The sequence below is a fragment of the Arvicola amphibius genome, chromosome 1 (genome assembly GCF_903992535.2).
Source record: "Arvicola amphibius chromosome 1, mArvAmp1.2, whole genome shotgun sequence".
NCBI classification, from domain to species: domain Eukaryota; kingdom Metazoa; phylum Chordata; class Mammalia; order Rodentia; family Cricetidae; genus Arvicola; species Arvicola amphibius.
The window spans coordinates 155,465,936-155,538,024 of NC_052047.1; the positions used below are offsets into that span (position 1 = coordinate 155,465,936).

Consider the following 72,089-nt stretch of genomic DNA (forward strand, 5'->3'; position numbering starts at 1 on the left):
GTTGAAACACTCAATAAGACTATATTGAAAAAATAAAATTTTATCTTTGCCAGTGTGCATCATTTAGAGATAGCTACTTGGTTACAAGTTGTAGCATGTGTCTACTTTCCCCTCTCCATACTGAGGCCCATCCGACTTGAATTTATGCATGCTGATTTAGCCTCTGTGAGTTGATATGTTTATCAGTCCTGCTGTATCTGGAAGACATTGTTCCCTTGGAGTCAAACATTCTCTCTAGCTCTTTAAGTCTTTCCATATCCTCTTCTACATAATCCCTTGAGCACTATAAGGGGGAGTTTTGCTGGGACATCCCATTTAGGATAAGGTGCTCCAAGGTCTTTCACTCTTTGCACACTGATGGAGACCACTTTTATATTGAATGTACTCTTCATCAGATTTCTTGAGATTTAATAGCATAATGTTAAATTTGTAGCTAACACATTAAATAGGCAGTTAAAGTCCAAGCTTTTGAAGAAAAAAAACTTTCCCAAGAAATTGTTAGCACAATGAGTGCCTGTCTTATGTTTATACTTATCAATTTCATGTTTATTATTATTGTATTATTTTTCTTTCTAATTTTCAGAGAGCATTCATAAGCAGTCAGATGATAATGATGAAGAACATGTCAGAAGTAACACAGTTCTTCCTCACAGGACTCACCGATGCCCAAGGCCTTCAGCTTCCCCTCTTTATCACCTTCCTCATCATCTACACCTTCACCTTGGTGGGAAACTTGGGAATGTTCCTGTTGATTCTCTTGGACTCTCGGCTTCACACTCCCATGTATTTTTTCCTGGGTAATCTTTCCCTTGTTGATCTTGGTTACTCTTCAGCTGTCACTCCCAAAGTCATGGCTGGTCTCCTAGTAAGAGACAAGATCATGTCTTACAATAACTGTGCTGCTCAAATGTTTTCTTTTGCAGCTTTTGCTACTGTGGAAAATTATCTGTTGGCCTCAATGGCCTATGATCGCTATGCAGCAGTGTGCAAACCCCTACACTATGCCAATAACATGACTACAAGTTTTTGTATAAGGCTGATTGCAGGGTGCTATGCCTGTGGCTTTTTGAGTGCCTGTATCTATACTGGAAACACATTCAGGCTCTCCTTTTGTAGTTCCCGTATGGTTCATCATTTTTTCTGCGATATGCCTGCAGTCATGGCTCTCTCTTGCTCTGATAGACATGCTAATGAGTTGGTTCTTATTTGTCTAGCCAGCTTCACTATCTTTTTTGCTCTCACAATAATATTAGTATCCTACACTATAATTATTATAACGATCTTAAAGATGCACTCAGGAGCAGGGCATCAGAAGGCTCTTTCCACCTGTGCCTCGCACTTCACTGCAGTCTCTATTTTCTATGGAACTATCATCTTCATGTATTTGCAGCCCAGCTCTAGACATGCCATGGACACTGACAAAATTGTGTCTGTGTTCTACACCATGGTCATCCCCATGCTGAACCCTCTGGTCTACAGCCTGAGGAACAAGGAGGTCAAGAGAGCATTCATGAAAATGGTTCTGAAGAAAAAATAATCATTATGGTTACAACATTACATTTTTTGTGATATACAATATTAAAATTCATTCTTGTCAGATCTTCTTATGTACTGTGTTGTATTTTAAACATATTAGATCAAGATCTGAGTTCTTATTCATGTATCTGGGTATCATTTTATCCTGGGAATCAAGGAATATTATATTTAAAAGCATAATTTTTAATTTTTTAGTTGATTTGTCAAACATTTTTTTTTACCATTATTGATATACTCAATTATTTCTCTTTACTTTCTTTTTCTGGTATAGTGTGATAGTTAATCCTTACTGTCAAATTGATTATGTTTGTTATGTCCATTAAAATATACCTTTCAGGATGTGTGCTAAGATGTTTCCATGTTTGCTGTGTTTTGTTGCAGCAGCCCTAAGAATTTAATGCAAATCATTAGTTTATCTTTTCCTTTCAACTCAGATATTACTATGAGCTATGTATTGGGAGAATTTAGCACTAATATTCCCTATCTATGAAATTGTCTTTATTTGATTGTTTTACATTACTAACTTGATTTCTCTAGTTTTTCTCTTTTCTGAAGTTAATTTTGCTAATGTGCATACATTCACGAATTTATATACTTTTCTGTTATGCAACATGATGCTTTGTAGGTTGTTTGGAATATTCTGATATAGAGTGATCTGCTATTATTGCTTCTAACTCAGAATTAAAAAGTTCAGATCATTAGGTCTCAATGAAAAAACTTAAATGAAGAATATATTGTCCCTCTCTGAAGGCTGTAACTGGACAAAAACAAATGCATGGGAATCCAGCTGATTGAATCTTCTGCCTTGGAGCAGAACTCAGGCCTAGCCCATGAGCTAAATCCATAGCTCCTGTTCCTTTGAAGCCAGGGTATTGGCTTAGTGTATAGATTTTGCCTACAGCACACACTTGCCTCGTGTTTCATTTGGAAAGTGATGTCTTGAAGGAGAAAGAGTTTTGTAGAATCTATTCTCATAATTATTGGGCAGTCGCAAGGTGGCTTCTAGATTCTGGAAATGTCAGTTGTGAAATCCCGGTGACAATTTCTGGCCTCTGCTGCTGGTAGCAGAGATGTCTCCTGGGGTTTAATAATGGTGTGAGGTTGGATGCTGTTCCAGGAATCTTTCTGATAATTTCCACAAATGGCTGCTTGTAAGGAATATGTATGTATGTATGTATGTATGTATGTATGATTGTATGTATATCCATATATATATGTATATGCATATACACCTCCAGACATAACTGACTCTGTAGTCCAGTCTGGTCTGGAGTGAGTGATCCTTCTGTCTCAGCCTCTGCATGTTGGGATTACAGGCAATATGCCACCAAGTCAGACTGTTAAGTATACATTAAAAATCCTTTGTCTGTTAAGTTGCCATTGGCAGTTCTTGGTATTCCCCATCACAGAAGAAGAATGAGAAGGAGAAGAAGATGAAGAAGAAGCTGCTGCTGCTGATTTTGCCACTAAAACCCATACACAAATTTCAACACCTTTCATCATTATTGTCCCTAAACTATAAATAGGCCAAATATCCATCAACTATTGAATAACTAAATAAAATGTGCTATACCATGAAAAATTCTCAGCATTAAATAGGATAAACAATCCATAATAATATTATTGTAATAATGCAATAATGTAAATAAACATAGTGGAAAGCAAAAAAAGAATATATTGTCCCACACAATCTGAAGAACACACAGGTCTTATGAATCTTTTTGTTTTGAATGAAAGAACAAATACAACAATTTATCCTTAACAATAGAAGAACTATGTCAATATGCTCCATACTATTGTATTTCTAGAAAATTCATTGAATTGACTTTCTACATTATTTCTACATTTGTACATGGCATTATGTGTGTCTTACTCATAAGTCTACTGAAGTTTTTTCATATTTATCACTAAGTTCATTTATTAAAATTTCATAATGTAATAGAACTGTGCAAAATTTTTTTACATTGGAAAAATGACGAAGTTTCCTGAAACATAATCGTCCAAGTGTAAATGCTTAGTGGAGAAATCAAAATAACTTTTCCTAGTATTCATTGACAAGAATGAAACAAATACTTTGTTATCATTATATCTGTGAAGCAAGTACAAAAATGAGTGGAAATTGCAAATATTTTACATTGATATGGATTTTGATACTGATACAAATTTTGGATATTTTGATATTGATACAAATTTAAGGATATTTTGTTGTGCTATATGTATGTTATTCTTGTTCAAGACATTGAACCTATGTAGCATTTTAACAATATAAATATATAATACTTGAAAGTTAATATTACAAACTATTTAGGATAATTAACAAAAACAGATTAGTAGTTAGTTGTCTATAATAAACAAACTTCTTGTCATGTTTGGCATGTTCGATATTTAGTCATGTTTGAAAGGCTTGGGTCTGCTGAAAACCACTTTAGTTGCTAAGAGGGATGAATTAGTATTGTATTTCCTCTAGCCAATAAACGAAGCCCCAATCATTATGTAAACTATGAGTGTTTTGGTTGACAAAAGTAATTGAAATAAAAAACTGCTCCCTATGGCAACAAAAGCCCTAGTTCATCTTTTAATGGCTTTCTTTGTTCTCTAGGAATTATAATGATATTCTTTGTTTTGTATATATTAGTTTTGATTCTTTGTCAGATAGGGACTCAAGACAAATCATCATACCAGACTCCATTTGTGTCACAGAAAGATGACTGTCAGTCTGTGGTCTGGGAGAGTTTATTTATTTATTTATTTTTATTTTATTTATTTATTTATTTTTTTTTGGTTTTTCGAGACAGGGTTTCTCTGCAGCTTTTTTAGAGCCTGTCCTGGAACTAGCTCTTGTAGACCAGGCTGGCCTCGAACTCACAGAGATCCACCTGCCTCTGCCTCCCGAGTGCTGGGATTAAAGGCGTGCGCCACCACCGCCCGGCGGTCTGGGAGAGTTTAAAATCTGAAGATCAAATCAAACACACAGGTCACTGACAAGAACACATGCTCTCCAAATTGAGAAACTGGCCAAAAGGGATTTATAATCATGTTCAGAATGGGGCAGGCCTCCCTTGGGTGTCAACAAAGCAAGGCATATCAAGTTGTGGTAGGAGTAAGCTCCTCACCTCTTGTAAAGGCTTAGGCAAGAGCACTCTGTATGAGGAATAGGCTTCCAAAACCCTGCCAAAGCATAATTGAAGGAATAGAGCTGAAGGGAAGTTACAAGAATCAGAGACCCATTTGTTCACACATCCAGAAGTCCCATAAAACACTAATTTGAAAGCCATAATATATTAGTAGAGGACCTGGTGCAGAAGTGCACAGACCCTGTGCATTCTGTTCAGTCTCCTTGAGTTCTTTTCTTTTCTTTTTCTTTTTTTTTTTTTTTTGGTTTTTCAAGACAGGGTTTCTCTGCAGCTTTTTTAGAGCCTGTCCTGGACCTAGCACTTGTAGACCAGGCTGGCCTCGAGCTCACAGAGATCCGCCTGCCTCTGCCTCCCGAGTGCTGGGATTAAAGGCGTGTGCCACCACCGCCCGGCTCTCCTTGAGTTCTTACGAGCTTTGATCACTTGATTTAGAAGGTCTTCTTCACCTGGTGAATTCCATCCCCTCTGGCACTTGCACCACTTCTGGCTCCTGTTTCACAGCTCTTTTCATGAGCTCTGAGGGAAGAGATTTAATGTAGGACAGGACATCCTATTTAGTGATAAGTATTCCAAGGTCTGCTCCTCTGTCTAATGTATGGTGTGGGTTTCTGTATGTATTCCTACTCCTGCAGGAGAAAGTTCCTTTGATGATGACTCAATAAGGCTGAATATCATTAGATGTCATTTTAGAACTATATTTTGTTTCTTTGTTTTAAAGACTATTAATTTTTGTTTCAAATTATGTCTCTGGGATATATAGGCTCTGGTTCTTGATAACCTAAGCAGTGTTGGGTATATGTTCCACTTTGTGAAGTGAATCTTAAATCAGATCATATTTGGTTTGTTATTCCCAATACTTTTTTCCACCATTAACCTAGCATATTTTGCAGGCAGGACTACATTGTACAATAAGAATTTCATGGTTGGGTTGGTGATTACATTTCTCCTTTGGTAGCCTTCAGAGTACCTTTCTGTACTGAAGACATTAGAATCTAGGTATGAGTTTTCTATGTAGGCACCAGTTTGACCTTTCCATGTTCTGTGTGTTGTGTAGGTGCTGTCTTCAGCAATGGGGTCTTGCTGTTGACTTTTGGAGAGCAACCTCTTTTCCTTACAGCTACCCACACTGTTTGGCAGTTTCAACGGAATCCCTTTGGCGAGCAACTAAATTAGTTGTCACCCAATCCTGGTACTAGAATATTCATTTGTTATGAAGAGGTGGCAAGCGGTCTTCTACAGTTTGGGGGGAATACATTAAGGTTACCTTCATATATTTTAAGAGGTTTCCAATACACTAGTTTTCCATAATACCCCTTAAATGCCTTTCAGTTCTAGCTGTCCATACCTGCATTCTTTCCTTCAACCCCATCTTCCCACTCTCTCCCCACCTAAACTTTTCTTTTTGTTCTTCTTTACTCTGCCCTTGATTCGTCCATATAATCTGTTCTATTTTCCTATGCAAGAGAGACCCATGTGTCCTCCTTTAGTCCATTCCTCCATACTTAAACTCTTTGTGTCTCTGGGTTGTAGCTTGTTTATCTATTATTTAGCAGATAATATTCACATATAACTGAATCACACAATATTTATCTTTGTGGGTCTGTGTTACATAACTCAGGATTTTTTTCTAGCTTTATCCATTTGCCCAAAGATTTCATGATGTCTCTTTATTTGACGTCTGTGTAGGACACTGTTTTGTAAATGTAAATTTTCTTTAGATTTATTTGGTTGAGGGACATCTTTGGCTTTCTTTTGTTGTTTCCATTTATTGGCTATTATTAATAGAGTAGCAAAGAACATGGTTGAGAAATTGTTCTTGGGGTAGGAAGAAGCATCCTTTGGGTTTATGACCAAGTGTGGTAGACCTGGATCCTGAGAAATACCAATTCCTATCTTTCTCAGGAACTGCAACATTGATTTTCTTAGTGGCTGTACATTAACTTCCATGAATAATAGGTAAGGGTTTATCTTATTCCTCATCCTCATCAATATAAACTGCCAATTGTATTATCAATCTTAGTCATTCTAACAGATATAAGATAGAACTTCGATGAGTTTTGATTTTCATGTACATCATAAGCAAGAATATTAAACCTTTATTTATTTCTCAGATAGCTGAGTTTCCAATATTAGGAATTCTTGTTTAGATCTCTACTTCATCTTAAAATGGATTATTTTATATATTTTGAGCATCAATCCTTTATCAGATGTAGAATTGATAAAAAGATTTTCCTATTCTCTAGGCTGCTGCTTTGTCAGAAAGTGAAATTGCACTCATTAACTGCTGGCATTAGTCCCTGCACCATCATTGTCTCTTCATGAAATTGTCTCCTGAGCCAATAAGTTCAAGGCTAATCTCCAATTTCTGTTCTAGCAGGTTAAGTGTATCTGATTTTATGTTAAGATCATTGATTCATTTGGTTTTAGGGTATATAAGAAGGGCTAGGGAGAAGAAAGAAAAAGGGTAATTTTATTTAATTATATTTTAATTTTTCTTCATTTAATACATTTAACTACTTATTAAATAAAGCACTATAAATGAGGTAAGAAGTTATTTCAAATAATTCTATGAAACTAGCTTTAATTTGTTGCCAAAATCAGGTAAGAATATGTGATGCAGTGTAGGAGGCCCTTCTATATTTGTGTTGCTTTCATTGGTTATTAAAGAAACTGCCTTGGCCTAGTTGATAGGGTGGAACTCAGGTAGGTGAGGAAGACAGAACAGAATTCTGGGAGGAAGAAAGCAGAGACAGGCAGTCGCCATGGTTCTCCTGCCCAAGACATACACTGGTTTGACTCATGCCAGTAAGCCACATCAAGTGGTGATACAGATTATTAGAAATGGGTTAAACTAAAATGTGAGAGTTAGCCAATAAGGGGCTAGAGATAATGGGCTGGGCAGTAATTTGATTAATACGTTTTCTGTGTGGTTATTTCAGGGGTTAAACTAGCCAGGCGGCAGGACATAGCCCATTCCTCCTACTACAGTGATGGCTACTTTTAGCAGTTTGAAAGAATCTGGAGTCACCTGTGAAGGGAGTCTCAGTGAGGGATCATTTAGATTAGGCTGACCTATGAATGTCTGTGGGCAATTGGCTTGATTTATTGGAAGGCCTTTGCACTGTGAGTAGCATCTTTCCCTGGGCAAAGGATCCTGGATGTGTAAAAGTGGAGAAAGTGAGCTGAACTTGAGCATGAATCTCTAATTCATTGTTTTCTATTCTTGACATTGATTAATGTGAAATGCTCCCTCAGGTTTGTAGAGCTTTGAATTTACTGTAATAATGGACTATTACCTGGGCTTGTGACCAAAATTAACTGTCTAACTTCCAAGTTACTTTGTAAGGACATTCTATTACAACAACAGGAAATGAAACTAATAGAGGGAGCAAAAAAAGGGAAAGTGGCAGCTCAATATCTCTGATGAGTGTAGATATTCCTCAATAAGGTATTTAGTAATTAAATCAATTAAATTAAATACATAATAAAAAGTATTTACTATGAAAATATTGGATCTGTGTCAAAGATTAATGAAACAGAGATTATAGAAATAAAACCATATATACATAGCTAAGTAATTTTGGAAATTTTCTAAGAGAATACACTGGAACAAAGGACTGTCTTCAATAAATGTTATCTAGGAACCAAAAAATAAAGATGAAAAGTACATACACCCCACCTTGCCAGATTCAAGAATATCTTCAGTATAAATGGATGGCTTAAATGAAAGACACTTACTATGAAGATACTAAGGGGAGACACTTAGAGATATTGTATTACAATGGTTGGAAGATTTTTCTTCTTGCTTTGCTTTGCAGATGACCACAAAGAAAACATTAAAAAATCGAAACAAAGAAAAAATATGATTTTCTCAAGGCAGAAAAATTATGCTAGATAAATAAAATAGTAAACACAACAATAGAAAACATTTATAAAATAGAAAAAAAGAGACAAAATATTATACCCCAAATAGGGTTGATTTCCAGAAAAAATATAATTATAAAACTCAATAATACATAGTTAATAAATAGGCACTTGTGAGATGGCTCAGTGGGTAAAGAAACTTGTTTCCAATCCTGATAATCTGTTTTCAAATCCTGGAACCTACATGTGGGAAGAAAAGTGATTTTTGCATTTATTCTTGTTTCTATATTCAAACAATACAAATAAGCAAATAAGCAAATAAGTGACACATCAATGTAATAAAAAATAAAGATTTGGCCAATTGATAGTAGAAATAATTAGACACTTTTGTAAAATATAACTCACAAAATTCTGTAGAGTATTATTAGGGACAACACAGAAAAGAATGGCCAAGGATCTATCTATCTATATCTATCTATATCATCTCTCTCTCTCTCTCTCTCTCTCTCTCTCTCTCTCTCTCTCTATCTATCTATCTACATATATAGATATAGATATAGATATTATATCAAGGTGCAGTTACCTGGGAACTAGAAGCTGAAATGTACTATTGGGCACAAGGGTTATTATAGATAACAATATTGTATTATGGTTTTTGAAAGACCAGAAGAAATGTAAAAAAAGTGCTAGAAGGGGTAATTTTGAAAGTTTTTATTGTGAAGAAACGATGCTTATGAAGAATGGTATTCTTAACTTTTACAATATACATCATGTATAGAAACATTGCATGGTATCTAATATGTACAGATTTTTTTGTTTTTATTTATCCATTTTTTTAAAAATTACCTTTTAAGAAACAGAAACCAGTTTGGTCTCCAAGACCTGTTAATTGCTCTTTCCTAAAAAGACAGGATGAAGATCTTCAGATTCACTCTGGGGGATCTCTCCAGAGGTCTGTGGGTGTCTGTAATTACCTCTACATCTCTATGCACTAGCCTCTGAAATCCCAATGTGGCACACCAAGGGACATATTGCATGGTTTTATCCATTAGATTCTATTTATTTTCTGAATGGTAGACATTGTTAAAAACATGCAGGCCTTTTAACTAACCTGAAAATCAGCTATGGGCCTTCAGTAAGGGGAGGAAAAATTCAAAGATAACTATCAGGTTGATTAACTATTATCTGGCAAAATCTTCATGGGTTTCCTTACAGACTTCTATTTTTATATACAGATACAACTAGTGAACTCTGGGAGAGAAACAATATTGTCTGGTTTCTTGTAGTATATATTTCTAATAAGGAGGTAAGTGACTCTTCCAAGGGAATGGGAGAAATGCATGTTGACTTCAGAACTTGGTCTGTGCAGAAGTTCTGTCCTCCGCTCTTTCTTTAGATAAGATTGAAATACTCATCACTCTCTAGCATGTTCCTGTAAGAGGGTTTGTGAAATATTGCATAGTGGAATTTTAATGTTTAGAGTGACCATTCCATATAAAATACATCCCTACTAAAACTTGTACCTACATTTCATAACCATAATAGTGAGAAGTAAAATTTCCAGAAAAGAAGTGGTCTGTGTATAGTTACTATGAGTTTCTTGAGAACAGTTGTTTAAAAAATAATTTTGAGGGATAAAACAGTTTAGAGGCTAAAGGTTACTCTTATAAAACTAATTTGGAAATGTAGAGTCTAGACAAAGATGTCAAAATACTGCTAGAGATTTAATTATTCATATAATAAGTTTTTCTTCTTAGAAAGAATATAAAATGTAATTTTGCTGTTGTAATTTTATTTTGTTCACTGTATGTTTGATTTACTTGGAGATAAAAATAATCACAAAAGACCCAACATACCTGGAAGACAAAATAATCTTTCTTTTCACTGATGAATCCTTAGAAATAAATGAAAATTCTCTCAACCACATTTCAACACTTATGCCATGAGGTCAGGCTCATTGTTGGATGTAATCATAACTTATACACCTTGAGTGTTTTTTATATTGCTTCAAAAATTGAGATTCCTATGTAAATAATTAGATATTAAGTTGTCCTACTAATAAAGTAAGAAATAATATTTTCAATTATAATTTATGCACACCCCATTTGTAAATAATATGTCAAATACTGAGGATTATCATATGAGGTAAAATTGGCAAGTAAAATATTTCTATGGCATATGTAGATAATTGAAGTGACCAAAAATATCAAAAAAATGATTATAGGAAATAACGGTTAGAGTAGATATCCTTCCAAATATGCCCAGCAAAACAGGAAAGTTTAAGTGTCCTTAGACTATAAGAACATTTATGAAATAATATGAAGCCCAGAAACTGGAAGTTTGGTCTCCAGGGTCTCTCTTATTTCTGTGGGATAATATGCTGAGAAAGTAAAACTAAAAATTTAGAAAAGAGAAATATTTTGTCTCAAATAATGGGTTATAAGATGGAAACTTTTGAAAACAATGGTGCACATGAGATTGTACGACCAGTATTGATATCCTTAGAATAAAAACAAACCAATATTCATGAGGAGACACAGGCACAGGGGCCCCAAATGTAGAAATGGTAGTTTGGATAGGGAATTTTCAAGACTTAATGATAACTAAAGTTCTTCATGGTATTATCCCATAGTAATGACAAGATTAGTAGTGAGGCATTCTTAACAGCCAGTATTTTCTTGTTTCTGATATACTACTTTATTTTCACAATACTATCCTAAGTAAGCCTCATTACTATCTTAATTTTATGCATGACAATATGGTTTTTCAAAGAGTTAAATTCATTCTAGGTAGTCTGGACGATCTGTTTTGTTTATCTTTCAAAAACTTTAGTTTTCTGTGTTTTAATTAATGATAGTTTTCATTCCAAACAGCTTATGCAGTTGAATAGGATCCTCAAACACCTTTTAGCTCAACAAATCTAGTATGCAAAATATTGAACAATATTAAGTCAAGATAAAGCCTTCTTTGAGCTAATTATAACTTCATGTTTCTGGGCATATCCTTATTAGTGTACTAGTTGTGCTGTATTGAAATAATGAGAATATAAGTGGAAAGAATTAAAATGCACTTTTATTTCATTACTTCATTAACAACCTTCTAGTATTCAGTAAAAAAACATTTCACATTTAGGGATTAGCCGTTTGCTTGATCATTAATGAGAACAGTTATAACTGTGACCAAGATGAAATTACCATACACTGTATCACTCAGTTCACTGTGATTAAACAAAAGAATACAATTATTTATTGCAATTAAGATATATTAGTTTATATCATTAGCATGCAATGGGCGAAAAGTTTGCCCAGCTCCAGAGCAGAAACTGCTGATTATGTTATTTAAATGTGTGCAAAATTTATATCTCTTGTGCCTCAAAATTTACTTGTATGTAGTACATTATCAAAGTTATTATGCTATTGACAAAGAACAGGCTGATTCCATAGTAGCTCCTGGTAGAGACACACAAGTTAGTTTTATGGAGGCCAGAAAATGTGAACTGGCACATAGATATTTTTAAAAAATAATTTTGAACAGTTGCAAAACTGTCTTCATGTAGCTCACAAATATATGTACTTTTTATTTTTGATAGAAAATCAGTTAAGATTCCACAGTTATCAATTCTTTTATTTACCTTATTCTTTTTTTAAACTTTTGTTTATTATTTTTTTTATTAAAAATTTCCTCCTCTTCCCTGCCTCCCATTTCCCTCCCCCTCCCCCGAGACCCCTAAACCCCTTCCCCTCCCTCCTCAGTTCGAAGAGCAGTAAGGGTTTCCTGTCCATGGTCCTTCCCTCTCCATCCAGGTCTAGGAAGGTAAGCATCCAAAAAGACTAGGCCCATCCAAAGCCAGTAGATACAGTAGCATCAAAACCCAGTGCCATTGTCCTTGGTTTCTCAGCAGCCCTCATTATCTGCCATGTTCAATGAGTCTGGTTTTATCCCATGCTTTTTCAGTCTCAGTACAGCTGGCCTTGGTGAGCTCCCATTAGATCAGCCCCAGCACCTCAGTGGGTCCTGACTTCCTTGCTCATGTTCTCCATAAATAAAGGACATTGAGCCTATAATTCATGATCCTAGAGAAGCTAAATAAGAAGGTGAACCCAAAGAAAAACATATAGTTATCCTCCTGGATATTGGAAGTAGACAAGATTGCCAGGCAAAAAAATGAGAGCTTGGGGATGGGGGTAGAATGGGCATAAGAGGAGTTGGGGAGAGAGAAGTGGGAAGGGGAGTATGGGGAGAGCTTGGGGGATGGAGAAAGAGTGGATATGGAATCAGGGAAGTATATATCTTAATTAAGGGAGCCATTTGAAGGTAGGCAAGAGATTGGACTCTAGAGGGGTTCCCAGGTGTCCAAGGAGATGTCCGCAGCTTATTTCTTGAGCAGCTGAGGAGAGGGGGCCTGAACTGGCCCTTTACTATAGCCACACTGATGATTATCTTGCATATCACCATAGAACCTTCATCTGGCGATGGATGGAGATAGAAACCCATATTGGAGCACTGGACTGAGGTCCCAAGGTCCAAATGAGGAGCAGAAGGAGGGAGAATATTTACCTTATTCTTAAAAGTTTAAGAAATATTAATCCTAGGTCTGGAGATATGGCTCAGAGGTTAGGAGCACTAGCTGCTGAGTTCATTTCTCAGCAACCACATAGCATTTCACAACCATCTATAATAGGTTTGGATGCCCTCTTGTCAGGTGTATGAAGACAGAGCACTTATGTACATAAAAATACATAGATAAATAAGTGTTGACAAAAAACCTTAAAAATTAACCCTATGCATATGAGTGATTTATGTACATGTTTGTCTGTGCATAATGTGTGCCTCATCCTTATGGAGGCTGTAAGATAGTGTTAGCTCTCCTGGTACTGAAGTGACACATAGTTGTGAGCTGAGCTGCCATGTATATGCTGAGTCTATTGGAATAGAAAATCAGTGCTTCTACCTGCTTAGCCATCTCTCCAGACACTTATTCTATATTTTTGAAATATTGTTTAAGGTCTTCTTTTGGTTAAATGATATCAGTAATGGAGAACAAAACAGAAGCGATATGGTTCATCTTGTTGGGACTCACCGATAACTCACATCTGCAGCTTCCTCTCTTCATCACCTTCCTTCTTATCTACACCATCACCCTGGTTGGAAACCTGGGAATGTTTCTGTTGATTCTTTTGGACTCTGGGCTTCATACTCCCATGTACATTTTTCTCAGTAATTTGTCTTTAGTGGACTTTTGTTACTCTTCAACAATTACTCCAAAGGTCATAGTTGGATTCCTTACAAGAGACAAGATCATGTCCTACAATGCCTGTGCCTCTCAGATGTTCTTTTTTTCAACTTTTGCCAATGTGGAAAACTACCTTTTGGTCTCAATGGCCTATGACCGCTATGTAGCAGTGTGTAAGCCTCTACACTATGCCACCACCATGACAACAAGTATGTGTACATGTCTCATCATTGGCTGTTATATCTGTGGTATCCTGAATGCTTCCATCTGCACTGTGGATGTATTAAGTCTCTCTTTCTGTGAGTCCAATGTGGTACACCAATTTTATTGTGATGTTCTAGCAGTTATGATTATATCTTGTTCTGAAAGACGTGTCAATGAACTAGTTCTTATTTATGCAGCCAGCCTCAATATCTTTTGTGCTCTTATGTTCATCTTAATATCCTACACATTCATTTTCACCAATATACTAAAGATGCACTCTGCTACAGGATATGGCAAAGCTCTCTCTACTTGTGCATCCCATTTCACAGCTGTCTCCATTTTCTATGGGACTGTCACATTCATGTATGTGCAGCCCAGCTCAAGTCACTCCATGGACATAGACAAAATTTCATCTGTGTTTTACACGATGGTCATTCCTATGTTGAACCCTCTTGTCTACAGCTTAAGGAATAAGGAGGTAAAGAGTGCATTCACAAAGATTGTATTAAAGTCAAAATAATCTTTACAGCTATGATTTTAATGTTTTCAGTTTCAAAACTTCATTCCTTTCATCTTAACATTTATACTAAATCCCATTTACCTACCCTTCACTGCATTCAAGAATTTGAAGTGACAGTTTTGCCTCTGTAATAATGTGCTGGCTGTCAAAAACAAAACACCTTTTTCAGAAGAGTGAAATCCAAATAAAATGTCTCAGATAACTTTGTCAATTTATTGAAAAAATAATTGAGTATATTATCATATTCATTCATTTTTATTCAACAATCCTTCTGTCACATCAACACATCAATGTATGTAATAAATTACATAAAATAAGCCATTGAGGAGAATACATACTCATACATGTCTTGTGAAAACTCATACAATTGGATGTCAGAAATTTTCCAGAATAAAATTTAACATGGATTTGTTATGTGTCTATTTTCATGTTCATTTAATTGTGCTTAACTCATAGGGACATTCAGATGAACATAGCTAAAATTTTATGTAATGACTAGAATATGAGGATATATTTTTAAAAGAGCTACTTGAAACAAGCAGACTTAGTTTTAACAACATCATTTCTCATTGTTATTTAATTCACTGAGTGTTCTCCTGTATAAAGTCAAAAGTCATGGAAAAGGAAGCTACCTCATTCCTTAAATTAGTTAATGAGTGTCATTTATCCCTCTTTCTTCTACTTTACCCTCTCATTTTCCAAAGCATAGCAACAACCAAGAATTGTACCTAGGGGTGATGTTTCTGAATCACATTGCATAGTAACCCTATAAAGGCAGATGAAAACCATGTGTAGCATTTTTTGCAGTTCCTATTGCACACAAAGGACTGCATTTGACTACCGTTACTGTGAAGTTATTCCCACATAAATTAATCTTTGTTAAACTCCATTCTGTGCTCTTGTGGAGCTCTTTGGTATAACTACATAAACCTAGACAATCAGTTAATTGTTATTGGAAGAAAGCCTTCAAGCTCAAATGTACTAAACCAGCATACCTAAGAACATAAATCTACAGACATTTGCTCTTATACCCCTGAGGTAAATGTAGAAATCTAATTGTTTATAACTAGATGAAAATATATAAAATAAAAATAATATACTTAAATGGGAGGATATCCTGTGTTGCTCCTAAAAGCTATTGAGTTACAAAAATATCAGTGTTGACTATAAAATATTGGCTTGTTAATTGTTGGTCTATAAGTCTGTAGAGGCCAATCTCACTCATGAAATTTGTTGCAAAAATACTAAATAAAATACTGGCAAATTGTTTCCAAGAACACATCAGAACCAGCATCCTCTATGATCAAGTTGTCTTTACTTCAGAGATGAAGGGATGTTTCAACATACAAAAATCTGTCAACATAATCCATCATATAAACAAACTGAACAATAAAAACCACATGATCATTTCATTAGATGCCAAAAAAGCTTACAACAAAATCAACCTCTCTTCATTTGGAGAGAGACGGAATAGAAGGAACATACCTAAACATAATAAAGGCAATATACAGCAAGCCAACAGCCAACATCAAACTAAATGGAGAGAAACTAAAGGAATCCTACTGAAATCAGAAACAAGACAGTGTTGTCTACTCTCTCCATATATATTCAGTATAGTTCTTGATGTTCTAGCTAGATCAATAAGATACTAAAAAGAGATCAATGAGATACAAATCGGAAAAGAAGTCAAACACTCACTATTTGCTGGTGATATGATAGTTTACATAAGTGACTCCAAAAATTCTACCAAAGAACTTCTACAACTCAAAAACATTTTTAGTAATGTAGCAGGATACAAGATTAATTAAAAAAAAAAGCAGTAGCCCTGTAACATGAGGGATTGCTTGTTGGGGTTTCTGTCCTGCCTGGTTTCTGGCTTCCCACCAGGTCCCACAGCCATTTAGCTCCAAAGAAATCACAGAGAGTTCTACAACTTTATAAACTGATTGGCCCATTAGTTCAGGCTTCTTATTAATTCTTATAACATATATTAGCCCATTTTTCTAGTATATATTAGCCACATGGCTCAGTGCCTTTTTCAGTGAGGCAATCACATCCTGCTTCTTCAATGGATGGGCCAGGACTGCGGAGGAATGGGCTTCCCCTTTCCCAGAATTCTCCTGTTCTCTTTGACCCACCTCTACTTCCTGTCTGGTTGTCCCGCCTATACTTCTTGCCTGGCTACTGGCCATTCAGCATTTACTTAAAACATAATTGATGAATATAGACAATTGTCCTGCACCATAGCCCTCCTGTACACAGATGATAAGAGTGCTGAAAGAAATCTGAGAAACATCATCCTTCACAATAGCCACAAATAGCATAAAATATCTTGGAGTAACTCTAAACAAACAAGTGGAAGTCTTGTATGACAAGAACTTTAAATCTTTGAAGAAAGAAATAAAAGACACCAGAATGTGCCCTTGGGAAGGTATAATTAACAGAGTAAAAATGGCAATCTTACCAAAAGCAATCTACAGATTCAATGCAAAGCCCATTAAAATCTCAGTATAATTCTTCATAGACATAGAAAGAACAGTACTCAACTTCATATGAAAAATCAAAAAAGCCAGGATAGCCAAAACAATCCTGTACAATAAAAGAACTTTTGGAGGCATCACAATTCCTGACTTTAAACTCTACTACAGAGCTACAGTTCTGAAAACAGCCTGGTATTGGTATAAAAACAGACAGAGGACCAATGGAACCGAAATGAAGACCCAGATATTAATCCATATACCTTTGAAGACCTGATTTTTGACAAAGAAGCAAAAAATATTAAATGGAAAAAATAAAGCACACATTACAAATAGTGCTAGCATAACTGGATATCAGCAAGTAAAAGAATGAAAATAAACCCTTGTCTATCACCATGCACAAAACTCAAGTCCAAATTGATCAAAGACCTCAACATAAAGCCAGCCACACTGAAACTTATAGGAGAAAAAGTGGGAAGTACACTTGAATGAATTGGCACAGGAAACCACTTCCTAAATATATCCCCACCAGCAGCAGACATTGAGAGAAACAATTAATAAATGAGTCTTCCTGAAGCTAAAAAGCTTCTGTAAAGCAAAGGACATTGTCAACAAGACAAAATGACAGCCTACATAATTGGAAAATATATTTACTAACCCCACACATCAGGCAGAGGTCTGATCTCCAAACTATATAAAGAACTCAAGAAATTATAACACAATAAAAGAACAAATAATCCAATAAAAAATGAAGTACAGACCTAAACAGAGAACTCTTAACAAAGGAAATGTTCAACATCCTTAGTCATCAGAGGAATGCAAATCAAAACAACTCAGAGATTCCATCTTACAGATGTAAGATTGGTCAAGTTCAAAAACACTTATGACAACTTATGCTGGAGAGGTTGTAGCATAAAAAGTAGCATAAAACTTATGCTGGAGATGTTGTAGCATTGCTGGTGGGAGTGCAAGCTTGTACATCCCCTTTGGATGTCAGTGTGGTGAGGAAAATTAAGAAACAACCTTCCTAAGACCAGTAATACCACTTTTGGGTATATATCCAAAGCATGCTCAATCCTGCCACAAGAATATGTGCTCAGCTATGTTCATAGCAGCATTGGTTGTCATAGCCGGAATCTGGAAACAACCTAAATTCCCCACAACCAAATAATGGATAAGAAAAATGTGCTATATTTACACAATGGAGTACTACACAGCAGAAAAAAATAATGATATCTTGAACTTCGCTGGCAAATAGATGAGCTAGAAAACATCATTTTGTGTGAGGTAAGACCCAGAAACACAATTATCACATGTACTCACTCACAATAGGTTTTAAAACACAAAGCAAAGAAAATCAGCCCGCAAATCACCATCCCAGAGAACCTAGATAACAATGAGGACACTAAGAGAGACTTACATAGATCTAATCTACAAGAGAAGCAGAAAAAGACAAGATCTCCTGAGTAAATTTGGAGCATGGGGACCTTGGGAGAGTGTTGAAGGAGAGCAGAGAGGCATGGAGGGGAGCAGAGAAAAATGTAGAGCTCAATAAAAATAGATAAAAAATACTTTATGATCTTTTATAATTGAAAGCGTGAATCTGTCTTTTGTTGGCAAAACTTTATTTCCAAAACTGAAGTGAAATGGTGATAGATGTAGGTATTAAAGAAAAGCACTATCTTTTGAGAGCGAACATTGAGGAGGAAGGAATGATGCCAACATAAAGTGGTATATGGGGATCAAATAAGGGACTTAGAGAGGTGAACCAACAAAAACAACAGTCTGAAATGTCATTTAAAAAGGTTCATTACTTTGCACACTAGTTACTTTACAGTGGAAACTATTTTCAGGATGTATTGTATGAAAGGAGAATCTATTATTAAGAAAAATAAAATATTCATTAAAACTATTTGCTAAGAGTATTTCTTCAAATATGTTACAAAATTCTGCAAATGTGAGAGAAATAAAAAGTCATTACAAATTTGAAATTTCAAAACTAATTAAAACAGTAATTCAAAAAGATATGTGTACATTAAAGTAATTAATGTGGTTCTCATGGGTCATTTTGTGCTTTCTTGACATGATATAGGGGCAGAAACTGCAAGAAGACTCCTAGGGGAACTCTGCGGAGCTTGCCAGGTCTACATAGTTTTCACCAGGTCTGTGTATGGGAGACTCTGAAACACAAATACAACTCCACAACACAGTTTTGAAGGAATGTACTTTATGCCATGCTTCATTGGTTAATGTTTTTATTTCAGTGGTAATAGTTAACCATAAAGACTTTTAAAGAGTAGATTAGCCAGAAGTCTCAACCACGGTGAGTGAAAATATTAAAAGATAAATATTGCACTGACGTACTTTTATATTCATAGGTAAACATTAAACATATGATTTTAAATGGATAATGTATTCTTAATAAATTCACTGAAGTTTCTTATTCAGTCTTACAATTAGAATCTGTGAAATATGTGGTGTATATGACATTACCCATGAAGGAGAGAGAAATTATGGTCAACTAGGACATTGATTCATGTCTATGCACATTTTTCTATTTTTTTCTAAAGATAATTCAGAATCTTTTGAATATGACTACGAGAGCATGTGCCTGCAATCACATTTAGGCCACATTCCATTGCTGAATTAATGTGAATGTGCCTGATCTTGGTTAATAAATTTTTGTCCTCAAGACAACTTATAATGTTGAATTTACAGTAAGAAATATAATTGATGTCAATCCAGGGGTAGATCTGATTTATTGAAAAGCAAAAATATTATTTTCCATAGTTGCTCAAAACAATTTCTATTTTAATAAGTAATATGTAATTACATAAGTAATTTACTTAATGTCTTCATGTAATATGCAAAGTGAAGATTAAAAACTGGAATGAATGACACTGACAGATAGGTTAATGATTTATCTTTAGAATATGTTTATCAATCATTGTAGGCAATAAAGTAAATAGACAATATAAAACACATAGATAGGTAAGAAAAGAAAGTGATCCTTATTTAAATGATAAAATTACCTCAACTGAATTGATAGAGTAGGTCTTTGTTTTATCATTTTCTTGAATTTATATCATTGAGAAGATAGTAGATGCAATCTAACTGTTTAAATCATTTCTTGGCAGGGGAAAAATTTGGAATTGTCAAACTTTACTGAGCTCAGAAGTAAATTGGAAGATATATTTATTTGTTATCCATGTATTACATTGTTTAAAAAGTAGTTTGCAAGCCGGGCGGTGGTGGTGCACGCCTTTAATCCCAGCACTCAGGAGGCAGAGGCAGGCGGATCTCTGTGAGTTCGAGGCCAGCCTGGTCTACAAGAGCTAGTTCCAGGACAGGCTCTAAAAAAGCTGCAGAGAAACCCTGTCTTGAAAAACCAAAAAAAGAAAAAAGAAAAAAAAGTAGTTTGCATATGGGCAAAATATCTTTTTCTTTTCTAATTTAATTTTTTCACATAGTATATTTTGATCATGTTTTTCCTCCCCTAACTCCTCCTATATCCTCTTATCCACCAACTTTGTATTTTTTATATATTTTTCTTTCAAAAGTAAGCAACATCTCACAAATGAAAACTGAACAAACAAAACAAAAAAGTAGGACAAGAAAATACCAAAAATACCACCAAATAAGCAAAAAAAAAAAAACCCTACAATAACCCATGAGGTTTATTTTGCCTAGGCCAACTGCTTCAGGTCATGATACCTGTTCTGTAATATGGTTGATATGCCCAGTAAGATTGCACTGGAGAAATATGATTATATACTTGCCAGTATGTATCAGTTAGAGAAAGTTTTTTGGTTACAAGCTGGACCCTGTATCCACTTTCCTCTCTCTGTGCTAGGGCCACATTTGACTTTAACTTTGTACACTTCTATCATCTTTGTCAATTCTTATGTATATTAGTCATCTTATATCTGAAGATATTTTTTCTTAGAGGCATCTATACCCTCTGCTTTTTACAATCTTTCTGTGTCTTCTTCCACATAGTTCCTTGAGCTCTGTGGGAAGGAGTTTAATGGAAACATCCCATTTAGGACAAGGAGTTCCAAAGTCTCTCACTCCCTGCACAAGGATGAGCACCAATTTTAAACTGCATGTTTTAGATTTAACATCATGTGACCATATACAGGATAGCACATTAAATTGGAATTCAAAGTCCAAGATTTTTAGAGGATCTTTTCAAAGTTGTTACTACAATGCATTTCTATAACTTCTGTTTATACAAATTAATTTCATTTTAATTATTAGCATATTATTTTTCTTTCTAATTGTCACAAAGCATTAAGTTGTCAGAAGACAATGATGGAGAACATGACAGAAGTGACAGAGTTTCTACTGCTGGGACTCACCAAAGACCCAAGCCTACAACTTCCCCTGTTTATCACCTTTCTCCTCATCTACACCATGACCCTGTTGGGGAACCTGGGGATGATCTTTCTAATTTTGTTGGACTCTCGTCTTCATACCCCCATGTACTTTTTCTTGGGTAATCTTTCCCTTGTTGATCTTGGTTACTCTTCAGCTGTCACACCTACAGTCATGATTGGACTTCTAGTAGGAAACAAGATCATGACATACAGTGACTGTGCTGCTCAGTTGTTCTTTTTTGCAGGCTTTGCTACTGTGGAAAATTATCTGTTGGCCTCAATGGCCTATGATCGCTATGCAGCAGTGTGCAAGCCCCTACACTATGCCAGCAACATGACTACAGGTATTTGTACATGGCTGATTGCAGGGTGCTATGCCTGTGGCTTTCTGAATGCCTGTATCTATACTGGAAACACATTCAGTCTCTCCTTCTGTGGATCCCATGTGGTGCATCATTTTTTCTGTGATATGCCAGCAGTCATGGCTCTCTCTTGTTCTGATAGACATGTTAATGAACTGGTTTCTGTATGTCTAGCCAGCTTCAATATCTTTTTTGCTCTCATAATAGTATTAGTATCATATATTATAATTTTTGTAATGATCTTTAAGATGCACTCAGGAGCAGGGCATCAGAAGGCTCTTTCCACCTGTGCCTCCCACTTCACTGCAGTCTCTATTTTCTATGGAACTATCATCTTCATGTATTTGCAGCCCAGCTCTAGACATGCAATGGACACTGACAAAATTGTGTCTGTGTTCTACACCATGGTCATCCCTATGCTGAACCCTCTGGTCTACAGCCTGAGGAACAAGGAGGTCAAGAGTGCATTCATGAGAATAGTATGGAAGAAAAAATAATCATTATAATTATGACATTAAATATTTTTCTTCTTTTGAGTTCTTTTTTTATCTTTTTTCCCATTTATTATTATTATTATTGTTGTTGTTGTTGTTATTATTGTTATTATTATTATTATTATTAAAAATTTCTATCTCCTTTCCTCCTCCCACTTCCCTCCCCTCCCCTCCACCCACATCCCTACTTCCTCCCTCTCCAGGCCAAAGAGCAATCAGGGTTCCCTACACTATGGGAAGTCCAAGGTCCTCCCAATTCCCCCCAGGTCCAGGAAGGTGAGCATCCAAACTGACAAGGCTCCCACAGAGCCCGTCCATGCAGTAGAAAATCAAAGCCCAGCGCCATTGTCCTTGTCTTCTCAGTCAGCCTCCACCATCAGCCACATTCAAAGAGTCTGGTTTGATCACATGCTCCATCAGTCCCATTACAACTGGCCTTGGTGATCTCCCATTAGATCTGTCCCACCGTCTCAGTGGGTGAAGGTACCCCTTCACGGTCCTGACTTTCTTGCTCATGTTCTCCCTCCTTCTGCTCCTCATTAGGACCTTGGGAGCTCAGTCCAGTGCTCCAATGTGGGTCTCTGTCTCTATCTCCATCCATCACCAGATGAAGTTTCTATGGTGATATGCAAGATAATCATCAGTTGTGATATGCAATATTTAAAATTCTTATCAGATCTTATGCATGTACTGTGTTATATTTTAAGCACACTAGTTCAAGATCTGAGTTCTTATTCTGGATAGCATTTTGTCCTAGGAATCAAGGAACATTATATTAGAAACATAATGTTTGAATAAAAATATTTTTTATTCTGTTGTTTGATTTGTAAAAAATATTTTTTACCATCATTGATATACTCAATTATTTGTTTTCACTTTCTTCTGCTATTTTGTGGGAGTTAATCTTAATTCTCAACTTGACTGGATTTTTAATTTCAACTGAAATACACCTCCAGGGATGTGAACTATGGTGTTACTATGTTTTCTGTGTTTTGTTGCAGCAGCCATAATAATCTAATGCAAATAATTTGCTTATTTTTTTCTTGATACTCAGATATTACTCTGGGCTATGTATTGGGATGATTTGACATTAAAAATGCCTGTCCCTGGAGTTACCTTTATTTTAATGCCAGAAGAAATCAAAATATTAATATTAATATTCAGTGACAAAGATAAAAATAATTTGCTAGCAATAAAGCTTTGTGTTAAGTCCCATAATATACATTAATTGCTAGAAGAACAAAACTACAGCTCATATAATAGCTTAAATTTGAGTCAACAGCTGATTAAGCATACTAATATCTCTCTACTACTTCCAAGAGCCATTTTTAGAGCCTAAGTGGATGAGCTCAATAGTAGAGGGTGAAATTACATACTCATTCATAATTTACAACCTCAATACTGGCACCAACTTCTGCAATCTTCTAGTAGCATTATATTGCTTTTGCTTTAATGTTTACTAGGTAGAGGCAGTTCTATCAACTTCTCCTTGGCCTTTACTGCAATTTTTTATTTTTCTTTCTCTTTGGTTTCTCAAGAGAGGGGGCTTTTACCACAATTTTTTTATTTTTATTTTTTTATTTTATAGCATTTTATTTAGCATGGTGAGACGTGAAATAAATATCCTATTTCCTTGGCTCCAGCTTGAAGATTTTGCCCAGTGTTATATTGCGATTCGGTGATCTTTTAGTCAGTTTTCAAACTATCGGTCCTTGAGAACATTCTCTGTCTTCAATTCTCTAATCCATTCTTCTGAATATTTCTAATTTTAGCGGTAATGAGAGCAGTGATTAGACGTCCGTGTGTCTGTCTGTCTCTGTGTGTGTTTGTGTATTTCAACCTCCACCCCCTTGCCTGAAGCTCGCAAACTGTATTGTAGCGTGTAGAGCGCAGACAGGGGCGGAGTGCGCAGCACTTGAGAGAGGCGAGGGCAGTGTAAGGCCGGATGCATTATCTGCTGCTGGCGGCTATTTCTTCCAGCATAACAGGAACCCTTGCTAGAGTGGTGAGCTTGGGCGAGTGCATCTAAGAGGACTCCAGAGGAAAGCCCCGAGAAGCACTGAAGGGAATGCCTCCAGCTACTGGAGTCCCTCAGCCAGAAGGGTAATTCTGCTCTTGCTTTACTGATGGAGAAGCAACGGAAGCTCATTCCTTCTCACTTAATTCCTGCCCTCACTTGGAGAAAGCCAAGGAGTAATAAGAAAGGAGAGGGTTTTAATATAAGTGTTATTAAAATAGCACTTAGGTGGAAGAGAAAAGGCTGCAGCATGAAAAATGCAGAGATTGCAACCCAGACGGACAATAATATCTGCCTTACTAAGAGGGGAAGAAGCCCAGGCTCATGAGATGCTGGCTTGGCAAAAACTGGGCGCTGTGGGTAAACTCTCAAAACCTAGGTCACAATCTGGTGAAGTCCTCACAGGGGATAATTACATGTAAGTTGTGTTAAGTGTCTAATATGTTATACAAACTGCATCTACATGTTCTGTAAATACAATTTGCACCAAAACATCTAAATAAACCAAGAATGAGTGCATAGCCATGTTCTAACATAAGAGGAGAATATTTAGAGGTCTCACATACAAATTTACGGATTAAGTTTGTTTTCATTTAATTTCCTTGACATTATCAGTGCGGGGATTTCATCTTCAATCAAGTCTCTCTTCAAAATCCACTGTGGGAACTGGCTGGAATCAGCATGATTGGACATTTTATTTTTAAATTAGCTTATACAGAAATGGGTTCCTTTATGGGATTTTTATACATATTTCACTCACTCCTGTTCTTTCTATAAATCTACCACAAGCAACATCAACCTTTACTTTATCCCTCCGAAACTTGACATATGCCATCCATAAACCTCAAAAAAAGGCCAGGGGGATTTCCAATCTAACGGGTATTTTTTTTTTTTTTTTTTTTTTTTTTGGTTTTTCGAGACAGGGTTTCTCTGTAGCTTTGGAGCCTGTCCTGGAACTAGCTCTTGTAGACCAGGCTGGCCTCGAACTCACAGAGATCCGCCTGACTCTGCCTCCCGAGTGCTGGGATTAAAGGCGTGCGCCACCACCGCCCGGCTCTAACGGGTATTTTAAAAGTCTCTTTAGCATCTTATATTCAACATAGGACAGTGTTTGTTTTCAAGGACAGTTCTCATGTATCCTATTTCAAGCTTTGACAAAAAATGTAGATCATGGAATGAACTTTCAGGTAAATCTTGCAGACTTACACACACACACACAAGTACACACATTTGCAAACACACATATGCACATACACGTGCAAACACACGCATGAATACATGCAAACACACACATATGAACACACATAAATACATATATAAACACACCAAAACAGGAAACTGATTGAGAATCTGACCTAAGGAATAGGAAATAAAAATGGACTAGTAAAGTTTGAATCTTATCAAACTCATCACTAGCTCTTTAAAATAAAACCACTGTCCTGAAAGTTTCACTTCTAGGCCACAGAATGTTACAGAAAGCAGTTTACTTACACTTCTGAAAAACCCAGGATCCACCAACCTGTGCTAAAGCTATCTGTGTCGGGGCTAGTGTAGAAAGTTCTCGCTCTCTTTCTCTCCTGTGTGTATGTACGTGTGCATATATATTCATGTGTATCTGCTTTTTTGTGTATTCATTTTACCACAATTTTTAATAGTTGTTGAAGAGTCAGGTGAACAAGTTAATTACAATATCAGCTAAGTGTAACTGTTCCAAATGTATACCATGAAAATTAAGAAATGAACATAGGATGAACTGGTTACTGATGAGGTTCATCCGGATGCAAGCATAGGACCTGGGTACAATTATCACTTGGCCTCTATGAAATCCTAAACTTAGCTGTTGAAGTACAGTGAAAGTTTTATTCAAAATTTAGTGCCAATTGAGAGAAATGGCCAATAGTTTTTCCAAATTCTAGCTACCTTTTATCTATGTCATAGTTCATAAAATTCTTGCTCAAAATCTAGGACAATGATTTATAAATTAATTCTAATTCCTGGCGTTGGATGGAGAAAATGACAGAGCCCCACATAGGAGCACTGGACTGAGCTCCCAAGGTCCTGATGAGGAGCAAAAGGAGGGAGATCATGAGCGAGGAAGTCAGGACCGTGAGGAGTGTGTTTACCCTTTGAGACGGTGGGACAGATCTAACGGGAGACCACCAAGTCCAGTTGGAATGGAACTGATGGAACAGGGGACCAAACCGGGCTCTCTGAATGTGGCTGATGGTGGAGGAGGACTGAGAAACCAAGGACGACTGCGATGAGCTTGAACTCTACAGCATGGATGGGCTCACTGTGAGCCTTGTCGGTTTGGTTGCTCACCTTCCTGGACTTAGGGGGAGTTGGGAGGACCTTGGACTTAACATAGTGAAGGGAACCCTGATGGCTCTTTGGCTTGGAGAGGGAGGGAGTGGGGGTATGGGTGGAAGGGAGGGGAGGGAAGGGTGAGGAGGAGGGGAGGAGATGGAAATCCTTAATAAAAAATGAGAAAAAAATGAAAAAAATAACTCAGGACCTGAGAGAAGAATTCAATCAGAAGATAGAAACATTAAAAAGGATTCAAGGCGAATTGAAATTGAATGCAAAAACCTAGCAGCTCAAAAGGAAAACTTAAAAGAAAGTACAGAAGTGTAATTAATTAGGTAAAAGATAAGGTAGAAAATATAGATCAATTAAGTAAGTGATAAGCTATTATTAAACTATAATAAAGGATCACACATGGAATGTAATTCTGAAAACAACAATTGATGACAGAAGAAACCATATTCAGTGGCATAATACAGATTCTCAAAGAGATCATAGGAGAAAATTTCCCCAAATTAAGGAAAGATAATATAGATATGAGAAGTAAACAGATAAGCAAATATACAAGACCAGCAAAGAAAATTTCCATGGCATATCATATTTAAAAAATTAAGCATAAATAACAAATTATTTTGAAGCATAAAGGGAAAGAAATGCAGGCCACATATAATGGAAAACCAACCAGAATAATAGTTGATTTCCCAATAAAAATTTTGAAAGTAAAAGCCTAGAACAAAATTTCTCAAGTCCTAAAATACTAAGATGCTCCCTTTGCTAATATACCTGGCAAATCTGTCATATTTGAAAAAGAAATAAAAAGTTTCATTGACATAAACACGTTAAAATATATTAAAGGAACCAAAAGTAAGGAAAACATGGGAATCTTTATTTTTTAACTAAAGGAAAATGAGCATAGCAGAGAGACAGGGGAAAGAAATATGAAGCCATTATTTATGAAACACAAATTACTGCTGAGAAGACAAACAACATCAAATATTAAAAAAACAAAGACTCAATATACATATTTCTATAATCTCTATCAGCTATCTACAAGAGAGGGATCTTAGTTTTAAGATAGACACCACTGTAGAATACTAGAATGAACAAAATACTTCAAACAAATGAAATGAGAAGTACACAGACATCTTTCTGACTCAAGGAACATTGTGTGTGTGTGTGTGTGTGTGTGTGTGTGTGCGTGTGTGTGTGTGTGTGTGTGTGTGTGTGTGTGTGTAAGAACTGTGAGAACCAGAAGATTAGAAAGTTGTGCTATGAAAATGTGCTGCCTAGTAATGTCAAATCCAGAGACACATAGTTCTACAAACTTTCCTGCCCATACATGAACTGAATAAGTACATTACATATAGTCATGCCAAAGAGGTGGAGGAAAAGCCAATAAGGTGGCAAGTCTGCACTTAGGCAACTAAGAAATTTGCAGAGTAAAAAAAATAATCTTTCATATGGAATAGCACACCAAAGGGTTATCCAATACCAAATGTTCAGTCTTGAATATATACATACAAATAAATTATACAGATGACAAATCAGTGACCCAATAAATGAAATTAGCACTTATATTTCAAATAATTTTAAATATAAATTATTATTATTATTATTATTATTATTTTCTCCAAATAAGGACATGGAGTGACTAAATATATCAAAAAACAAAACCCATCTCTATTTTGTCTACAAGAAACACCTCTTAGTTCTAAGGACAGAAATGGCCTCAAGGTAAAAAGATGAAATCAAATCAGTGGGACCAGGAAGCAAGATATATCATTTTCCTAATATTTGACAAAACAGACTTCAGAATAAAACTATTTTGAAAGGTTAAAGAATGAAAGTTCATTTTATTCAACAAAATAGTCATCCAAGAAGATATTTCTTTCCTAAAAAAATCTACACCCAATTTTTAGTATTGCTTTTATTTTCTTATGAGGTATAAGTCTCTTTAGTTTTCTTATCTGGTCTTGATTTAATTCTGGTAGGTGGTACCTATCACTATAACTTTAATTTCTTTTAGATTTCCAAATTTTGTGGAGTACAGGTTTTTGAAGTATGACCTAATGATTCTCTGGGTTTCCAAAGTGCCTGCTTTCGTTGTCTTCAAATTTTAACTTTATTTTATTTCTATTATTATTATTATTATTATGCTCTACATTTTTCTGCTTTCCTCCCTACCTCTCCTCTCCCCTTCAACCCTCTCCCAAGGCCTCCATGCTCCCAATTTACTCAGGATATCTTGCCTTTTTCTACTTCCCATGTAGATTAGATCTATGTATGTCTCTCTTAAGGTCCTCATTGTTGTCTAGGTTATCTGGGATTGTAAATTAGTTTATATTGAGCTATATATTTTTCTCTGCTCCCCTTCCTTCCTCCTTTTCCCCTTATAACATCTTTCATGACTCCCCAAATCTTAATTTTACTTAGGGCATCTTGTCTTTTTCTATTTCTCATATAGATTAGATCCATGTATGTCTCTCCTAGGGTCCTCTTTGTTGTCTAAGTTCTCTAGAATTAAAAATTGTATCCTGGTTTTTCTTTGCTTTGTCTCTAAAAGCCACTTATAAGGGAGAAAATATTGTATTTGTCTTTCTAATACTGGGTTACCTCACTCAATATGATGTTTTCTAGATCCATCCATTTGCCTGCAAATTTCAAGATGTCATCATTTTTTTCCACTGTGTAGTACTCCATTATATAAATGTACCACATCTTTATTCATTCTTTGATTGAGGAATATTTAGGTTGTTTCCAGGTTTTGGCTGGAAATAATATTGCCATGAGCATATATGTCTGCATATATAATATTGCCTGCATATATGTCTGTACACCACCTGTATAACAATTGCTTTCAGAAGACAGAAAGGAGCATTGGAACTATAATTATAGATAGTTGTATGTTGCCAGGGAATTGAACTCCTGTCCAATGCAAGAAGACAGGACATGCACAAAATATGATAAAATAAGTTTGCCTGGGTGTACAAATATTGTAAACAGAAATAAGAGCATATTCAGTACAGCTAATATAATTTGAATTTGTATCAATATACAAGAATCTATACCAATATCAATTATCTATAAATAATGGCTCACAAGTATTTACTCTATTACTCACTTTTATTATTAGTGTGAAAATGATCACACTAATCTACCTATTATCCTACCCAATTTCCCTTTTGTTTTCAAAGAAGATCACCCAACCCCCAACCCTATACCAGTTATAATCAAACCCCAAACTGATGTCCCTAAACCTGGAGAACAAACTTTGTTGGGAGAGGGGACATCATCTTCTAGAATTACTTCCAGTTATTATGGGAGTGATGCTCTTTCTATGGGATCTTTCAAAATGAAAATAATGGTTAAGTTTCTAGCTTACTGTATAGTTAATTGCACATAGTACACGAGTATTCAGTAGGGTTTTTCTGAAGTTCTTATTTGAAGTTATGGCTAGAACATTAAAATAAGGTACACCATTTCAGCTAACCAAGTTGAAATCATTTTGAGCATCTGGAAACAAAACCAATCTTAAATTAGTGATATCAGCATCATGACATCATATCAAATAGATGGAATCAATATTTTGGTGCCCATCTTCAAAGATTACTGCAGGAAAATTTATTGTTCATTGTGAAAAACTTAAACATTATTCATATAGACATAAGTTATGATAGAGACAAAAATAGGTATAAAAAGAAATACAATTTTTCCTAAATCCTTTCTTCTGTCTGTCCCATACAAGATGGCTTCTGATATAAAACAGAAACTCTGAATTTTTTTAATGACATGGTTGAATTTAGAGAAGGATAACCATTGTCCAACTCCAAAGACAGCTTTGATTTTTAAGTAGAGATATGTACATGTTCAGGTAATAAAACTTTACCATGTAGATGATTAGATGTCATATGTCAGATTTCTCTTTACTTGGTGATTCTTTATGGAAAGCTATATTTTCTTCTTTATGCATCTAGATGTCCAGGGTCTCTTGATTTTTTAAAGATGAGTATTTTTATGCAAAGACAAAAAGATCACCCAGCCCCAACCTTTATGAGGCTTCCTTAAGACCTGTATGATTGTACATCTGTAGACGAGCAGTCATTTCTCTTTCTCAAGAGGTTACTGTTTTTTAAATGGATCTTTATTAATTTTTATGGTATCCATAACTTTTCTTCTCCTGTGGAAACAAGAGTGAAACCTTTTCCCCAGTGTAGCACATATCCTGGTTTTCATTCTGAGGTCAACACATCCTTGAAATACACTGGTTGGTGTAATTCAGAAGTTTTTTTCTATTATCCAATGTCTCTCTGCTGCCATTGTTTCTTTCTCACTAGTGTTAGGAAAATTCAAGGTTAATACAGCATTATGCAATCTATTTCTGGGGGCATTTTACATCCTTTTCTGTATGTTTAAAGTTTCTTTTATGCTTCAGTTTGGTCTTTCTATAACTGCCTGATTGGTAGGATTGTTTGGTATACATATAACATGTTTTATATTATAATAAGCTAAAAACTTTCATTTCTTAGAAAATGAATGCTAGATCATTATCTGTCTTTATTTGTGAAGGTATACTGATATTGGCCATAAATTCTAATAAATGTATGAATACTGAATTAGCCTTTTCCAAACTCAAAGCACTTGCCCTTTGAAAATATGTAAAAGTGTCAATGGTGTGGTGCACACATTTTTCATTTTACAAATACTATAAAATGGAACACATCCATCTGCCAGATTTTATTCCTTTGAATACCCTTTGGGTTACTCCTTGCAGGTAGTAGTGTTTGGTTATAGAAAACAAGTAGGACATCTTTTTATAATCTTCTTAGCTTGTTGCTATGTAATAGAAAACTTTCTGTAAACCTTGACTATTAACATAATGTTTTTTATGAAATCTGAGGCCTTTAGCATATTTCTAATTAATAACTGATCAGGGGGGAATAGGATGGTTGGGATATAGGAAGGGTGGATATGGGAACAAGGAATTATATATCTTAGTTAAGGGAGCCATTCTAGGGTTGGCAGAGACTGGACTCTAGAGGGGTTCCCAGGTGTCCAGGAAGACACCCCCAGCTAGGTCCTGGGCAGCTGAGGAGAGAGTGCCAGAAATGTCCAGACCCTATTGCCATACTCATGAATATCTTGCATATCACCATAGAACCTTCACCTGGCATTGGATGGAGAAAATGACAGAGCCCCACATAGGAGCACCGGATTGAGCTCCCAAGGTCCTGATGAGGAGCAAAAGGAGGGAGATCATGAGCAAGGAAGTCAGGACCGTGAGGAGTCCGTTTACCCATTGAGACGGTGAGACAGAACTAACGGGAGACCACCAAGTCCAGTTGGAATGGGACTGATGGAACAGGGGACCAAGCCGGACTCTCTGAATGTGGCTGACGGTGGAGGAGGACTGAGAAACCAAGGACAGCGGCGATGAGCATGAACTCTACAGCATGGATGGGCTCACTGTGAGCCTTGTCAGTTTGGTTGCTCACCTTCCTGGACTTAGGGGGAGCTGGGAGGACCTTGGAATTAACATAGTGAAGGGAGCCCTGATGGCTCTTTGTCTTGGAGAGGGTGGAGTGGGGGTATGGGTGGAAGGGAGGGGAGGGAAGGGGGAGGATGAGGGGAGGAGATGGAAATCTTTAATAAAAAAAATGAGAAAAAAGTTAAAAACCTTGAAAAAATTATCTTAGAAGATCTATGGATTCCCTTTTATTCTAATAAAGAGATTGTCTTAGGAAAAAAAATAACTGATCAATTTGCAATACCTTGTGCTAGAGGATCTGATAGTCCAGTATGGGGCCAAATGTGTGTTACGTATATGGGACAAAGCCTATTCCTGATTATATTTTGAACCTGAATAAATAATGAAGTCAATTCTGTATTATCTCATATAAATTCAGCAGTTTCATTATGCAAACCAAATTTTTTCTGCATATTGCAAATCAGTAACTACATTGACAGGTTATTTAAAATAAAATAAAATCTCTTAGTACCATGAAAATAGCATACAGCACTGCCTTTTGGGTAGAATTGTAAGGGCTTTTTACCACCTTACTTAAATCTTCTGATTGGTAGCCTGTCCTTCCTGATTTATTTGCATAAGTATAGAATATTCAGGCTCCAGTTTGTGGTGTGTCAAGTGTGGGTAAAAATCCAAGTAGTTTTTCTTGTGTGGTTAATTCTATCACTTTGGGAATAATTGCTATTAATCTCTCCTAAAATTAGCATAAGTTATTTGCCATGGTTCATTGTCTTCCCATAATTTTTAAATTGCATCAGTAGCAAAAGGCACTATATTCTCTGCTGGGTCATCTCCTGCTAGTTTTCAAAGTCACAATTTTCCTTTTATAATTTATTCAAAGACTTGTTCCATATAGGTTTTTAATTTTTACTCAGTTTATGTGGTAAAACATTCCATTCTAAAATAATATTTTCCCTTTGCAATTAAATTCCTGTAGGAGAAATTCTGGACTGCAATATGACTAGATTGCAATTAAGATTTGTATCCACACTATTCACATGTGCCTTTTATAATTTCTCTTCAACCAAAGTTAATTCTTTCTCAGCATCAGCTATTAATTTCCTGGGACTATTGTCACTAAGGTTTCATTTAAATAAACTACTAGGTCAGGTGTTATCCCAACAGCAGATCATAGACTGGAAAATGTATCCTAGCAATATTTGAAAATCATTTAGAGTCTGCAATTGGTCTCTTAATTTGAGCTATTTGTGTTATAATTTTCTGTATACCTATGTTATAACATAGGTAATTGATAGAATTTCATACCTGTATTTTGTTCAGGAGAAATTTGTAATCCCCATTTAGGCAAGATTTTTCTTTACTTCTTCAAACATTCTTTCTAAGATATCTGCATTTGAATCAGATTGCAAAATGTCATTCATTTAATGGTAAATTATAGATTTAGGAAATTGTTTACATATTATTTCTGATACCTGACTTACAAAGTATTGTCACTGGGTAGGGATATTAAAGATTACCTCTAGAAGGATGGTCCATTGATATTTCTTGGTAGTCTGGGAATTATTATAAGTAGGCACTGTGAAGACATTTTTTTCTCTGTCCTTTTCTTGTAAGGGTGTAGTGAAGAAACAATCTTTTAAAAAGATAACTATACAATACGGTGAGAATCTAGTTGCACCTATACCAGCTGTTTTAAAGCCTGCAAATTCTATTCTGTTAAAGGCCATTATTTAACCCATATTTGTCCATCAGTTAACCATTATAAAGGTAGGATCTCTAGTACCTCTGAAGGTTTTTAGTTGTTTGTGTTCTTGTACAGCTTAAATGGCTGGTGACATTTTGTTTTAGTCTCTTATAATAGCATGAATTTCTGAGTTTGCAGAAATGTAAATATGAGTATTCCATTACTGCAGTTGATCACTACCCCATTAATTTACTGCAATATTAGCCACATATGGCCTCATTCTTTCTTTCTGTCCTACTGGTCCTATGCATTCAGCTCATTTCAGACTTTGTTTCACTTGAGAAAGACTTACAATTTTTATTAATTGAACATCTTTTTCTTGAAGAGGCCAAGTCAGATGCCAAGTTTCTGGAGTAATCATAGTCACAGCCATACCTGTGTCCAATAATCACTCAATTATAATGTTATTTATGTGCATTCTTACCTTTGTTCTTTGATCATTTACAGAAGTTTGCCAAAATATATATTTCTTATTTCCTATTGGAATTTTTACCCATACTCTATGTTTATACCATAATCCACAACAGTAAGATTTTTTTTTATGGCAAGCAATGGATTTTTAAATTTTTCTGGTGAGACATATTCTCCACAGTGTCTGGGAATGATTGAACCACATTTGACCTTGGGGCCTATGAGAAGCCCTCAAGGAGTTTCCCAATGTTATCATGTTGCCTTGTCTGTCTTGTGTTGATCTACATTTATTAGTCCAAACTGGCCATTGCCACATCTTCTATATAGTCCAGAATATTGAGACATACTATTTTTGCCATTTCCAGAGGAGACATTATTTCTAGAAATGCCCTGTCTACAATCCCTTCTCAGATGTCCTATTCTACAAAATTTGATACATTTGGCATTTTGATGTCTCCTCACACTTTTGGAAATTGCTTCTCTTACCCAAGCCACAGTATTATAGTCAAATATCTCAATGCTCATTGTCTTCAGGATCCATTTATCCATTGGTTCCGATCTAACATTTACAGGCCCAAGTTTCTATTTGCATTCTAAGTTGGCATTTTCAAAATTCAGAGATTAAGTAAGTGCTCATCTAGTGTCTAAGTATGTTACTCCTATTTCTACAGCCTTAGTCAATCTTTGTAAAATGTCACTAAAGAATTCTCTTTAGCCTTGTTTAGCCCTAATTCATAATTCAATTATTTTACCTAGTTCTTGAATCCTTTCCCAAGCATTTAAGGCTGCTGTGTGGCATAGGGTCAAGATGTTTTCATTATAAAGATCTTGATCCTATGGGTCAGCTTAGGTGTCCTCACCAAGAATTTGGTCTTGGGAAGCCTCAAATACTTTTCCTTTTTGCTGTCATTCTAAAATGTTTGTCTCTTCTCACTCATAGCAGTCCCACAGTAGTGGCCCATCTTACATGACCACTGAAACTAATTGAAACCAATAGTATGGGGTCATCTTGTTGCTAAAAGCCCATGTCTAACATTTTCTTAACAAATGGTGAAGGCAGTCCATAAGATACTACTGCTTGCTTAATTTCCTTTAGATCATTAATACCTATAGATTTTTATCTACATTCTTTGCATGCTTTTGGGCATTTACAACTTGATGGTTTGTCAGAGGTGATTACAGGATAGGATGTTAAAACCCCTTGGAAGTCCTCTCTGACTTGGACAGGTACTGGCAATGTTAAATTCTTTTCTTGTACCTTCTCTTCCTGAATATCAGCTATGATAATTTCCTCAGTCATTTCAAATCCTTTTATCATTGTGTTTTGTAAAGCCCAAATCTTTTGACCTATGAATATTCTAATGATTTCACTAAGTCACTTAGCCTTTGGTCCTCTTTCTGCACATATGATTCTAAGGTATGAAATTTTTCCATTAGGATAACTTCTCAGCCTTGGATATCATTTGGATGGTGTGCAGATTAGTTTCTTGGAGAGATACTCTATCTGCTAACATAACTTTTTAACAGATTTTGATTGTCAAATTCAACAGCAAGGATCCTTTTTGCTAATTTCTCAGTACCCTTTGACATGGATTGAATTTTGTCTGTAAAATTAATGTTATCATTTTCAATGGTATTAATTTATATAGCTAGCTTTTGATCTTTGGTGGTATTAATCCTGTCAGCTAGCTGTTCATTATTAGTCTGTAAAGACTGTATCATTTCTAAAAGTGCCTGATTCTTCTCTCTGTTATCAGTTTTCTTTTACAGATATAATATGAAAAACAAAACTAAGTCTCAATATCCAATAAATCTATGTATCAGAAAAACCATAAGCCTTGAAGAATACCACTCATAGTATAAGAGAAAAAGGCTACTAAAATCTTGGTGATAGTATCTGTCATTATATATCTTTAAAATTTATTGTTTTATTTGTTAATCAAATAAAGTTACCTTTATTATGAAATTTCAGTAAATATTTTAGGTGCAATAATCTTTATTGACCAGCAGGTGTCACAGTTATAGCCAAATGGCATAGAAACATGAACAGCAGGGGCATAGAGATGCAACTGGTGGACTTGGTTCCATATTGACACCTGCCTAAATACTGACAGATATGCTTTGCTTGACAAATTAAGAGCAATTAAATCAATTTCATACACGGAGAGAGCTTTTTGGTAGCCAGAATATCTAGGAAGCCAGAGCTTCACAATCTGAGATCACAAAACAGAAGCTGTACATGTCGCTGTGCAGCACGGAGAGCAGTTGGGGAGGTTGTGGAAGTGTGTGTGAGACCAGGAAATTGATAGTAGCTCTGTTGTGGTGGGCTTTTGAAAAAAAATCATTTAGTAGGTGACATCAAGCCAGGTGGGTGAGGGTGTGAGACCTTCTGGGCCACAGACCTTTTGGGCCTTTTGGGTGGGTTCTGGTAGGCATGTAGTTAGAATTCACATGGGCACTGATGTAGATGGATAATATAAAGTAGTCCTACACTAGCTCAGAAATGAGTATAATGAATGGTTCTTATTTAATGGTACATTCACAGATCACAGTCTTCTGCATGAGTGGGTAACAGGAATTGAAAACAGCAACTGAGAGAGATTGTGCAACCTATATGGTTGCATTTATAATATAAGAGACCATACCCAAGTGGTTGATATCTTAAAGACTATTGGCTAAAGGAGTTCTTACAGCAGTGAAGAACAAGAACCAGAAGATATGGACAGAAACTGGCAGAATGGCAGAATGAATTAATCCATCATGACAGAATGAAGTGCTACCATCAAGAAAGCATATTTTTTTGCTCCTTTGCCCTGAAATCCCTCAGAAGTTCACAACACTTTAGATACTTTTTTCTCTGAAACTTTCTTGTAGCCTAGAAAATGGTTCTCTTGTACTGCAGTACAAAATGATGATAATTTCCCATGACAAAGGCATGCAGGTCCTTTTGAGGAGGAATTCTAAGTATCTCTGTTCTAATTCTAAGTATCTCTGTTCTAATCGGGATGGAATCTAAGTATCTCTATTCTGATGGGAAAGTAATTGGGAGCAGTTCCATGGGGCACATGTTGATTGGATGGGACTAGTGTTAGTCTTATTATTCATTGTGAGTCTTTTAGCCACGTATAGTTAGCAACATCAGTCTCCTATAACTTTGGGTATAGCTACCTTATGAGGCCAGGTTTGAGCCTGTTTAATTGATCGGCCAAACTTTGTTGAGGAATTTCCTGGATTCAGGTTTAGATCATTATTCACAATTGTGGATTGTTCTGTATCTAAAAATGGAGACATATTCTGGCTCCTTCATTGGATGAAACTAGAAGTTTCTATGACTAGATGCAATAGTTAGACTGACAAACAATTGCTGACTGATTACATTCACATGTGGCACCTTTAATAGTAGATTTCCCAAAGGTAGAGAATTTAATAGTGATGACAAGACATTACAGACAGTAGGGTAAAAGGTATCAGCAAGGGTAGGACAGTAGTTATTAACTGTGATCAGAGGTGTTTATGGGATATTACACAGCATGGTGACTATAGATAACAATGAAGGACAATGAGTTTCAGAAAAGAAACACATTTTAATCTTCATTATATAGATTCAATGAATGTTGGAGAAAGATATATTTATCCTTATTTAAATATGGAATAATTTATGCATTTGTAAAAATAGCTCATTGTGTAATGCTTTATGGTATATATTTATAATTGGTTTTACTTATTAATCAAAGGATACATTTTAAATTTTGTAGAATTAATAGTCATCTTGTTCCCCAGAGGTAAGTTAATTACCTCTTGTGTTGGAAGTGTGGATGCATGGGTTACATATTCTCTGGAGGGAAATCTCTAGAGATTTCCAACTCTCTGTATTTATTCCAGTTTTCCATGTATTACCCAAAGTGATTCAGCATCATGTATTTTATAAGGAGTACAGTATATGCCATGTTTCATTGGACATCCTTTATTTGTTCGAATAATAATCACTGTAAGAACATAATAGTCTTTTTCTGACCTGATGATGTGCTTTTGGCTTCAACCATGGTGAGAAATGGAATTAAGGAGAAAATATTATGTACTTTTCAATGGCGAACTCTTCATATATTTGTATCCTTTTTTACCTGTTGTTTGTAGACATAATTTATGTATTGTGAGAGAAATGAAATGTGTCTTTTGCAAATAAAAAGGTAAGTGACTCTTTAAAGCATACCAAAAGAATACAATATTCATTCAAAATTTGATGTGTTTTGCTATTCTTTTCACCATTCTCCCCTGCAATACAGATGTTAGAATATTTTGATCTCTTCCTGAGAGAAGTAATCTAATAGTATTTACTAAAAAGAGTATAACTGGTTTTATGACTTCAAAATCACTTCCCGAATTGAATATTCCTTCTCTTCTAACAAAAATGGATACAATTTCATGTTCCACAAATATTCAAGTGAGAAGTATAACTTACACAACAGTAGTTGGGACCATCTCTATATGATGGGTTCTTTGAAGATAGAGATGTTTTCAAAAGACTTACTAGTAAACCGAGTTGAGACTGGAATGTGTCTCAACTCAGTTAATTATACATAAAATCTCAACATATCTAATTTTACAAGTCAATTGTTTTACAAAATATGAGTAGCAGTGAGAAAAATGATATCTTGACTGAAGAAGTAATGATTATCTGTTGCACTGTATGTTTGCATTACACAGAAGGTTTGAAAACAGCCACACATACACACACACACATACGTCCTAACCCAGATTCAGTAACCATCTTGGGTATTTTTTTTGCTGCCTCTATAATTTTAAACTTCACATAGTTCCTCAAATACTCATTTCCCTTACTGATAAAAAGAGGATAGTTATGATACCTATTTCACTCCCACAAAATACAATATATAAGAGTAACAACATAATATCTTTAAGGGTCAGGTTGATGAACTGAAATTTCAATGGGCTCACCATAAAAAAGACAAAGTACTTATGGAATATCTGCCAAGCAAAGACTGTAACTCACATAAGGAAGCTTTAAATATGGTTGCTACACTAGAAAATTTCAAATTAATAATTTAGAAGATGGAATGGTCCAACAAAAGTGGCATGAGAACTAAATATAGATAACAATGTGGGACTCTTTCGACTCTCAGTCTTTATAATATTTGGTTGTGATATGAATGTCTTAAAAGAAAAAAATGTGTACTAAGACTGATGGACTCTTTCACTTAGATGAAAATGAAAATTTCATGGAAGAAAGTTTTCAAAATATATTGCTTAAATGGTGTTACAGAAGCAGCAGTTGTATGTTTGGAGCAAAGAAAGATAAATACTGGAAAGTGTAAACACTCACTGACACCAGTGTTTAAGAGAAAGGAGATTTGTCCCACCGTCTCAATGGGCAAAAGCACTCCTCGCGGTCCTGGCTTCCTTGCTCATGATTTCCCTCCTTTTGCTCCTCATCAGGACCTTGAGAGCTCAGTCTGGTGCTCCTATGTGGGGCTCTGTCATTTTCTCCATCCAATGCCAGGTGAAGGTTCTATGGTGATATGCAAGATATTCATGAGTATGACAATAGGATCTGGACATTTCTGGCACCCCCTCCTCAGCTGCCCAAGGAACTAGCTGGGGGCGTCTTCCTGGAAACCTGGGAACCCCTCTAGAGTCAAGTCTCTGCCAACCCTAGAATGGCTCCCTTAACGTGGGACAGATCTAACGGGAGACCACCAAGTCCAGTTGGAATGGGACTGATGGAACAGGGGACCAAACCGGACTCTCTGAATGTGGCTGACGGTGGAGGAGGACTGAGAAACCAAGGACAATCAATGAACATGAATTCTACAGCATGGACGGGCTCACTGTGAGCCTTGTCAGTTTGGTTGCTCACCTTCCTGGACTTAGGGGGAGCTGGGAGGACCTTGGACTTAACATAGTGAAGGGAACCCTGATGGCTCTTTGTCTTTGGAGAGGGGTGGAGTGGGGGTATGGGTGGAAGGGAGGGGAAGGAAGGGGGAAGAGGAGGGGAGGAGATGGAAATCTTGAATAAAAAAATGAGAAAAATAAAATAAAAAAAGACTCTGGATCTGAACAGAGACTTCTCAAAATAAAAATTCTTAATAGCTAATAAAAAAAAAGAGAAAGGAGATTTGACAGGGAAATACCAACACTTCACTCATATAAAATTAAGTTCAGCCAGGCAGTGATGGCGCACGCCTTTAATCCTAGCACTCGGGAGGCAGAGGCAGGCGGATCTCTGAGTTCGATGCCAGCCTGGTCTACAAGAGCTAGTTCCAGGACAGGCTCTAGAAACTACAGGGAAACCCTGTCTCGAAAAACCAAAAAAAAATTAAGTTCAGTACTACTAGTACTGACCAAAGCATAATGCACATTGTCCTATTCTAATAACAACATGACAGACTTCTCACTTGTATTAAACACTTAAAATTAACTTTCTTTTATATATTACCTGATTTGTTTCTAACAATGTTAATGGAAAGTGATCTTATTTATAATCCTATTTTTTTTCTGATGGAAAAATTATGTTTGGATATAAACGGAAGACTTCTGTTTGAAGAACCCAAATTCTCTGCTGCACATAATGGGATGTACATCACTTTGAATTTTCTATGCTGGTTGAACTTTCCTTCATTATTTCCTAATTCTCCAATGATTTAGTCATTGAAGATGTGATAGGATTTAGTAGGTAAACTCAACTTTAACCTTTAACTTTAACTTTAGCATTATATGGAGGTCTTAATAATCATGTTAGTGCAGAAAAATTTGCAAGTCAAATAACTATCAGTAATAATTGCAGGCAATTTGGGCATTAAAAGAAGATTCAATGCATACTTCAGGATTCTATTTGCTTGGTTTTACTTAAACTAAATGTTAAAATATTGTGAATATCACCTGAAACTATAATCAATTGAATCCAATTTAATTTTAATTTAATTTAATCTATTTAGATCTACTTAGCAACCATTCAGTTTGAGGATGAATTTCAGTTGGTTACACAGACATTATTGCAATTAAGTATTATATCAATATGGATGAAGAGCACACTTTTGTGTGCTTAATATTTACAAATATATAACAAGTAACATTGCTGATAGGATATTGTGCAGGTACAATATTTTTATAGCAATTTTTACAGGTAATCAAATGAGTTTTTATTATAATTAGGAAAAATGAGCTGTCTAATAGGTTCATCTACACTAATAATTTTATCAAATTATTATATTGTCTATATGTCTACTTATAAATTGATAAAATCTTTAAATTATGTAGATGATCTAGATTTGGTGTTATGAGACCCAGTACAAAATTGATACATTAAATTTGGTTTTTAAGTTTATACATTCTTTCGGACAATCTTGAGACGAAATGTATAGCTACAATGGCAGAGTACATACTGTACTCATACCATCTGATTACATTTCTTTATTACATTGCATGTCTTTTTTTCATTTCTGCAGAGATTGTACAACATAATGGAGAACAGGACTGAGGTGACTCACTTCCTCCTGCTGGGACTCACTGATGATCCAAGCTTACAGCTTCCCCTCTTCATCAACTTCCTCCTCATCTACATCATCACCCTGGTGGGGAACCTTGGGATGATCCTGTTGATTTTCATGGACTCTCGGCTCCACACTCCCATGTACTTTTTTCTAGGTCACCTCTCTCTGGCAGATATTTTTTACTCGTCAGCTGTCACTCCAAAAGTCATGGCTGGTTTTCTTGTAGGAGACAAGGTCATTTCCTACAATGAGTGTGCTGCGCAAATGTTCTTTTTTGTAGCCTTTGGTAGTGTGGAAAATTACCTGCTGGCCTCAATGGCCTATGATCGCTATGCAGCAGTATGTAAGCCCCTACACTATGCCACTACCATGACTACAAGTGTGTGCACAAGTCTGATTATGGGTTCTTATATCATTGGTTTTGTGAATGCCTCCATCCATATTGGAGATACATTTCAGCTCTATTTCTGTGGATCTAATGTGGTCCATCACTTTTTCTGTGATATACCAGCAGTCATGGTTCTCTCATGCTCTGACAGACAGGTCAGTGAACTGGTTCTTGTCTCTATAGTGAGCTTCCACATGTTTTTTGCCTTCATAGTTATTTGGATATCCTACACATTCATTTTTGTCACCATCCTGAAGATGCATTCTGCTGCAGGACATCACAAGGCTATGTCCACCTGTGCCTCCCACTTCACTGCAGTCTCCATTTTCTATGGAACTGCTATTTTTATGTATGTGCAGCCCAGTTCCACTCACTCTATGGACACTGACAAAATTGCCTCTGTGTTCTACACCATGGTCATCCCCATGCTGAATCCTCTGGTCTACAGCTTGAGGAACAAAGAGGTGAAGAGTGCATTCAAAAAAATAGTTTTGGAGGCAAAGTCTTTGTAACTTTAGTTTTACATTTCATATACACCCTTAATACTTGAATGCATTCTTTTCTCATATTACTACTTATGGAATAACATTTAAAATTTACATTTTGTGAATGTTCCCATGCACATTGTTTTTTAGAAACAAATAGGAAAATTATTCCCAGAAGCACATACCTAAATTAGGATGCCTAAAGCATCAGGGGTTGCTTACACAAATCTTCGGCCAGGATCTTGATGAATTCATTCACTTTTCTTCATTTTGAGTAGCATGTTAATATGAAAGCCCTTAAGTTTAGAAAGAAGCTTATGAACAGAGACATTCACATGGGATACTTGTGATGAAAAGCTCTCATGGATATTAGTAACTTTTAGAGCTAGATTGTACATGGCTTTTCTGGAGTTATTATCTGTTCTTTTGAGTAGGTTCATATTAACTCTGATAAAGATGAGACAATTTCCCAATTGTGCATTAAAAAGTGTTCTCTTTTATAAAAAATTATAAAAGTGGATTTATAAAAATTTACCCTCATCAGTGTTTGTGTTCAGCATCTCATACATTGTGGGCTCCTCTGAATAGAACAGAAACGAGAAAACGCCCCAGTTCTTTCTCACTATCTGTGCAGCTGGCTCTCTACTTTTGGCATATCTTCTCTCCTATTCTCTTTTCCTCTCCTTTCTTCTTCCCTTTCTCTTTTCTTCCTTCCCTCCCTCTTGCCCTCTTCTCATTTCTTGCCTCATTAACTAGTACATATATCTTATTCATTGTTTGATGTCAGAGCTCCTGTCTGAGCTTCAAGTTACACAGTATCCAGATGTCTTTTTCTTTTCCTAGGATGTTGAATTCAGAGTGAATTAATGGCATACTTTCTTTATTCCCTAAACGTCATTTAATATGTTAGGGGTTTTTACACATTCCACTCTCACATGAAACCATACTCATAAATTTGTGTGTTTTACATACATGCAGTTTTATTTGTTTCTGCTTCACTTGTAAACACAGAAAATGTTCATCAGCATTTATTGCTGATAATTTAATATTTAACTTGGATATCTTGGATATTATGATGTAAATGTTTCATATTAATTATTTGTCTATTGCCATTCTAATAGTCCTGTTTCAGAAGTTGCATTATTATATGACAATGAAAGTTACTTTTGTATATTTTACTGATAAATGAGTTATTATGATGTCTCCTATGGATTAGTACTTCTTGATAATGTCCTTTTATATTCTCAGTATGTTAACATTTTAATTTTTAGAAGGGTAACTTTTAAAAGTATGTACAAACATAAGAAAGCTTTAAAAAGTAATGTTTTCCTATGTTATTAAATATTTTAAACTCCTTATAACAAAGAGAGTAGCAATGTGTACTTTTCTTTCTGAAAGAGCTGGTTATTCCTTTTCTACATTGGTTGAGATTCATTCTCGCTTCCATATCTCCAGTATTATTGTTGCTTGTTCTATTTGGTTACAACTATAATCTTACCTCAGGATCTTTGTTCTTCCCATTGAGAATGTGTCTCATTACCTTTAGGTCTTTGCACAAATGTTACTGTGTTATAGAGCACTTCCCTCCCCACGTGCCCTGCCCTCTCTCGTCATTCTTAACCATTTGTCACTCTTCACCAGCCATGTAATCACATTATTAATACTTATTCATCTTTCTCATGTGGAATATAAATTTTTGGGACCAAAATTGTTTCTTTCATGTATTTTGCAAACTTGCGTAATCCATTATGATAGTGAGTCACACATAATGATGCGGGATGTCTTTCTGCATATGTGTTGTTTTGTTGAATTATGAATAAAACTGTTTTGGCTAATGGTTAAGCAGAATAAAACCAGGTGGGAAATCTGAACACACACACACACACAAACAAAAAGAGAGAGAGAAAGAGAGAGAGAGAGAGAGAGAGAGAGAGAGAGAGAGAGAGAGAGGGCAGAGTCAAAGAGATGCCATGTTACCAAAGAGTTGTCAAAGGAGACAGATCCAGGAACCTTATCAGAACTTTAATGGTAGGCCACAGTCTCTTGGTTATTACACCAAACCCTCTTATAAGTTTTACTAAGAACATATGTCAAGTTTAGTAGCATATAGCACATAACTTGAATGCAATCTTAAAATATGTTATGTTAAATATATAACATAAATAATTTATATACATATCTGAAAAAATCACACAACTGTGCAATGCTTCAACTGAGAGCTAAATACTTTTCTTTATGCCCATGTATTAGTGTGTCTTTACACTCCTCATCAAAGAAGGTATTTTTCTGAGTAGAGGTTATTAGAGAGAACCACAACTGCTCTATGTGCAGAGAAGTGATTGCTGAGTGTTCATTCCCAAATGGGAGACCTGTAATAACCACTAATTTCTTTGGAGAATGTTTATTGGTATATTTTTTATTCCAAATGGATAACCACACAAATATAAATATAGGGGCAATATTGATTGGCTTCCGATAATAAAATTTTTAAAAGAGAAATGAAATGGAAACTATACACTTGATACATTATCAAAAACTATTTAAAGAGACCTAAACAAATGACAATACTAAAATATATGCTATACAGAAGGGCAAAAATCTCATCTCAAGGCTCAGAACTGCAGACAGCTATGGTCACAGGGAGGGAAAATTAGCTTCTCCCATGGGTTGAGGCCCATGTTAGTTATTCAATATAAAGTGGTCAGACCTGAAGTCAGATAAACAAAATCCACACTAAATTTAATCAGAAAGTCATATTAATATATTTATACATATATGTGTAACAACAACAATAATAAAAGACACCATCAGTTTTACTATGTGGGGATCTTGTGGGGAGTTGGAGGATGGAGGGGTGAAAGCAATGTAATTTTATGAATTAATGGAATATACATGTTAGCTAAGGCTTGGGAATGTTGGAAGATGTGGAAGTAAAATGCTCAAGTTACAATGACTATATGACAGTTTGAAAGTTTAAAAGTGAATTTCAGTATACAAAATAAGTGACATTTGTTTAAAAACAAGTACATTCAAGTTTTGTGGAACTCCTAACATTGGGAACAGGATTTGTCACTGATCCTTTGTAAGGTTTTTGGGAACCATTCCTCATACTGTGTCATCTTTTCAAGCCTTAACTTGAGGGGAGGAGCTTTGCTACCTCAACTTGATACATGATGTTCTGATGACACCCATGGTAGGCCTGGGCCTTTCTGAAAAGAAGCAGAGAAGGAGTGGATTGAGATGGGGCAGGAATCTGGAATGAGTTTATCTCTTGAAATATGTTCCTTAAATCACAATCTCAAAATGAAATTCTGGTTACATAGGGATATGAGCACAAACAAAACCAATGGAATATTTATTCATTTGCTATAAATAATTGACTTTTCTGGCTATGGAAATTTCACATGTGCGAGTTAGCCACAGAATGCTCCAGACTGAGGAAAGTCAATGTTGTTGAAAACTGAAGAGGTGTAAGGACGGAATGGGAGGAGAGGAGTAGGAGAAACTAGGATCAGGATATAATGTAAATAATTAAATTTATTTAATAAAAACATCCAATTTCAATAAAGCACAGTCATCATATTTTTAGTTTTCATTATATATAATAAATGCTCCAGAGTTTTGGAGACTGATAAATCCTAATTTGCAGGGTTTGTCCTTTGTTAGTACCCATGTGGACTTCTGGTTTGCTAGAGTCTAAAAACCACAGGCAGAGTTCAAGGGGAGCTGGGCGTACAGTCAATGACAAAATAAACTGTTAAAGAGACCTCTCTTTCTCAGAGAGATCAGTATGAAAATTATCACTGAATTAGGAGTGATAGGACAAATGCCTCTCAGTATGGATGTAAGTTTTCCCAAGTAACATAACTTTTTAAGTGGAAATATAATCTAAAAACATTTCTTAGTAACTCATGGGTATCATGTTGGCTTTCACATCAGTCATTTGAAAGACTGTACTGGTTTAAGCATCTTCACGAAAATAACCAGAGTAGATAATTGTTTTTCCAAACAGACTTTAAACATTTATGTAATTTATCCAGGAGTTAAAAGGGTTATAATATCTCTTATCTTATTTTCCCTCCTACACATGACATCAGCAGTAACAAGGCATAATATATTCTCTAGTTTGGCAAAAATTTAAAAAGTAACATTCATGATGTGATGGTCTATATGTCTTATGAAAAAGCAGCTTAGAGTTCAAAACATACATTTATTTCTCAGATTTTAGAAGCTTAGACATGCGAATTAATTTTTCAAACAGTTATGTTATGATTCCTTCCTTGTTGAACATCTTTTTGCTGTATTTCCACATGATGGACAGGAAATATACAAAATCTGTGAAGTTCTCATAAAGGAGAATTCTGAGTATTTTGAAAGTTGTAGAAAAAAGGACATAAAAAAGCCTGCATAGCTTCCTAAAAGCCCATCTACATGTACATTGACCATATGAAGTGGAAAGGGATTCATAGTCTCCTATGAGACTGACACACACTGCCTACCACACTAAGGGCAACTTCACCTACTAAGCAACTCCCCTGAAAGCCTCATTTATTAATGAATTCACCTTGAATCTTAGGCTCCAACACATGAATTCTACGCTGATATATGATTACAAAACTTAGCACAAATTCCTTTATACACTACATTTTATTTACATGCTTTATTTGTAGTGTCCAATGATTATGTATTATGTTTTATTATTGTCAAGTAACATTTTGTTTTGCCATACTCTCTTTCCTGATGAATTCATTAATGCTTGGTATGGTTTAGAATGCCAAGACCATAAACACCAGAAACAATCTGGAATGAGTTCATCTCTTGAAATATGCTCCTTAAATCACAATCTCAAAATGAAATTCTAGTTACATAGGGATATGAACACAAACAAAATCAATGGAATATTTATTCATTTGCTGTAAATAACTCACTTTTCTGGCTATGGAAATTTCACATGTGCGAGTTAGCCACAGAATGCTCCAGATAGAGGAAAGTCAATGTTGTTGAAAACTGAAGAACTCCAGAGAAACTTCAGTAGTAAACAAACCAGAAAGTAGCTTCTCTTTCACAGCTGCATCTTACCACTTTATACTCTCTCATTATGAACAATATCTCTATGTATTTTATTGACACTAACAGGATAATAATAATGTCTTACCTATTATTTGAACTACATAAGAAAAATTTCAAACTAAATGTATGCTATTACTTAGTTTTAAATGATCTGTATAGTTATTTTCACCAAAATTTTTAAATCATATTTTAATTTTTATTTTAAACCCATTTTGTTTTTCAAAGATTATTTTAGTATTTTAACTAAGTATATGCTCATATGTATGTATTGTTATGTGTGTTATATTAAGGTCAGGTGCCTGTAGAGATCAAAGCCATCAGATTCCCCAAGAGGTAGAGTTACAGAAAGTTGTCTGCCTCCTACATGGGTGCTGGGAAACAAACTTTGATCGTCTGCAAAAGCATCATATACTCTTAATTACTGAGCAATCTCTCTAGCCTTCTGAATTTTGATCATTAACTGATAAATGATACTTAATCATATTCAAAATGCACAGTGCATGTATATGAGATGCTTTTCAGACTCTTCATTTAGACTAATTGAACTAGATTACTCAGAGGGTTATTAATGACAGTGAAATGTGGAAGTGATGAACCTGGAAGAAAAGTTGAGAGACGTTTGGAGATGTGGGAGGGTGAGAGTGGTAGAACATTTCTGTAGAAACAAAGATTATCTTGAAAGGTTCTTTATATCTCCATTTTAGACATTTTTACTTGTCAATTCTATTAAAAGACTAAGTTCTAGTCTTGAGCTATGTTTGAGTTTTTTACAATTTATATAAGAAAATCTCAGATATATTGGTCTAGACATTGTTTAGAAGATATCCAACGCACACTACACAAAAACTACATCACAGTGTGTGAACTCTAGTACTTAGATGTAAAGCATCAATTGAAATACTTCTAAAAGACACATAGCAAGTACTTTGAACACAAGTGCACAATGAGAATAACCATTTCCTAAGTTTTAAAATAATGTTTATTTTATTATATGATCATTTTATATACTGATACAATGTATCTTGAGCTTATCCATCCACCACTACCACCCTCCCATATAGCCCATTATTTCTCAACTGTTCTCCCAAGAGTATGACTTCCTCATTTCACTGCGATTAATAACCCTCTGAGTCCAATCAGAAGCACTTTCCATAGGCATATGGGTAACCATGATTTTAATTGCTTCTTTCCTAGAAAGGAGATTGAGAGCTACTGGTATTCCCACAAAGGAAATCTAACCTCTAGGGCTGCCCAATTCTACATAGATTTTTTTCTTTATTCATTAGCTTCTTAAATAACATGCTAAATGTCATGTTTCAGAAAAGTTTATTTATGCATTTGAATTGTATCCACTGTTATCTCTTTTTGGCCACTTCTTGAATGAAGATTTTCTATCAGTATTCATGCATGGTTAAGGAAAAAAAACTAAAAGGTAAAAGCTATATCAACAGACTTTAAATTGGCATGATGTCATGTATACCTGCCATCTTTTCTTTGTCATAAATAACAAATTATGTAAGATATACAATCTTCACATTTTTGTTTTGTATGTAAGGCAATTATGTGGCCCTTCTTTGAAAAGGGAAGAATTTATAGAGTTTTAGAAGTTGATGTATTTCACGGCTATTTCCTCTGTTTTTAAAAATTTCAGAGAACACAGAGTGTTTGATTACTGTCTGAGAATGAACTGTGTAACCAATATTCTGTAGCTGACTTGAGTATCTCACATTCACTGTTGGGTTCATTGTTCTTTCTTCGAAAGAACTGAAGAACTTACATATTACATAAACAATGTCAGTGAGATTTAGAGGCCACGAAAAAGGAGTTGTGCAGCACCACCTACTGTGAATTATGTTAAAGGTGAAAGTAATGATATAAACAGTTTCTTAAAACAAAAAACTGGAGTTTTTGTATAAAGTGTAAAAAGTTGCATTTATGTAATTTAAGTATTTTCTTAACACATTATGTGCATGAGCCTTGCAAGAACCAAAACATTCTGAATAGTTGTGATTTTTGTTTATTTCCTATTTGTTACTATTATTTCAGATAAAGAAGCAAGCACAAAAAACAAAAGCAGAAGCTAATCATTTTTTATTTAAAAAATACTTTGTACGGTGACTATACATATTTTAACGGTTTCCCTACAATCACATACAGGTAATTATTAGACTAACTAATTGTAGAAATGATGGGTTTAATGCAGATATGAGTCTTAACTTGTATATTTTCAAAATGAAGAAATAACTTTATAAAAGCTGGTGATTTCCTAAATTTCCTGTTTCTTCAATAAAAATAGATAAAATAATAACAATAATAATGATACCTACTTATACATTCTTGTACAAATTCCTTATTAATTGCAGATTATAGTATTTTCTGAAAGTCATCTTATATAGTGGGTTTGCCACTTAAAATTTCCGGAATTTTATGAGACTTGTGGTAGGGGATACACATTTGTTTAAGTTATATATCCTTTCAAAGGCTTCAGATCAAGCAAAAAAATGCCCCTTTGCAGGCATTCTGAAGGCTCAGGCAAGAAGATAGCTTCATCATAGGAATTAAGGGCCAATTTAGGTGTCAAAACAAACTTTAGTATCCAAGGAAATCAAAACACATATGGAAGTTGAAATGTTGTTATATGACAGCCACATCATATCAAAAGATTTTACAAAACAGAAGGCATTAGTAAGGTATGTGTGAGACAAAGATGTCCCATAAATGACCAATTTTATTTTGGTCTTGGTGACTTTGGTATGGTGTGACAGGATGAAGGAAAGAATGAGCTGATGAAATGTAGATTTTCATCATATGAAAATATGCCTTTCAATTAAGAATTCAAGAAACACTGGGTCAGGGATAATTGTAGAGTCAGCAAGCAGTGTTTATAGAGGAAGCAGAAACACACTGGATACCATAGACATTCAGTGGTGCTATTGCAGAAGACAAGGCAACATGAGGAAAGATAGATCAATGTCACCTGCAGTGAAGTCCTCATTTCCAACCTCTATAAATCAAATTTGCAAAGAAACCAGATGATCACGCTTCTATCCAAGCATAATAACTTATAATAATAATAATAGTTAGAAAGCTAACTCTCCCTGTATGTAATAACATGAGCATTTTACTGTCTTGTTGGCTTCTTATAATAGTATTTCAAGATGATGGGATTCCACTGTTTAATTTTCAGTGGTCAGCGAAGGTAGTAAGGACCAATGGATCTTATATGGCAAATTGAACAAAGCTCTGTGTGTACTGTAGTTGATGATTATCTGCCTCCAGATTTCAGAGCAGAACTGCATCAAGTTGAAATTGCTGCCTTCACCTAAATTATCCCATCATATCTACTGCACATAGAGATACGCTAGTCTTTTACCTAGATATCCAGTATTGCCTGTTCAACTCTTTTTTAACTTTAGTAAAATACTTTAGAAATAAACTAATAAGGATGTTTGAGGATAAATTTACAAGAGTTTGAGAGAAGCACAGGTAAGCTTCAAATCTAGCAGCTGTTGATAAGAGGGAGATGGGGAAAAGGGAAAGAGAAAATCATATTTTTTTGGCTATTTCCATGAAATGCGCTTTGTTCAGCAATGATGATTTAAAGCAGCTGCATGGAGGAAGATGAGGAAGGATTCAAATAAAAAATTAAAAATACCTGACTTTATGAAAAGATGTGCTTTGGACAGTTTTCAAAACATAAATAAAGAAAAAGAGAAAATGAACTTTGTGACAAGCCAAAGTACTTATTTTATTGCACCCTATTTCTGGCCTTTGTGTCCCAGGACAAAAGACTGTACCAGGAATGTGTGCTTTGAAATAGAAACATAGCTTTGCAATTCAAAGAATGCTGCGCTCTTGCCAAGGCAGCCATGTAATTATATGTAATGTTTAATTCTGATTAATGTTTAATTCAGTTTAAATTCTGATTACACTCTGAAACTTGATCATCAGCAAGAGTTAAATAAAGTCTTAGACTCAAACACAGACTAGCATTTCAAACATTTAGTAATATGTATAATTACTAAATTTATTGTGTTCCATAATTTAAATGAAAGCAATGATCACCAAGTTCTAATATCATTGAGGGTATTCACAAAGTGGTCACCTAAAATGGCTTTCTAGAGCAATCCTTGAAAAGTTACCAACATAGAAGGAGAGATTTAAGAACTCAGAGGTGAATTGGGAGATCATCCACACATTGTTCTTTTATATCATTCTTAAGTAGTCCACATCTATTAATGACTGTATAGACTACAAAATTTTAAAGTTGGGAAAGACTCCATTAATAATCTTTAACATCTAGCACATTCAGGGTTCAATTAAAGATGACAGGATGAGCTAAAGGGGACCTAAAAATCTGAGGGCAAAGAAGTCTACTCACAATGGGAATCATCTGTCCATGTTTCTTTATCTATTCAATCCATCATTTCTCAGCATTCCTCTATTTTGTTCTTACCCTTACAAATGTTCCCAATCATATATATTCTTAAAACTAGAAATTCCTCAGGGCTGGCAAGTTCCAGGGACAGAATTCAGAATTCTTTAAAATCAGATAAGGGTTTTCAGGCGAGAGAGAGAGAGAGAGAGAGAGGAGAGAGAGAGAGAGAGAGAGAGAGAGGAGAGAGAGAGGAGAGAGCGAGTAGAGAGTATCTAGAGAGAGAGAGCAATGAGATGGTTATGTTATGCGTCTTAGAGATCGAGGAGATAGCTAAGATCATCTCTATCGCTATCAGAGAGCTACTTCGCTAGCGCTCTACTATCGACTCTCTCTATATCTCTAGAGAGAGAGAGAGATTTGTGCACATCCATAATGGAGAAAGTTACTTAAGAAAGGAATTAAGGAATTAAATCATCAGGGGATTTTAGAAGATAAGGTTAGTGCATTACACTACATTTTTAGCTGGTTAGTGAAGAGCTAAAGAGTTTATTTTCAGTGAAATTAGGAACAGGGCACGAATTGTTTAAATCAGTGTGCCGCTTCTTTTCTCCCAGCATGCATAGAGGCTACCCGGTAACTAGGCAACCTATGTAAACAGTCGGGGGGACGCTGATGGTTCTTGACCAGATAGTTCACATGCCAGAAGCTTCAGTTTCTATGGCTCTAGGTCTGGAGTTTTGCTCTAGGCGTTAGAAACAAAAAAGGGACCCAAGCCTCCGTTATCAGCTCTTCTGATCGTGAGTATCATGAGTTTGTGACCCAGGTCTCTTCTGCTGTCCTTGAAACTAAAACACAATCAGTAAATTTCCTGACATAAAATCAGTAAACTGAGGTAAAAGTGAGCTTAAGAAGCTAAAAATCTTTTAAGTGAGGTAAAGCCAGAGCAGCATCTTGGGCAAGTAGTAATTCTATGCTCCTGGATATCTGTTGAATATTTTAAATGGGATGCTCTCAATAGATGCCTGCTGATAAAAATAATAGCAGGAAGACAGATCTCTGTGCTTACCTAGGATAGAGGAACAAGGCCTGGCAGTAGAACGGTGTTCTGAAATCTGGAATTAATCCTCAAATTTGCAACAGAAAGAGAATTAGTTACAGCAGTGGTCTATAAAAAAAAGTCAGCCCCTTTATTCAGAAAGCAGTTATGCCAAAAACCTTGCATTTTGGTTTAAAACCCTGTACCAAATCCCTTGACTTTGATGTCATAATTGAAAAGATGGCTGAGCAATTACTGTATAATGTTGCAGTTAGTAGCATATAACCCTCTGTCTAATTACCACATTAGATTTGATTTGGAAAAAGGTTCATTTTTCCAAACAATCTCAAGGCAGAGGTTGTTTCTTCACAAATGCATGTGTCCTCATGCTTTTGTATTTTTACTCAACTTCTTTATCATCATGCTCCTCTTTTTCCATGGCTATGGACTGAAAGATGGCACTGATGCAGAATAGGACAGAGGTGACACACTTTCTCCTGCTGGGACTCACCGATGAACCAGAGCTACAGATTCCCCTTTTCATCACCTTCTTCCTCATCTACACCATCACTCTGGTGGGCAACCTGGGGATGATCCTCCTGATTGTCCTGGACTCTCGACTCCACACTCCTATGTACTTTTTCTTAGGCAATCTCTCCTTTGTTGACTTTTGTTACTCCTCAGCTGTCACGCCCACAGTCATGACTGGGCTCCTTGTAGGAGACAAAGTCATTTCCTACAATGACTGTGCTGCTCAGATGTTCTTTTTTGTAGCCTTTGCTACTGTTGAGAATTACCTGCTGGCCTCAATGGCCTATGATCATTATGCAGCGGTGTGTAAGCCACTATACTATGCCACCACTATGACTACAAGTGTGTATGTTTGTCTTTCTATAGGTTCATATTTCTGTGGTTTTCTCAATGCCTCCATCCACATTGGGGACACGTTCAGTCTTTTTTTCTGTGGGGCTTATGTGGTTCATCACTTTTTTTGTGATATTCCAGCAGTCATGGTTCTCTCTTGTTCTGACAGACATGTGAGTGAGCTGGTTCTTGTTTATGTTGTCAGCTTCAATATCTTTTTTGCTCTTTTGGTTATCTGGATATCCTACATATTCATTTTCATCACTATCCTGAAGATGCAGTCAAGTGCTGGATATCGAAAGGCTCTATCAACCTGTGCCTCCCACTTCACTGCTGTGTCTATTTTCTATGGGACAATCATATTCATGTACCTGCAGCCCAGCTCCAGTCACTCCATGGACACTGACAAAATCGCATCTGTGTTTTACACCATGGTCATTCCTATGTTGAACCCTCTGGTCTACAGCTTGAGAAACAAGGAAGTCAAGAGTGCCTTTACAAAAATTTTGCTGATAGCAAAATAGTTTATGGTGATTTATTTTTAAAGTTCTAAGATAAATAATGCTTCTCATTTTGTCCATATGCAATTAAATTCCTGAACAGATTCTTGTTTTTCTGCAACTCTATTGTATAGGAAAATAATGATACTGTATTCATGATCATAGCTATGAGAGGATATTTATGGACTCTTTTAATGGATAATTGCTAATGTGTAATCTTATTGTCAATAAAATGTTGATAATATTTAAAAAAACTGTAACCATGAATCTATATATTTGATATAAGTGGACAGTTCTGAAAGAAGATTCATATACAGTTTCCTATAATGACACATTTTTAACATTTCATGGCATTTCAGTGACGTTTTTGACTATTGCTTTAATTATTCAATGGCAACTTGTAGATTTTGTTTTTGTCTAACACAGAATCATCAAGAGTCATATGTTACCTGTGTAGTATAAATTACTAGCACATATCATAGAATAGTGCTGTGATTTTACATGCACGGTTTATTTAAATTAGTGATCAATCACAGTTTTTCAACCTGATCCTCAAGCATTGAGATTAGTTACTCTTAACTAAATTCTTACTGTGTGTACAGAGTGAGTGTATTAGGAAGTAAGAGATGGATCTAAAGCTTGAGAGAAACTGGTGATAAAACATTCCTTGCTTTAAGCATTTTGTTATTAGATTGCTTGTATCATTAAATTATTTTTTTTTAATTTCTGTGAAATACATTCATAGACAATATGTAAATTGAAGTTTCAGAGTTCTATGCTGGGACTCAAAGAATGGTATACAATTTTCAGAAGGAACGTTATTATTTCTTTGTAGTCTTAATATTATTTGTGAACTATAAACTAGTGCGATAAATAGCTGTGCAGAATTCTGATTTCATGCACTCATATGTGCACACAAGCCTACAATGATTGGGTTATGTCATACTCTCCAAGGCTATATCCATTTAAATTGAGTTTTTAAATTTTCTTTGCCACAATCCATGTGAATTTTGAGAAGAAAAAGGGCTCAATACACTGGGGGAAAATGATATCATGGGAAAATATTCTAAATGGTTACAAAAAAGTATAATCTGAGAGAGTAACCATCAATTATTTATATTGTTTTTTTAAATTATGTTTCTTTTTTGAGATTATAATTACATAGCTTTCTCCATCATTTTCCCTCCAAATGCTTTTTAAAAAATCCTTTCTCATTCTTTCAAACCATTTAGCTTTAAAGTTTTCTGTCATGCTCTATCCCTGTCTTTGTCCTTTCCTATTTCTTCTTCATTCCATCTTCCATCAGAAATCTTTCACCTAAATGAGTTTTTGGTAGTTTTGTGTTTCTCAATAATAATTATTAGTATCTTAGATTTCAGTTTCATAGTTGCAACATGATATCTGTCTGTATGTCTACCTATAATAAACTACTGTAAATATGGAAATCTATTAAATATACCTTTGTGTTTCATGGTAGTATCTTTTATAGACATGAAAGTTTACATATAAGTTTATTTATTCTGATTATGTATTGTAGATTAGGTATAAATGTACAATGAATTAAGTTATATGTGTATGTGTGGGGCTTATAAGTTACTTGAATACAGGAGCTATGTCTAAAGAAATCAGAGTAAATTGTTCAATATTTTGGGAATGTGCTATAGTGAGTATTTGGGAACTGAATAATGTCTCTGGATACAGTAGTTAGTGATGGAGGAGGGTCATCTGTCTATGTGTTACTTTCATTGGTTAATAAAGAAACTGCCTTGGCCCTTTAATAGGAGAGAAAATTAGGTAGGCGGAGTAGACAGAACAGAATTGTGGGAAAAAGAAAGCAGAGTCACCCTATGCCCTCCTGTGGCATAGGAAAAAAAAGAAAGCAGAGTCAGGCAGACACCTCAGGCAGACGCCATAGCTCTCCTCTTTGAGATGGACGCAGGCTAAGATACTTCCCTGTAAGACACCACCTCATGGTGCTACACAGATTACTAAATATGGGTTAAAGCAAGATGTGAGCATTAGCCAATACAATGCTGGAACTAATGGGCCAGGCAGTATTTAAAAGAATACAGTTTCCATGTAATTATTTTGGGTAAAGCTTGCAGGTGATGGGAAGCGGCCAGCCACTTCTATCTTTCTACAAGTTAGTGAGTCTACTTCTTTGTGGGATCAGAGGTAGAAGAGTTTTCTATTAAAAATTAATACACTGGAAAAAGTCATTGGTTGTTTACCAAATTATTTGCTTTCATCTTTAGCAAACAGACTCAACATCATGAAGTCTCCTGTAAAAATTTAAGTGTATTCTAGTTAATGAGTACAATTGAAAGTCATATATAACACTTAGAAATCTCCCATGTCCTTCTCTGCTCATTCTATGCTCTTATCATGAGTAATACAGAAAGCATTTATAATAGAAACCACTAGTCATATGGTAAAATGACTATGAGGAGACAAAGATAGGATGTAAGATAGAAACTATTACATAAATGTTGAAATGAAAAAGCAGATTATATTAAAATCTGCATGAGTTACATAAAACAAATAATTGAACAACACAAAGAAAAGGAAAAATTTCTGTACTTTGTTTCTTGATCACATAGTAGGTAGTCTTGCTTGATATCATTATTATGCAGAGCTCTCATGAGACAATTGGATGCTACAGAAAGAAGAGATTTGGTGGTATGTAAACAAAACAATGTCTTAGGTTTTCAAAATCATTTAACACCATATTTATTTATGAATCCTCGCATGACCTCCAAGTTAGAATTCAAATAATTTGACAAATAAAAGTAGAATAATTTTAGCTATGAAATAAAGGTTATTTTTAATTTCATTCTTGTAATGGTTGATATTGATATCAATTGAACAGGATCTAAAGTCATCTAAGAGCCTAGTCTCTGGGAATGATAATGATGGTTTATCTTCTGTTTTATGTTTTTTTGTGATTTTTTATTAAAAATTTCCATTTCCTCCCCTCCTCCCATTTCCCTTGCCTCTCCCCCTCCCTCTGCAGTCCAAAGAGCAGTCAGGGTTTCCTGCCCTGTGGGATGTCCAAGGTCCTCCCCACTCTCCCCAGGTCCAGGAAAGTGAGCATCCAAACAGACTAGGCTCCCAGAAATCCCATCCGTGCAGTAGAATCAAAACCCAGTGCCATTGTCCTTGGCTTCTCAGTCAGCCCTCATTGTCAGTCACATTCAGAGAGTCAGGTTTGATCACATGATCCCTCAGTCCCAGTCCATCTGGCCTTGGTGATCTCCCATTAGATCAGTCCTATTGTCTCAGTGGATGGACGCACCTCTCGAGGTCCTGACTTCCTTACTCATGTTCTCCATCCTTCTGCTCCTCATTTGGACCATGGGAGCTCAGTCCAGTGCTCCAATGTGGGTCTCTATCTCCATCCGTTGCCAGATGAAGTTTCTATGGTGATAGCCAAGATATTCATCAGTGTGGCTATAGGATAAGGCCAGTTCAGGCACCCTGTCCTCTGCTGCCCAAGGAATAAGCTGGGGACATCTCCTTGGACACCTGGGAAACCCTCTAGAGTCAAGTCTCTTGACAACCCTAAAATGGCTCCCTTAATTATCTACTTCCCTGCTCCCACATCCACTCCTCCTCCATCCCAACCATCCCATTCCCCCAAGTTCTCCCCATCCCCCCATTCTCCCTTCTCTCTCCCCATCTCCCCTTATCCCCACCTTACCCCCATCCCTGTGCTCCCAACCCCTGCCCAGCCATCTTGTCCACTTCCAATATCCAGGAGGATAACTATATGTTTTTCTTTGGGTTCACTTTCTCTAGGATCACGAATTATAGGCTCAATGTCCTTTATTTATGACTAGAATCTACTAATGAGTGAGTTCATACCATATTCATCTTTTTGGGTATGGGTTATCTCACTCAGTAAAGTGTTTTTTTATTCCATCCATGTGCATGCAAAATTCAAGATGTCATTGTTTTTTACCACTGAGTAGAACTCTAAAGTGTGTATGTGCCACACCTTTATCCATTCTTCTATTGAGGGGCACCTAGGTTGTTTCCAGGTTCTGGCTATTACAAAAAGTACTGCTATGAACATAGTTGAACAAATGCTTTTGTAGTATGATTGGGCATCTCTTGGGTATATTCCCAAGAGTGGAATTTCTGCATCTTGAGGTAGATTGACTCCCAGTTTCCTGAGAAACCACCACACTGATTTCCAAAGTGGTTGCGTTGCACAAATTTGCATTCCCACCAACAATGGATGAGTGTACCCCTTACTCCACATTATCTCCAGCATAGGCTATCATTGGTGTTTTTGATTTTAGCCGTTCTGACAGGTGTAAGATGGTATCTCAGAGTTGTCTTGATTTGCATTTCTCTGGTCGCTAAGGAGGTTGAACATGCCCTTAAGTGTCTTTTGGCCATTTGAACTTTTTCTGTTGAGAATTCTCTGTTCAGTTCAGTACCCCATTTTTAATTGGGTTATTAAGAGTTTTAATGTCTAGTTTCTTGATTTCTATATATATATTGGAGATGAGACCTTTGTCTGATGTGGGGCTGGTGGAGATCTTCTCCCAATAAGTAGGTTGCCTTTTTGTTTTGACAGTGCCCTTTGCTTTACAGAAGCTTCTCACTTTCAGGAGGTCCCATTTATTCATTGTTGCTCTTACTGTCTATGCTACCAGGGTTTATTTTATTGTTTATCTTTTGGTGATTTAGGCCCAGATTATTTAGTTTTACCACAGGTCTCTCTGCTATCTTGTCTCTTACTCTTGGTTTCCCAAATACCATCATGTAATGCACCCATCTTGTGTAATGGTCATTATGTCAAATACAATATTTGATAGTTATTTCCACAAGCTTTGTGCAACCACTGCCCTAGCATACTTTTTTTCTGGAAGGAAAGATTGTGAATCAAAGGTTTTTGTTTGGTTTGTTGTTTGAATTTTTCTTTAGATAGACCACATAGTACTTTTTCCATGGCAGAGACATTAGAAAATAGGAATGAAGGTTCTATGCAGGCACCAGTTTGACTTCTCCACTTTCAATTTGTTGTGTGGGTGTTGTCTTTCTTTCTTGTTCTGTATTCTAATTCTTCTGTCCTATCTGATTATAATATCTCAGCTCTAATTCTCTGTTTTAATTCTAATTCTTATCCTAATTATTTGCTGCCTTCTTCTTCTTCTTCTTCTTCTTCTTCTTCTTCTTCTTCTTCTTCTTCTTCTTCTTCTTCTTCTTCTAATTATTATTATTATTATTATTATTATTATTATTATTATTATTATTATTACAATATCTGCTAATTCCTGGGATCCCTCTGATCCAAATTCTGCTCCAGCTTCTATAAACTATCTTTGTTCTTACCCAGCCCTATAGACCCACAAAATCTTGATGGTATAGAGAGTATCCAGATAACCTACATAAAGAGACAAGAGAAGTTTATTGTTCTTATTCCCTAGCACATTCACCAAAAGTTGCAAGCTCTACATACCTTTATATAGGATCTTTACAGCTATTGCTCTAAGCAGTTAAACCAAAGAGGAGACCCAAGCCTCTAAATTATAAGTCCTAGGGCTCAATGCTTAGCAGAGATGCCAAAGGAGGTTTGTCTTCCTCTGGAACTTGGTTAATTATTTTTCCTCAGAGTAAGATACAAGCAGTAAATCTGAACTAAAATAATCAGTAAAATGAGGAAAAGGTGAGCATGAGCAATTTGGAATGTTTTAATGCAAGGTTAGTTTTGTATCATCACATTTTTATCTATAATGATGTAAAATGAGGGCAGGATTTTTTTATCTCTCTGAGCAGCTATGAATCAACAACTTTGGGCATGTAGTTATTCCATGTACTTGGATATCTGGGAATGTTTGAAGTGGAATAATTTGCCTGGTCCTAAAACATTTCCCAAATGCCTGCCAATAAAGATAATTGCAGAAAAGCAGATATCTACATTTACATAAGAGAGAGGAACAAAGGCATGGTAGTGGGAAGCTGGTATTTTAACTGTGTGATTGTTTTCAGACATAGCTAGGGAATGCAATCAGTAAATCACAAAGGTATAGAGGAAATTGTGTCCGGTAATGATCAAATATTTTGGGAGATGAATCCCAAATTTGTAACAAATGGGGATAAGCTAGAGTGAGAAATTGACAGCAACAGCCACTTTATTCACAAGACAATAATTCCATCATGTCTTGCCTTTTGACTTAATCCTCCAAACAAATTACCTGACTCTCATGGATTAAATTTGTGAAATGAGACTAATTATTTACTAAATGATTCTGCAGTTTATAACAATTCCCATCATGAACAACAATCCTCTACCATTGTACCTAATCCTCTCATTTAGATCACCCCTCATGTCTCCAGACCATCATTTACATCTGTGTTATTTCCCATTCCCTGGATGATCTATGTGATCCACCCAAAGATTCTTCTTCTATACCTGTCCTCTCTGTATCTTCAGATTTTGTCTTGATGGCTAATATCCACCTATAAGTGGAAATACCCCTAATTTATGTTTCTGGATTTGGGTTGCCTCACTTGATTACCATCCATTTATTTGTAAATTTAATAATGTCACGTTCCTAATAGCTATTTAGTACACAATTGTTTAAATTTATCATATTCTCTTTATCCACTTTTCTGTTGAGAGAAATCTAGGTTGTTTCCAGTTCCTTTTATTATCAATAGAGCTACAATGAACATGACTGAAAATAAATGCTGTTATATTGTAAGTAACATCCTTTGGATATATGTCCACAAGTGGTATAGCTGAATCAGGATGTAGACCCCTTTCCAGCTCTCTGAGAAACAGCCACCCTGATTTTCACAGAGGCTATACAAGTTTGAATTCCCACCATCAATGAAGAAGTGTTCCTCTTATTTCATATTCTTGGTAGCATGGATTGTCATTTGAGTTTTTGAACTTTTCTGTTCTGGATGATGTAATGTGGAATCTCACACTACTGCTGGTTAATGATGTTGAAAATTTTGTATGTATTTTTGACCCTTTGTGTTTTTTCAATTGTGAACCTTCTATTTAGTTTCATTACCCTTTTTTATTGGATTACTTGATGTTTGATATCCAGTTTCTTTAATTATTTATATGTTTTAGATATTTGTCCTCTGTTAAATTTGAAGGTGATTATTACTGTATTTCCACATTTATACTAATATTAACATAAAACTCACATGATATTAAATCATAGTTTTATTGATCTTGAATTGACATGACTGATTTTCTAGAATTTCCACAATTAATTTATCAATGTAGGAAGTATTTGAGTATCTATGTAAAAGAAAATGTATGGAGTACTAAAGATGGAACTCTGAATAAATCATAGCTTGGTTCTGTCACAGTTTAAGAAGAGTTATGAATTCATAAACAAAAATTACAATGATTATGTATTGATTGGTGTTATGAAAGGTACATCAGGCAAAGTATGCACTTGTGTTTCAAATATCATGTAGAAGTTTATTGATGCCTCAAAGATCTGTTTCAGGAAAGATATTATTTAATTAGCAAACTAAAGAAGGTAAGGGACTTAGTGTGTGCAAAGTAACTGTAGATGGTAAGATTCTAAGACAGAAACATGCTTAGAGTTGTCTATGAGTACAAAGGATTTAATATGAATAAAATGGGTAGGATGCATATCAATGTTAACAGATTATATACATAAATTGCCATTAAACTAATGGTACTAATCATTTCAAAATTCCAGATAATAAAGTTATTGTTAATTTTAATGGAGTGCCATTGTTTTTGTTTTAGTAAATGTGAAAGGAGAATAGTTACAAGCTTAAGGATAAAGTAACTCAGATTTTACCCTTTTCAAATACTTTAAAATTTTATCATGTATTTTAATATAAAATAACTCAGTAGTATATTAAATATTTCCTATTTGTCTATTATAATTTTGACATCTATTGACATGTTCTACAAATAGCATGGATTCCATAAAATATAATTTATATATAAACCATGATGTATTTTTAGTCTTATGCTTTATTATTTTATAAGCTTTATTGTAAAACACTTGCCAATACATGTAAACATCATACACCAAATTTAGCTAGACTCAAAGTCTATGTGCTTATATATTTATCAATAGAAAGACATAATGAAATTATTAGGTAACTTTTTTAAGTTTTCCACATGATCATTAATATTTAAGTAATCAAAGGCTATTAATGATTAATCAATGTGCATCAGTAAGGTACTAAACCTAAACATAGCTTTGACCTTTGAACAATTCTCTTAACTGCATTTTTAACTTCATTGTTCCTCAGGCTGTAGACCACAGGATTCAGCATGGGAATAACCATAGTATAAAACACAGAGACAAATTTATCTGTGTCCATGGAATGACTGGAACTTGGCTTTAAGTACATTATGGTGACAGTCCCATAAAATGTGAAAACTGCAATGAGGTGAGAAGCACATGTAGAAAATGCCTTCTGGTATCCATCACCTGAATGCATCTTCAAAATATTTATAAATATGAGTAGGTAGGAAATCAAGATAACAAGAAAAGCAAACATGATGTGAAAGCTAGACATAAGAATAAGAATCATCTCATTCATGCGTTTATCAGAGCAACCTAGAACCCTCACTGCTGGAATATCACAAAAAAAGTGATTAATCACATTGTATACACAAAAATGGAGGGAGAATGTGTCTCCGGTTTGTATAGAAGCATTCAAAATGCCAAAGGTATAGGAGCCAATAGCTAGCCAAATACATACATGTTTTGTCATAGTGGCAGTGTAATATAAGGGTTTACACACCGCAGCATAGCGATCATATGCCATTGAAGCTAAAATGTAGCTATCAACTGTGGCAAAGAACACAAAGAAGAACATCTGAACAGCACAGTCATTGTAGGAAATTACATTGTTTCCTGTAAGGAGTCCAGTGATGACCTTTGGTGTGACTGTTGAGGAAGAACCAAAGTCTACCAAGGACAGATTACTGAGGAAGAAGTACATGGGTGTATGGAGATGAGCATCTAGCAAAATGAGAAGGATCATTGCAAGATTCCCAACCAAAGTGGTGATATAGATGAATGTGAACATCACAAAGAGAAAAATGTGAAACCCCGGAGCTTTGGTTAATCCCAGGAGGATAAATTCACTCACTTCTGTGTTGTTCATGCTGTATTTCTGGATCCACAGAATGTTCTTCAAAATGGACAAAAATAAAAACAACGGCTCAAATGCCTAGAAAATTATATGCAGAGATACACTTAGTGTCTTCAATCCTGCTAAGCTGGTTCTATATAATTTCCATATCGATATGAACCTATAGCATCAAGAAGTTTGTAGAACCATAGAAATTTATATAGGCATTCACAGAGAGTACAGAATGCCAAACAAGTTAAGCAGTAACTTTTAGGATGTTCTATTTATGAATTTAGATGCCTTTAAGTTCATGCAGTTCATATTCAGTTATTACATTTGATATACACAGATAAATGCTTAAACTAGATTATAGTATAATTTACAAATATCTGAATAGTACATTTATTAAAATAATCATGCCATCCCAGTTTAGTTCAACCGGCAAAGATGATTCTTTAAAGAAGATATACTATCGAATATATAATGTGTATGATAGGGAAAAATATTTTTTGAATTTTTTTTTCATGTTTTTTTTTATATTTAAAAATTTCCATCTTCTCCCCTCCTCTTCCCTCTTCCCTCCCCTCCCCTCCACCCAAAATATTCAATCATACCTTTTTATTTACTTATAGAGATATTGGTTTGCATCCAACTTCTCTATCCATAAGTAATTTATAGATTGCATTGGGTCTATCTAGGTGATTCTTGGAAAATTTAAATAAGGTAACGAATGAGAATGGGTTGATAAGTAATAATTGTATAATTAATATTAGACTGGGGATGATGTTTTTCCTGGGTAGGAGAGGTAAGATCCTTAGGCTTCAAGATCTAGGTGAATTTTGAAAATAGACAGCACCGCATCATGATTTTCCATTACCCACATGCTATGTCCTCTCATCTCTCCTCTTTTTCTAGTATTTTGGTAATATTCCTTCATCTAAAATATAGGAGAGCATGTTAGTCATTCTTATGAGCAATAACAAATCAAGTTATCGTGAACTAATTCATTATTTGAATTTATATTTTAGCTTGTGTTCAAAGATTTCCTTTGAACACTGTCCTTCATTCTTCTTCTCTTGTCCCAGCTGCAATATATTCCATATGTCGGATCTTCAATTATTTATTGTTGTCAATGTCTCACCGACAGAATAGCTTAAAGTAAGAATGTTTTCTGATTAAATATGTGCTGTGATATATGATGTATGCTGTTTCCATTGGTCCCATATAGACTATCCAGAACACTCTCAACTACATAGTCAAGTTAAGGCAAAAAGACACAAGTACCTCGGCTTAGAGTGTGGACTTTTGGAGAGCCATTTGTCAAGCTATTAAAACAATAAGAAAAGTATGAAAAAATATATTAGAAAATTTGTGTATATTTTGATTATTGATACAGAGAAATCACATCACTCCCATTTATAGTTATAGTGTTGTATAAAGAAATATTGTTTTTTACATAATGAAGTTTTATTTTACTTTAAAATTAGATTATAATATAGTTAAAACATTTCTCTTTACCTTTCCTCCATTAAAACTATCTCAGATTACCCTCTCCTTTCTTGTTCAAATTCAGGTCTTGAAGAATGTTGTATATATACAAGTTTATCAAAATAAGGAAGGAGAGTTACTGTGTATGAATATATACATATAAAAGTATGAAGACACAAATATTCAAATAAATGTTGATATATGTACTAATCTATATATATGAGTTTGTGCATGTATTTATATGTATGTATGTATATACATATATGTATGTTACAGTTCAGAAAATTAAGGAAGTGGGTCCTCTTAACAGTGTACATGTAGAATAAAATTTATTAAAAACATCAAATTTATCTATAATTACTTTGGTTCAAAAACCATTGCATTTTGTGAATTTCTAAAATTAGCAAAAAAAGAATCAGAAGAATGAAATTGTGGAGATCTGAAACCAAAAATTAAATAAGGACCTCTATATGCTAATGATGATTCTCTAGAATTTTAATATATGCCATTCACCCTGACTATGGAAGATTCAATAAAATCAGGAATCTATCAACAACCCAATAACAGCATCATCCAATTTAGGTTTTACCTGATTATTTTAAGAAGAGAATGTCTGTCATTCCATAAATATCTCTGCATTCCAGGGACTGTTATAATTTTCATTTTGATATTCTGTGTAATCTTTCAGGAAAAATATATAGATCAATCATTCATATCAGTCATCAAAATTTTGCAAACAATATAGGTGATCCAGTGTTTCCATGTCAATTAAAATTTTGCTGCTTTCTCATTGAATATAATATGTTATTTCTCAAACATTAAGGATAATACAACACTGAATTGTGATTCAATGTACAAACATTTTTAGAGAAATTGTTTCTCAAAAATTATTTCAGTAAAATTTGTAAGACTTCTGAGACATAAAAACATATTAATGGTATTAGTAACAAGAACTTAGTCTGCTTTGCTTTATGTATAGCATTTACCATATATATTTTCAATATTATTAGAAGTTATCTTTTTTGATTAGTCATGTTTTCTTCACAATGGGAAAATAAAGTTATTTTCCCCAATAATTTATGAAATAGGGCTGTTGAAAACTATCTAACAGAGTAATAGATTTTACAATTTAATAAACTACTCTTATGATAATGTGTCAGTATAATTGATACCTTGGTAGTTTCCTCTGGCCATTGTTGAAGACTCACAAAAAACTCAGAATGAAAGATGTTTGTGTGGACAAAATGTTAGCAATCACTTAAATACAAAAGGATTCTGCTTCATCTATGGCCCAGTTGAAGTAATGTGATATAGAATCAAGATGGGATTATAAACCTTAGTATATAGGAATCTTGAGAAAATTACAGACTTGGAGTTCTCCAGGGAAAATATTCCCTTTGAGGGCAATCATTTCTCTTGTCACACTTTATTCATTAAGATACATTTCAACTGCACAAGAATCTTGTTTATCATGTCCAAAGCATATAGAAAATTCTTGATAATGCTTCATTTCTATCTGTCCTCTTTTTTGTTAAACTATCACACACACACATACACACACAGATAATGTGTGTGTGCAATAAGTGTAATACATTTATAGTTGTTGGAAATGCTTATTTCCTTGCTAATTTGAAGAATTTCATACATGTTACCAGAAAATTTTATATCTACATAACTATTCTCCAAATCATGCTCCAACTTTCCACATTACTTCCTCAATACACACTCTCCCAACTCCTTTATTTTTGATTTTTTAATAACCCATTAAATTCAGTGAGGTATATGTATGGGTGTGGAGCTATGTACTAGAGAATAGGAAATATGTCACATTCTTAAATATAATGATTCTCTCGCCTACAAAAACTATTAGTTTCCAATAGCTCCTGACTAAGAGGATATCATTTAACAAAATTGGCTTTGTATAGGTTTTGTGCAGGTAGTCACAGCTTCTGAGTTTATGATTATATTAACCATGACATATCCAAAAGATATCATTTTACGGCTCTCATTCCCATCATCTGCTTCTTACATTTTTATAGTTCCTCTTCAATAGTATACATGAAACTATGCAATGGTGTTAATATAGATGCTTTATTGGGCACAAAAACTCAGTTGCTTATTATATCACTTTGTTGAAGCATACATATCTGTATTGACTCTTCTTGTCCTTTGAAAACAGAACTCTTTCTGAGATGATTTTTAACTTAGACTCTTTCCTTTTCTTTTTTCTCAATTTCCATCCTTGAATTCTGGTAACTAAATATGTACTACTAAAATTTTTAGATGACTAGTAATCACTATTTCTTAGTTCTTTTATCAAATAAAATTCAAGAAGCAGAGCAAATGTAACATTCCTTACTATCAGTTAATATCACCGTGTTACATTTTTTATGAGCTATGAGAGGTTACTACTATGATTAAGCCCCAGGTGTTTACATAGATAAGCTACTCCTTAGTGAAATCCTTTATTTCCATCCAATCTCTTCCTTAATGCCTTTCTCACGCCTTCATTATATCTGCTATCAACTCCCAAAATAAGTATAGGAACTTGAATCACTGATTTGGGTTTAACATCTAGGATCCATACCTAATTCATATGACAAAATCTTAGGCCTCTTGAATGTATTTCGCATCTGATTAAATTTATCAAAGAAGGACATTGAAAGAAGTAGATGGAATTCCTGAGATTGATAGCAGAAGTTGTCTTCTGACTTTCAAACACAGTAACACGTAAACCCACCCCCATCCCACTTTTGAAATAAGCATGCACATTCATGGGGGCATACAAATAGGTGTAATCGCATTCCTGATCAGTTAACATCAGTGGATGGCGAAAGGAGAATCATTTCTTTGGGGGGTGGGTGGTTACATGGTCCATGTCTCCACACTCAAGTACAAAGGAGTTAAACTAATTAGATTTCAAAGAAAGTAAGAGAACATGTTGGGGTGTTTGGGGAAAGTTTGGAGAGAGGAAGTGTGGGATTTATATATTAATTTATTGTGTGCTTATGGGAAATGTCTAACCTTATCCCTAACATTATCCTCCCCATTTCATCCTTGTTAAAACTTTTTATTCTCTACTTTTTAAAAATAAATCACTAAGTATGGACATCCATTTAGCACATTTTTTTTCACAAATGTTACATTGAATCTTGGGAAGAGTATATTGGCCAGTAAAGACAATACTGCAATAGAAAACAGGCAAAATGCTTTGAAGGCAAACCCTAGGACAAATACAAATGGATAACTGTTCTTGACTACATTAACAAAATAAAAAAATTCTACCATGGGACTTCAAATCAGTGGTAATTATGTAAAATGAAATATATCCACATCATTTTTTCTTATTTGAGACTATAATATCATTATATAATTTCTCTTTGCCTTCTTTCATTTAATTCCCTTCCATATACTCCTTGTTATCTTTCAAATTCATGGCTAATGTTTCATTTATTGTAGCTACATGCATATGATATATATTCTAAAATATTATCTTTTCTGTTTAATTTTCTTGTATATATGTTTTTATGGCTGGCAACTTAGTATTGAATGGCTAGTTGTGTGCTGTTCCCTGAACAAGACCATTTACCCAACTCTCAGCATTCCTTAGGTGTCCATAGTTCTTGCATTGTGTTGAGACCTCATGGTCTTTGCCTAATTCACATTGCTATGCTACTGCTGTTTTCCTTGTTCAACTCATATTTAGGCAGTCACGGTGAGACTTTCTGAGTATAGTTTCTGATTTTAACGAGAAGAAAGTACTTACTCCTACTAATTAACTATAAGCATAGTACAAAATAAGATCACGTAAGCTAAGAGAAATTAGTATATTTTTAAATAACTAAAAAACGAAACTGCCGGGTGGCGGTGGCGCACGCCTTTAATCCCAGCACTCGGGAGGCAGAGGCAGGCGGATCTCTGTGAGTTCGAGACCAGCCTGGTCTACAAGAGCTACAGAGAAACCCTGTCTCGAAAAAAACCAAAAATAAAAACCACAAAACTTTGTATTTTCTCCCAACAACAAATAACATGTGGGGAATGCTAATTTCCATGATTTACGCATTGATCGCTACACAGTGAATATAAGTGACAAAATAAAGCATTCTTCTTTAAAATTTATTTTTTTTAATTTATTTATTTTTAATTAAAAATTTCCACCTCCTCCCCTCCCCCATCCGCCTCCCCCTCCCTTACCAGTCCAAAGAGCAGTCAAGGTTCTCTGCTCTGTGGGAAGTCTAAGGTCCGCCCCCCTCCATCCAGGTCTAGGAAGGTGAGCATTCAAACAGACTAGGCTCCCACAAAGCCAGTACATGCACTAGGATCAAAACCCAGTGCCTTGTCCTTGGCTTCTCAGCAGCCCTCCTTGTCAGCCACATTCAGAGAGTCCGGTTTGATCATATGCTATATCAGTCCCAGTCTAGCTGGCCTTGGTGAGCTCCCAGTAGATCAGCCCCACTGTCTCAGTGGGTGGGAGCACCCCGCTTGGTCCTGACTTCCTTGCTCATAGTTGGTGTATGGTGTTAAATTTATGAAATAAAAATGAAAAATCTTAGAAGAGAACTATGGTGCTAAGACAGTGGATATTTTATTAAAACCAAATAGAGGGAAACAAAAAATTATCATTAAAACTAAGTTATGAAGCCCACAAGCCTGGGCTGGGAGCTGGCCCTGGTATTCCAGTGGAATTTTTGTGTACTTACTATTGCCCAACTGGGCTGATAATTAGATTTACTTTAATCTATTTATCTATTTACTCATATCTTCTTAAGGATTTTACATTAAACTTCCAAAGTTTTTATGTCACCTTTAAGGTCAGAATGAATGGCCAACATGGGATGCCAATCCTCCCGAGATATCTACTGTCACAAACTGATTCCCCTGAGACACATGTGGAGCTTGAGATCCGTACCTTGATACTGTTAAAAATGCAGTCCAAAGTGGTGTTCTACAGTAAAGCTTGTCCAGGAAGGAAAGTAGAACATGTCTAACAATGCTTTCCTGAGTGTTGGTGTAGGCAAACACTGGGCATGAGGTTTTCCATACCTTATTTCCTTTGTACATTTGTCTGTTCATAAAACAATGGTTATATTAAAATATACAGTGATAGCAATTTAGAATTGTAATGGAAACAAAATCAAGCTATTTTTACTTTCCAAGTGAAAACAAAATAAAAGTGATGGCAATAAATTTTGAATATCCATACTAAAGAGACACCATAAGTTTTCTTCTACCTTTTGCTTCCCTGCTCTTTCAAGCATACCAAGGGCTTTCTTTATAGTATTCATATTTTGATGCAGGAGATCAGAAGATTCCTTTTAAACGATATTAAAGTGATTGCTGTACCCAAAAGAGGGAAAAATCTCAGTGAATTTGGCTATCCTTATAAATCTTCTCCTGCCTTGAATTAGAGTTATGTGTATTTCTGGGAATTAGTATGTCTCAACATTTCAGAGTCAGGGTTTCTTTTAGCTGATGGGCATTTCATACTTTACCCAGTAGCAGCCACCTTTCATTGGAACTACTCTGAAGGTAAGTAAATCAAATATGTTATAAATTGTCACTTGCTAGAGAGAGATTCTATGGAAGAATGAGAACAATTTTTTAAATTATCCTCTCTATACTCCCCAGTCACAAATCATAAAGATATGGTGGATGGTGAGTAAGAATAAACTTCAGTTTATGTGACAAAGATTGAAGTGGAGAGAAATGAAGTACAGTTTTGTTCACTAATTTTGAAGAAATTATTCCTTATATTTTGTCCTGCTTAAATATATGAAGATACCATGCATTTTCTATAATTGCTAATGTGTACAAAGAAAAAAAACTAAACAAGGGTTCTCATTAATCAGAGAGTAAATATGGGTGTGCCTAGAACTGATTCCCAAACTACTATAAATCTTTCAGTTATAGGGGGATAACCAAACAAGTGAAATTCATTTTCCAGACCCTATGCTAATATTCAAAAGCCCATATATTCCTCACAGTGTTTGATTCTCCTCAGACTTCCAATGTCTATTCTATACAAACATGCATTTAAATATTACAAGTATTGATCATGAATATCATGATTTAGTGCAGTATGCATCATACTATTTAGTGTAATTGAGCTCCATAGATATAGCACCTATCTTTGGCAGAAAAGAAGTTCAGTGTCTATCTGTATCACCTTCATATGAGCAAACTGTTCAAAGTTCCTTAGCATGTAGTATACCATCTTCAAATCAGTGTCTTTCACTAGAAAAATAAATGAGTAAAGGACCTCATGATAGTTTAGAATTTTGCTGATATTCAACTAGTATGTTTTATTATTTGTCCTAGGAACCTGTCATGATCATTCCCAAATGACGCTGATGGAGAATATTTCAGAGATTACAGAATTTATTCTTGTGGGGCTAACAGATGTCCCAGAACTGCAGGTCCCTTTGTCTATTGTCTTCACTCTCATTTATTTGATCACACTGGTTGGGAATCTTGGGATGATCATGCTGATTGTGCTGGACTCCCGACTCCACACTCCCATGTACTTTTTCCTCAGTAACCTCTCCCTGGTGGACTGTGTTTATGCCTCAGCAATCACTCCTAAGGTAATGGTTGGGTTTCTTACAGGAAATAAGGTCATATCCTACAATGCATGTGCTGCTCAGCTGTTCTTCTTTGTAGCCTTTATTGCTATTGAAAGTTTGATTCTGGCCTCAATGGCCTATGACCGCCATGCAGCAGTGTGTAAACCCCTGCATTACACTACAACTATGACAAGTACCACCTGCATTGTAATAGTCACCTGCTGCTATATGTGTGGAATCTTGCAATCTTCCGTCCATGTTGTCCTTGCATTTCGTCTTTCCTTCTGTCTTTCTAACATAATTAATCACTTTTTCTGTGACATTCCTCCTTTGCTGGACATTTCGTGTTCTAACACCTACACAAATGAGATTACACTTCTTATCTTGGCTACATTGGATGTTGTTTTCACACTCTTGGTTATCCTGAACAGTTACCTGTTTATTTTCATTGCTATCCTGAGGATGCGTTCAGCTGATGCCAAGAAGAAGGCCTTCTCTACGTGTGCATCCCACCTCATCACTGTATCCATCTTCTTTGGGTCA

The 72,089-nt window shown here is 35.3% G+C and overlaps 7 protein-coding genes across 7 annotated transcripts in view; 6 read left to right on the forward strand and 1 right to left on the reverse strand.

Annotated features, from left to right (window-relative positions):
* The first annotated feature begins 604 nt into the window (after positions 1–604).
* LOC119820275 (olfactory receptor 5B3-like) lies at positions 605–1,537 on the forward strand. The gene has a single exon (XM_038338407.1). It carries the CDS (start codon positions 605–607, stop codon positions 1,535–1,537), a length of 933 nt encoding a protein of 310 aa, XP_038194335.1.
* Positions 1,538–13,564: 12,027 nt separating this feature from the next.
* Positions 13,565–14,491, forward strand: LOC119822228 (olfactory receptor 5B3-like). Its single transcript, XM_038341218.1, has one exon. The coding sequence runs from the start codon at positions 13,568–13,570 to the stop codon at positions 14,489–14,491; it is 924 nt and encodes a 307-aa protein (XP_038197146.1). The 5' UTR covers positions 13,565–13,567.
* Positions 14,492–21,279: 6,788 nt separating this feature from the next.
* LOC119818754 (olfactory receptor 5B2-like) lies at positions 21,280–22,206 on the forward strand. Its single transcript, XM_038336515.1, has one exon. It carries the CDS (start codon positions 21,280–21,282, stop codon positions 22,204–22,206), a length of 927 nt encoding a protein of 308 aa, XP_038192443.1.
* Positions 22,207–41,642: 19,436 nt separating this feature from the next.
* Positions 41,643–42,572, forward strand: LOC119816803 (olfactory receptor 5B3-like). Its single transcript, XM_038333771.1, has one exon. It carries the CDS (start codon positions 41,643–41,645, stop codon positions 42,570–42,572), a length of 930 nt encoding a protein of 309 aa, XP_038189699.1.
* A 10,912-nt stretch (positions 42,573–53,484) lies between these two features.
* LOC119816720 (olfactory receptor 5B3-like) lies at positions 53,485–54,417 on the forward strand. Its single transcript, XM_038333623.1, has one exon. It carries the CDS (start codon positions 53,485–53,487, stop codon positions 54,415–54,417), a length of 933 nt encoding a protein of 310 aa, XP_038189551.1.
* An 8,166-nt stretch (positions 54,418–62,583) lies between these two features.
* On the reverse strand, positions 62,584–63,528 carry LOC119805445 (olfactory receptor 5B17-like). Its single transcript, XM_038317437.1, has one exon. It carries the CDS (start codon positions 63,526–63,528, stop codon positions 62,584–62,586), a length of 945 nt encoding a protein of 314 aa, XP_038173365.1.
* A 7,796-nt stretch (positions 63,529–71,324) lies between these two features.
* LOC119819254 (olfactory receptor 5B12-like) overlaps positions 71,325–72,089 on the forward strand; it is a 954-nt gene continuing 189 nt past the window's right edge. Inside the window, exon 1 of the mRNA XM_038337355.1 lies at positions 71,325–72,089. This exon is cut by the window's right edge and continues 189 nt beyond it. Coding sequence (XP_038193283.1) covers positions 71,325–72,089 — 765 coding nt within the window.

Coding starts and splice junctions, on each gene's coding strand:
- LOC119820275 (XM_038338407.1), top strand. CDS start 605: ATGATAATGATGAAGAACATGTCAGAAGTAACACAGTTCTTCCTCACA.
- LOC119805445 (XM_038317437.1), bottom strand. CDS start 63,528: ATGAACAACACAGAAGTGAGTGAATTTATCCTCCTGGGATTAACCAAA.
- LOC119816720 (XM_038333623.1), top strand. CDS start 53,485: ATGGCACTGATGCAGAATAGGACAGAGGTGACACACTTTCTCCTGCTG.
- LOC119816803 (XM_038333771.1), top strand. CDS start 41,643: ATGGAGAACAGGACTGAGGTGACTCACTTCCTCCTGCTGGGACTCACT.
- LOC119818754 (XM_038336515.1), top strand. CDS start 21,280: ATGATGGAGAACATGACAGAAGTGACAGAGTTTCTACTGCTGGGACTC.
- LOC119822228 (XM_038341218.1), top strand. CDS start 13,568: ATGGAGAACAAAACAGAAGCGATATGGTTCATCTTGTTGGGACTCACC.